The 69,456-nt window shown below is 34.7% G+C and overlaps 9 protein-coding genes and 1 pseudogene across 10 annotated transcripts; 2 read left to right on the top strand and 8 right to left on the bottom strand.

Moving 5' to 3' along the window:
* Positions 1-17,802: 17,802 nt before the first annotated feature.
* Positions 17,803-23,147, bottom strand: LOC110703137 (ER lumen protein-retaining receptor-like). The gene is made up of 7 exons (XM_021880886.1): positions 23,108-23,147; positions 22,886-22,975; positions 20,215-20,414; positions 19,553-19,714; positions 19,147-19,227; positions 18,482-18,609; positions 17,803-18,377 (listed from the first exon to the last, which is right to left on the bottom strand). Exons 1-7 carry the CDS (start codon positions 23,145-23,147, stop codon positions 18,323-18,325), a joined length of 756 nt encoding a protein of 251 aa, XP_021736578.1. The 3' UTR covers positions 17,803-18,322.
* On the bottom strand, positions 22,402-27,403 carry LOC110703434 (annotated as a pseudogene).
* A 351-nt stretch (positions 27,404-27,754) lies between these two features.
* Positions 27,755-31,449, bottom strand: LOC110703433 (putative ER lumen protein-retaining receptor C28H8.4). Its single transcript, XM_021881243.1, has 6 exons — positions 31,129-31,449; positions 29,558-29,757; positions 29,258-29,398; positions 28,922-29,002; positions 28,572-28,699; positions 27,755-28,236 (listed from the first exon to the last, which is right to left on the bottom strand). The coding sequence occupies exons 1-6, from the start codon at positions 31,358-31,360 to the stop codon at positions 28,191-28,193; spliced, it is 828 nt and encodes a 275-aa protein (XP_021736935.1). The 5' UTR covers positions 31,361-31,449; the 3' UTR covers positions 27,755-28,190.
* Positions 31,450-31,623: 174 nt separating this feature from the next.
* On the bottom strand, positions 31,624-34,213 carry LOC110703432 (putative ER lumen protein-retaining receptor C28H8.4). The gene is made up of 6 exons (XM_021881242.1): positions 33,905-34,213; positions 33,228-33,427; positions 33,010-33,150; positions 32,401-32,481; positions 32,190-32,317; positions 31,624-31,960 (listed from the first exon to the last, which is right to left on the bottom strand). The coding sequence occupies exons 1-6, from the start codon at positions 34,137-34,139 to the stop codon at positions 31,915-31,917; spliced, it is 831 nt and encodes a 276-aa protein (XP_021736934.1). The 5' UTR covers positions 34,140-34,213; the 3' UTR covers positions 31,624-31,914.
* Positions 34,214-34,681: 468 nt separating this feature from the next.
* LOC110703431 (putative ER lumen protein-retaining receptor C28H8.4) lies at positions 34,682-38,444 on the bottom strand. The gene is made up of 6 exons (XM_021881241.1): positions 38,119-38,444; positions 36,803-37,002; positions 36,344-36,484; positions 35,700-35,780; positions 35,438-35,565; positions 34,682-35,145 (listed from the first exon to the last, which is right to left on the bottom strand). The coding sequence occupies exons 1-6, from the start codon at positions 38,348-38,350 to the stop codon at positions 35,100-35,102; spliced, it is 828 nt and encodes a 275-aa protein (XP_021736933.1). The 5' UTR covers positions 38,351-38,444; the 3' UTR covers positions 34,682-35,099.
* Positions 38,445-40,915: 2,471 nt separating this feature from the next.
* LOC110703430 (putative ER lumen protein-retaining receptor C28H8.4) lies at positions 40,916-44,827 on the bottom strand. The gene is made up of 6 exons (XM_021881239.1): positions 44,426-44,827; positions 43,088-43,287; positions 42,781-42,912; positions 42,243-42,323; positions 41,530-41,657; positions 40,916-41,221 (listed from the first exon to the last, which is right to left on the bottom strand). Exons 1-6 carry the CDS (start codon positions 44,655-44,657, stop codon positions 41,176-41,178), a joined length of 819 nt encoding a protein of 272 aa, XP_021736931.1. The 5' UTR covers positions 44,658-44,827; the 3' UTR covers positions 40,916-41,175.
* Positions 44,828-47,906: 3,079 nt separating this feature from the next.
* Positions 47,907-55,944, top strand: LOC110703429 (putative ER lumen protein-retaining receptor C28H8.4). 2 transcript variants are annotated; one of them, XM_021881237.1, is made up of 6 exons: positions 47,907-48,340; positions 51,487-51,686; positions 52,026-52,166; positions 54,635-54,715; positions 55,052-55,179; positions 55,322-55,944. In XM_021881237.1, the coding sequence occupies exons 1-6, from the start codon at positions 48,106-48,108 to the stop codon at positions 55,365-55,367; spliced, it is 831 nt and encodes a 276-aa protein (XP_021736929.1). In that variant the 5' UTR covers positions 47,907-48,105; the 3' UTR covers positions 55,368-55,944. The 2 variants fall into 2 exon arrangements, with proteins under 2 accessions (XP_021736929.1, XP_021736930.1); XM_021881238.1 differs by lacking the exon at positions 52,026-52,166.
* A 175-nt stretch (positions 55,945-56,119) lies between these two features.
* Positions 56,120-58,798, bottom strand: LOC110703168 (putative ER lumen protein-retaining receptor C28H8.4). The gene is made up of 5 exons (XM_021880910.1): positions 58,527-58,798; positions 57,074-57,273; positions 56,632-56,772; positions 56,374-56,454; positions 56,120-56,259 (listed from the first exon to the last, which is right to left on the bottom strand). Exons 1-5 carry the CDS (start codon positions 58,753-58,755, stop codon positions 56,128-56,130), a joined length of 783 nt encoding a protein of 260 aa, XP_021736602.1. The 5' UTR covers positions 58,756-58,798; the 3' UTR covers positions 56,120-56,127.
* A 705-nt stretch (positions 58,799-59,503) lies between these two features.
* On the top strand, positions 59,504-66,238 carry LOC110703426 (adenylosuccinate lyase-like). The gene is made up of 10 exons (XM_021881235.1): positions 59,504-59,778; positions 59,965-60,117; positions 60,571-60,786; positions 60,910-61,092; positions 61,940-62,161; positions 63,048-63,164; positions 63,304-63,447; positions 64,201-64,302; positions 64,821-64,889; positions 65,757-66,238. Exons 1-10 carry the CDS (start codon positions 59,578-59,580, stop codon positions 65,985-65,987), a joined length of 1,638 nt encoding a protein of 545 aa, XP_021736927.1. The 5' UTR covers positions 59,504-59,577; the 3' UTR covers positions 65,988-66,238.
* Positions 66,239-66,301: 63 nt separating this feature from the next.
* On the bottom strand, positions 66,302-67,360 carry LOC110703428 (indole-3-acetic acid-induced protein ARG7-like). The gene has a single exon (XM_021881236.1). The coding sequence runs from the start codon at positions 66,993-66,995 to the stop codon at positions 66,636-66,638; it is 360 nt and encodes a 119-aa protein (XP_021736928.1). The 5' UTR covers positions 66,996-67,360; the 3' UTR covers positions 66,302-66,635.
* Positions 67,361-69,456: the final 2,096 nt, after the last annotated feature.

Raw genomic sequence — 69,456 nt, 5'->3', positions numbered from 1 at the left:
GAGTGAGATAATGGTCAATTTTCATTGATTTCAATTCATAGAAACCAAAATACAAGGTAATTAAGGATGTTTAGTGTTATATTGTGTTAATTCACCAATACATGAAAGATGGGAAAGGTAGAAGTCCCTTAGGCAATTTTGAAGCCTTTTTAGCTCTATACGCTCCTAAAAGTGAGTAAATGGTCAATTTTCATTGATTTCAATTCATAGAAACCTAAATATAAGGTAATTAAGGATGTTATGTGTTATATTATGTTAATTTGAACAAATACTTGAAAGATGGGAAAGGTAGAAGTCCCTTAGACAATTTTGAAGCATTTTTGGCTCTATAAGCTCCCAAGAGTGAGATATGGTCAATTTTCATTGATTTCAATTCACAGAAACCAAAATATAAGGTAATTAAGGATGTTAAGTATTATATTGTGTTAATTTGAACAAATACTTGAAAGATGGGAAAGGTAGAAGTCCCTTAGGCAATTTTGAAGCCTTTTTGGCTCTATACGCTCCTAGGAGTGAGATAGTGGTCAATTTTCATTGATTTCAATTCATAGAAACCAAAAAATAAGATAATTAAGGATTTTATGTGTTATATTGTGTTAATTTGAACAAATACTTGAAAGATGGGAAAGATAGAAGTCCTTTAGCACAATTTTGAAGCCTTTTTGGCTCTATGCGCTCCCAAAAGTGAGTAAATGTTAACTTTTTATTGATTTCAACTCATAGAAATCAAAATATAAGTCAATTAAGGATGTTATGTGTTTTGTTTCTATATTATGAGTTTTATTTCTATAATTTGGTTCATCACATTTATTCTAATGATTGTTTTTATTATGGATTGTTTTTATTTAACCTCTTTCATATGTTTTTTTTTTTCAATAGGATTTTTGTCCAAGGACCGCCCCATATGATGTTGACGAGTTGAATGTGGTTCGAGTACAATGGGCGCAATACTTTAGAAGTAAATATTTATTGAATGCATAACTATTAGCTTAGGTAGAACAACGTAATATTTTTAGTGTTGTTGTATATGTTGGATAAATTTATACAAGTTTTTATTTGTAATGTGTTACTACTTCAGTTTTTATATTACGTCGTATTAATTTTTATGAAAGATTGTTCGGTATAATTGCTTATTCACAGGAACAGGTATATTATAACAGGTTTTAATTAATATATATTAATTATATATAAATACATGCTGTCGAAATTAAATAAAACGAAAATTTAATTTAATAATTATTTGTAACGGGCAGCAAAATTGTCAGTTACAAATAACTAGTTATTCGTAACGGGCACTTTTGTTGCCCGTTACAAATAAGTGTTAAATTATATACAATAAAACTCTATTCGTAACGGACATTTAAGATATCAGTTACGAATAATCACTTATTCGTAACGGGCGTTTTAGGTGCCCGTTGCGAATAAGGACTTATTTTAATACAAAAAAAAATTTATTCGTAACTGACATTTCAGATGTCCGTTACGAATAACCCCTTATTCGTAACTAACATTTAAAATGTCCGTTACGAATAATGAGTTATTCGTAACGGACATCAAAATGTCAGTTACGAATAACTCATTATTCGTAACGGACATTTCAAATGTCCGTTACGAATAACAATGGCCATCCGTAACGGCCGCATACGTAACGGACGCTGCCCGTTACGGATGGCCCCTTTTTGCCCGTTACGGATGAGGATTTTTCCACTAGTGAGTGTTTGGGAGGCGGGTTTGAGGAGAGAGAGAATGTGTTAATTGTGTATTCTTGTTGTTGTTATAGCTTCTAAACTTCAATGGTGGTTAATTGTCTTTCTACTTCTTCTATATTTATTACGTTTTATTTTTATTTATTTTTTAATAATTTGATGGAGATTTTTGAATTTTAAGTTTTAATCTTCTCTTTAAAAATATTATTAGAGGGAGTAATAAATTTGTTTTAGTTATGATATAGATTGCAAATATATATAGATTCGGAGAATACAGATATGAAATTTCGGATTGAGTAGAAGGGTGCATGTCGTGCATGCGTTGAAAATCAAGTGCAGTATAAGAAGTCCAAAATTATCCTCACGTGGCATAGAGTTGCACTTCGTTTATTGGTAATTCTAGGTGCATGAAATAATTTGAATTGAAACCTATTTTCTTCAATTTTTATACTTATGTATCATTACCTCAAGTAGTCTTTAATTTATATTCGCAATTTTAAAGTTTTACAATTTTACTTATTGATAATAAAAGAAAAATTAGTATTTGAAATAATATAACTGGCAAGCATAATATAGGAATTGAGGTAAGCGTGAAATAAAAAGTGTTGTAGTAAGAGGTAAAAAAAACTTTGAAATGTTAATAACAATGTTAATCAATAAAACATACGAAATATATATGAGAAATTATAAGAAATGTAAAAAATAAAGATGAGATAATAGAAAAAATGAAAGTCTTTGACAAAATTAAAAGAGAATAAGATTGACTAACACTCACCAGTTTTATCTAATTCTTTCTTGCCTAAAGGAGATTTTCCGATTTCTTAGGTTATAAATAGCTAATTTTATATTTTGGCTTACATTTTATTTTATTATTATTGTGTCAAAAAAATATATATATACTATTGCCTTAGCTTTGCTCTTAATTTCAAAAACCTACATTTTGCGGGTGTGGTGAGTTTATTTCTTTGTTACCCGTTAATTTATAGTGAAAATCATATTGTGTGAAATATGAGATAGATGGATAGCATTTAATATAAGGTTTCCCATGCAGATGAAAAAATATGATTACATCAAAGAATTAGAGTTCTTTCTCAATAACTTAAATATTTTATTGTGATGGATACATAGAAAAATAGGTTTTGAAGTTTTTTTAGAAAAATAGGTTTTGAAGTTTAAATTTGTCCTTGCTAATTTAGATATAAGGCCCTGTTCTATTAACCTTACAAAAATAATATTAAGTAAAAATAATTTCAGTTCAGTAAAAATAAGTTCAGTTCAGTAAAATAAATTTCAGTTTAGTAAAAATAAGTTCAGTTCAGTAAAATTCAGTATTCTTAAAGAAGAATTATAATAGAAAATCAGTAAAAATAAATTCAGTTAAGCAAAAATAATTTCAGTTCAGTAAAAATAATTTCAGTTCAGTAAAAATAATTTCAGTTCAACAAAATTAAGGTGAAGAGAACAGGGTCTAAATATCATATAATTTAACTCATTAAAAAATTTCCTTTCTTGTTGAAATATATAAAAACAGTGATTATTGAGAGAATAAATGGAACCCGCTGCACATTGTATGATATGGAAATGTACATGTGCCAAAGTAGGTAAGTAATATTAATTTCAATACGTCACAAAATAGTTAACAAATAACAAGCCAACATATCTGTAATACTACACAAAAGAAATATTCCATATCACAAATCAAATATCATCATTTAAAGTTTTGCATACAAATAAAATGTACCCAAATTATTAATAATTAATATATTAAATGTCTTAGGGCTTGTTCACATTTACTGATTGGAGTTGAACTGAACTGAGCTGATTTGAAATGAATATTTAACGAGAGAATGGAGGAAATTAGGAGCTGAACTGAACTGAACTGATTGGAGCTGAACTTAAATGAAACTGAAATTAAATGAAGCTGAAGTGAACAAACCCTTATTATTTGTTATATTTTAGAAATTAGCTAACTAGTAACCTAGAAAGTGATAATCTCCTCACTTGGAAATTATAGTTATATATAACAATTGATTGGAAATTAGTTGTTGCTTAATAGATATCTGTTGATTTAATTTACTTGAGTTATTTGTTTAAGTTGTAGTATTATCAATTTTGACATTGCATGACCACCTAAAAAATCAATATTCAAAAGTTTCTAACAAAAATGCAAACCAATTAAACAAAGCCATAAACTATTTTGTGATCATGTTATTATTGTTTATATCACAAACTTTGTACTGATTTATATATAATCTTTTATTGTTGTAGTTGATTTTGAAAGTTAGATTATTGATTAAGAAAGTTAGAATATATTATTTTCCATTTGAGACCAGAAATCATCTATGATTGGAGTCGAGTTAAATATATTCTTTTTATGACAGTTTACAAATCCCTAATCACCTTAAGCTAGCAACATGCATGACTTGTTTAATCACAAATTCACTTTAAAATGATACTATTTCACATTAACATCTGTATAGATCATTCAAATCATAAAACTTATAATTAATTAATATGTAATCCTTAGTTAATAATGTATGTTGATGATGAACGACAACATAATCCTTTAAGAGCTATGAATTAATCATGTTATAGTTTTGATGAATTAATACATTTTTACATATATTGAAAATAGTTGTATAAATAATTCGAATTATAAAACCTTAAAATTACTCCAATATTATGTACATAAATACGTAGTTGAAGTATAAATGATGAATGACAACTTAATCGTGTAAGATCATGACCTAATCATATTTTAGTATTGGATTCATGCAGTTTTAATTTACATTAAAGATATGATGCACATTTTTAGAATTGTGAAACCTTTGAAAAAAAAATTCTCCAATACACGATAATCTGATCTTAGCTTAATTGATGATGAATAACCTACTCTTATAAGCTACAAAACGTTTATTTTGTTGAATCACCAAATAAAATATAGTATACTTATCTTGTAGGGATCTTGAAAACGTAGATTACTTAGCTTGTAGAACACTAATCAACATCTCATTCACATTAGAAAAAACTATAAAACCAACAAATTTATTGCCATAAATGAGATGAACTTCTTTCTTCCATGCTCACTCCTTATTCCTTAACTCAACCAAAGCACCAATAGACAGAAGTAAAGAGCGTCTGGCATACATCAATCAGCATCTTCCACGTGTCAACTAACGGTGGGTCCAACACATCTGGTAAGTTTTTTCTTAATTAAAGTAACCACGTGAATAAAATTTTCTCGCTGCATAGTACTCCACGTCGACACGTGTCCATTTCAGTGGGTCCCACAGTACTAATCGAAATCCACCTGACATGTGACACGTGGATGACGAATGACAGCTCAAAGTAGCAGAGAAGAGTGCAAGGGAGTTTGACGATGATGTATGACTCGTCGACGGAACAGGTGACACGTGTCGAGATGCCTTTGGTTGAATATTTAATGAAATTCTAACTTTTTGGCGGGTTCACGTAGGATATTGGTATGTTTAGGAGGGGTAAATTGGGAATTTTGATAGGGGAATGATAAAGCTGTGAAGGGGTGATGCATGTTTGACACGTGTAGTGTACGTATTTTACGTTCAATGAACTGTACGGGGTAACAGATGAGCGTGCTACGGTAAGAGGGTCCCAGCTTCTGAAGACTGATGAGCTGTGAAAAGTCAACATACTACTTGCTCCGTATGTTATACGGAATAAGTACTCTGAACTCTCATATTTGTTTTTATTTACTCCGTATTTATTTTGATTGATAAAGGAGGAGGGTCATATCGGACTCAAATCTCTCACATTAGTCTAAGGTGCACCTTAAATAGGTGTAACAAGCAGCCTAGAAGCCCAATTACACACAACTCAATTAAAAAAAAGTCCTAAAATTAAAAAACACAGAAAGTGCAATACACTCACCCACACCCAATGCATCTACCCTCACCCAATAAATATAACGTCACCTCCAAACTCAAAACTCTTTTTCTTATATGATTTTCTCTCTCTTTTTCACTTTTTCTGTCCTCTATTTCATTTTCTTTCATTAAAAAACTGCAAAAATATCAATGGACATTAGAGAAGAGATGCAAAAGCAAAAGGATCCTCCCTAAAAAAAAGGCGATTTTATGTAAATTTCACTTAATTTTGTTTGAATTTATATGATTATCACTTAGTTTTGTTTGAATATTATTCGATACTCTCTATTGTTTGAAATTTTTTATTGGAATTGTCAAAAAAATTAGTAAAATCAAACGGATACTTTATGTTCACATTTCAAAATGCATATGTTCATATTTTGAATTCTTATGTTCATATTTTGAATCCTTTTGTAAACTTTATGAAATGCTTATATTCACTTTCTAAATTCATAGGTTCATATTTTTTTATGTATATGTTCACCTTCTGTAATGCTTAATTATGTTCATACGTATTCAAAAATGAACCAATGCCTATGTTTTTATTTTGAATGCATATGTTCATATTTTTTTAATACTTATGATGCATATGTTTCATAATCATATTATTTTTTATTTCTTCAATTTTTTATATTCATAATTAAATGCTTTATATTCATAATAATTGATTAGGGGATTTTGCTCCCACCAATCGGAATGTGCCACGTGGGCCAATCAGGTCCTGCCAAGTTTCCCCCAGTTGGACCCCTCAGGGCTTGCCACGTGACACACGCTTATTCGTCCACCCTGGACTTATTATGTCATGACACGTGGCATACTCCATGCCTAATGGAGAAGCCGGTCACCTAGGCCCAACTTCCGAGGGAAGCCCAATCAGCCCAAGGTTAACCTAAACCTAGATTGGCACGTTTCCCGAGGTTATAAATACCACCCTTAATCCTCATTAAGGGAGATTACGCAGATTACACACATTAAACACTCTCACCTAGAGAGACCCAATCACTTTAATTTCCGCATTAATTACTCCTTAATCAAGTACTAACTTGACCGTCGGAGGCGGATCTCCAATCATCCGGAGCATCCGTTTGTTTTGCAGGTACAGGCGTCCGGTTCCAGTCTCGGAATTGTAACTCTCCCGCAGGACATCAAAAAACCCCGAAACATTTTGGCGCCGTCTGTGGGGAGAGTACCTGTGAGATGGCACCCACGTTTGTACCGGCTCCTGAAGAGAGACGTCCCCTGGACGATCCTCTAGTTCAGTCGGACCACGATACTGAGAATGAATTTGAAGTTGAAGCTCACACAGCTTCAGACGGGACCCTAAGGGCCCGACGTACCCGTCATACCGAAAGGAGGGAACGGGAACATCTTCAAACTGGAAGCGAGCCAGGAGGCGCACCGCCTGTTCGGCAGCAGCCGACTGATAGGTCTGCTCCCATCACAAGGAACGAACTCATGACCTTCATGAGGGACTTCAAGGGAGAAATTCAAGAGTTTATCAACAAGAAGCCGCCTGCTCTGGACAAGGAGCAGTCGGCTAAGAAACCCTCCACTTCACGGAAGAGGAAGCCAGTTCAAGGGCGAGAGGCGACCCCTCATCCTAAATCTAGGAAGTGGGAGCCACCTGCCCTTGATTTCACAAAATACCGTTTTCCTACTCCAGGAAATAGGAAACATGTTCGTCATATTCAGGCGGACGGGTCGAGGAAAACATACACAGACGCTCGGCTACTGCTGGAGCAGAAGAAGAGTGACCGATTGTCAGAGTCGGCCTCTACTTCAAACTTCCAAGACAGTCTGCGAAATACCTCGATGAGGCATACTCAGTCGTATCATGAGAGTCAGTCAGGCGGCACCTCCCGTCAGTCCGGCTTTCATAGCGACCAGGCAGTACCAAACTTACCGTTTGTACCGCAACAACAGTATTTTTTACAGCCACCTCCGTTTGGTGGACATGCAGCAAAAAATGTCCAACCTATGGACTGACAGCTACGGTTGCTTAGACTTGGTGAACAGCCGTCGGCCTTCTCCAAGGAAATTACTGAAGCCGCTCAGCCGGCCAAAGTGAAAAATGTATTAGTAGGCGCCTATGACGGCACTACTAACCCAGAAGACCATCCGATGGCATTCACCAACCTGATGTACCTTCAAGGGTTGGATGATCCCACTTGGTGCAAGTGTTTCCCAGCGACTCTCAAAGGAATCGCACAACAATGGTTCGGCAACCTGCCGACTGGTTGTGTAAATAACTTCAAGACGCTTGCTTACTTATTCACCTCCAACTTCGCCATGAACATCCCTGCGAAGAAGACGACCCTTGATTTAGGAAAAATTCAGCAGGGCGAGAAGGAGGGGCTTCGTTCTTACATCAGGCGATTTAACCTGATGAGAATACAGATTCAAGGGTTACCGGATGAAGTAGCCTATACTGACTTTTTCAGAGGTCTCAAAGACGGGTCGACCTTCAAATTTGATTTGGTCCGAAAGAGGGTGGCGACTCTTCAAGAGGCCTTGATTGAAGCGGAAGCCTATATACAGGCGACTGATCTTTGTAGTACGGTAAAACAGTCAGACGGGAAAAGGTCCGACAAAAGAGAAGGACGACAGAAGCAGTCGTCAAACAAAGACGAGAAGAGAAAAGAGGTTTGGGCAACTGATTCCTCTAAACAGCCGTCCCAGAAGAAGAAAAAAGAATTCAAACCATACTCCCCAAAGTATGCGTTTAACAAGGATAACCAATTTATCCTAAAGGAAATCAAGGGACAGATCTCAATTGAGAAGCCGGTCCCCATGAAGGGTTCTGCAAACAATCGGAACCAAGAAAAATTCTGTGATTTTCATGAAGATGTTGGTCATCACACCAATGAATGCATCAGTCTCATGCGGTATCTGGACCGCCTGGCTGAGCAAGGTGACCTTGACACTTATGTCAAGAAATCTACGGGGAACACTTCCTCGAAAAAGTAGTCGACCAAAAAGAATCAACAGGCCGACAGCTCCGATACAGATGATGCAGTCGTCTACACCATTGCAGGCGGCTTCTCAGGAGGCGGCCCCACTATTAGGGGCAACAAAGACAATATCAGACGATTAGATGTAAATTCCGTTCACCAAGAACGGCCCTCCAAATATTCATTTCCTGAGATTGTCATCACTGAAGAAGATCTAGGAGGGTAAGAGAGCCGCATGACGACCCTATCGTTATTGAATGTAAAGTGGCCAACCAGAGAGTTGGCCGAATCCTCATAGATACCGGAAGCTCCTCAGATCTCATCAGTAGCAAATGTCTGTCGAAACTAAAATATCAGAGTGATTGCATACATCCGACATCCCACCCTTTAGTAGGGTTTGGAGGAGGAGTCGTCCACCCAGTGGGACGAGTGGATTTACCCATCCGCCTGGACGAAAAAGGGGAAGGACGACACATGGTAGTCCGGTTCCTGGTAGTAGGAGAACTCTCGGCCTACAACATGATTCTGGGACAACCAACCCTGAATAATTCCAATGCTGTTATAATCCCATCTCTTATGTTGCTCAAGTTTGAGAGGGATAATGGAACAGTCGGGTCCCTAAGGGGAGATCAGAGGATGGCCCGAGAGTGCTATCTCTCGGATGTCAAGCCCACTGTTATGGCCACTGGGTCGAGCGGTGGAAAAATAGACCTTGACAATGTCAAGGAGAGTGCGCCTGTTCAAGAAGCAGGCGGCAAGAAGAGAAAGGCATCCCAGACAGGGGCCGCAAGAAAAGACAGAAAATAGCAATCATTGGCAGAGGAGCGGTCGGATGAATTCCGCCCTCAGCCGGCTGGTGAGCATACGGACCTGATCTTAGATAACTCGCGTCCTGACAGAGCAATCAAGGTTGGGACGACTGCTCTAAGGGACCTGGGTGACGACTTTCACAAACTATTGAAAGAATACAAGGACATCTTTGCATTCGAAGTCCATGAAATGCCAGACATTAGTCCTGATCTGGCGGTACATAAACTGGCCGTGGATCCGAAAAAGAAGCCGGTACGGCAGAAGAAGCGGAACCATGGCGAAGAAAGAAGTCAGGTGGCAGCCGCCGAAGTTAAAAAATTACTTGATGCAGGGTTCATTCGACAATGTTACTTCCCAGACTGGGTTGCAAATGTGGTGCTTGTTAAAAAGCCGAATGGCACCTGGTAAATGTGTGTAGACTACACAGACTTAAACAAGGCGTGCCCCAAAGACAGTTACCCTCTGCCTAAAATTGATAACCTGGTCGACTCAACAGCCGGCCATGCTTTGATGAGCTTTATGGACGCCTACTCTGGTTTCCATCAAATTCCTTTATGGAAGAAAGATCAGGAGAAGACGGCCTTCGTCACTGATCAGGGGTTATACTGTTACACGGTCATGCTGTTTGGTCTTAAGAATGCCCCGGCCACTTTCCAGCGAATGATAAACACTGTGTTCTTTGATCAGATTGGGAGAAATGTCGAGGCATATATTGATGATATGATTGTCAAGTCTAAACTTCAGAAAGATCATCTGTCGGACCTCCGAGAAACTTTCGCCACACTCAGGCGGCACCATGTCATGCTCAATCCCAGGAAATGTTTCTTTGGAGTTGAGTCAGGGAAATTTCTCGGATTCCTTATCAATCAGAGAGGAATAAAGGCGAACCCTGAGAAGGTGCAGGCGGTCATCGACATGTAGTCGCCTCGTACCATCCGAGAGGTTCAGAAATTAACAGGTTGTCTGGCGGCCTTGGGAAGATTTCTAAGCCGATCAGGCGACAAATGCCTATACTTTTTCCAGGCAATTAAGAAAAAGGCAAGGTTTGAATGGGGGCCGGATGCTGAGGCGGCCTTCCAGAAATTGAAAGTTCACTTGCATTCCTTGCCGAGGCTGGTCAGCCCTTTGCCCAAAGAAGTACTCTACATGTACCTGGCCGTCTCTGATCATGCGTTAAGCGCTGTTCTCCTTGCTGAAAGAGACGGCTGTCAGCTCTCGGTCTACTTTGTCAGTCACGTACTGAAAAATGCCGAGTTGAGGTATCCCTTAGTGGAGAAATTTGGTCTTGCACTCTTCATGGCTGTTAAAAAATTGAAGCCCTACTTTTTGGCACATGCAGTCGTCGTGTATACAGACCAACCTATCAAGCGGCCACTGACCATCATGGAGTCGTCAGGCCGAATGATCAAATGGGCCATAGAAATACAGAGCCTCGAAGTTACCTTCGAGCCTAGAAAAGCAGTGAAGGGGCAAGCCTTTGCTGACTTTATTGTTGATATGACTCGTCCTCCTGACTCTCAAGTTCCAGACCAAGTCTGGAAGGTATAAAGCCAACAAAAATTGGCAATAAAGGGGAACAATCGGTACCCACCGCTTGATACCGCTACTACTCAGTTACTTGGCGACTAGGTAACAATCATGTTTACTTGGTCACTCCTTAAAAATTTAGTATGAAACTAAAAAGGTGTTCATACAGCACCTGTTCACACTAGATTAAATATGGCAAGGAACAGTCGGCCTAGACGGCCTAAAGTCTCTAGCCTAAAAACATGACAAGTAGGAAACCACTTTCCTACTTGGTTAATTTTACAAATGACAGGACCGCCTGCCTTTAAAATGGTTCGAATACCGATTGGATAAATGGCCGACTGATCGTCTAGCCTGGAAACAGACAACCAGTCGTCCAGGGGCATAGGCGGCGTGACTAACTATCCGTACCTGTCTGCAACTATCGGCCATGTAAAACAGTCGGTATAGTATACAATTGGATATCAGAATATTCGATACTTGAACAAATTTGAAGCAAAACAAAAATATTCATTAAAAGGAAGCCGGTCATTAAAGACCGGCAAAATATTCAGAGCCCCGGCCCCCTGGCCGGGTAAATACAAACAAACGGCACGCAGGTCGGGGAAAGAAGACATAAAGCTTATGAAGGGGGCAGATCTTCAATATTAGCAGTTGCCGCCTGGTCAGCACTCTTTTTGCTGGACTCGGCTTCAGCTGCATCCTTCTTCGATGCATTACCCCCAAGCGACACAAGCGCCACTACCGGCTGCTCCTCCTCCTCCAACGCCTCTTCCTCAGCAGCCGCCAGGATCTCTTGATTATATCTATCAGAACACTGGCGGTACGTTTTTTCCCAGGAGGCAAAGTCGGCATTGGGGAAGAGGCGGCCCCAAGTCATGCGCTGGATTTGAGCAGAGTCTTCCATCATCTCCCGGACCAGCTCTTTCTTTTCTTGCTCGGCCTTTTCCGAGAGCTCCTGAGTAAGACTCTTCTCCTGGGTCACCAGGCGTTCCTTTACGCTCGCCAAGGATTTCTCCAAGGTTTCGTATGAGGACATCTTTTGGCGAAGAGGTCTCAGCTCGGTCTTGAGGTTGTTGATGGTCGCCTCCAGCTCGCTATTCCTCTTTTGGGCCGCCTCTAACTGAGCCCGGATAGCGGCGGTAGCCTGCGCCTGATAATAAAGAATATGAATTGTCAGAACTTCATTTTGGGCAATTTGAAATATTGCCTTATCACAGTCAGAGGCGGCCATAGCTTTTGCAGCCTTTACCTCTTTGTTCTTCCGGTCAAACGGCTTGCGAAGGCCGTTCACTCGGAGCAGGGGCTAAGTAAAAAGGGGAACATGCGTCAGTTTCCAAACAAAAAAGAAAACAGGCGTCCTGGAATTCAAATACTCAAAAATATGCTAAGTATACCTCAGCAAGGACCCCTGCAATCCCGTCTAGGTCAAGGGTGCCGACACCCCTGACCGCCTCCCTTTCAACTGGAGGTACGACCTTGATCATAGACTTGGCCACTTCGACCAAGTCAGGCTCCTGAGGGCCGGCTGCATCAAGCATAAACAAACGGATTAGACCTAGTAAAGGAGGGAGCAAGTCTAAAATTTACAAGGACAAATTCATACTTCTAGGTGGCCCAGCTGGAGTTTTAGAAGAAGTGGCCGGCTGTTTCTCAGCCACCGCATGTTTCCTGGCAGAACCAGGAGAGCTCGCAACAGTCGTCCTCCGGGCCTTGGGGTCCGGTTGTTGGGAAGAAAAAGCTCTTGGAGCGCCCGACTAAAAAAGAAGAAAAGAGTCAGTATATGCATAAATACAACTCCAAAAAGAGGGTGAAAGGTTCGAAGCCCACCAAGGGTGCCCCCTTGTTGGGGGAGTCGGTTGAAGACTGTTGCATGATGGAGGCCCGCAACATGGCCGCCGCAGTCTTGGAGGCGGTAATTTTGCTCATGGCGTCCGCTGCAAAAACAAATAGCAAAGTTAATAAAAGTCATAACAAGAAATGCACGGAACAATAGAGTATTCGACAGGCCGGCTACCTCTCAAGAACCGACTGCTGAGGCCACAGGCGGCCAAAAAGTACTCGTCGTAGAGCCATTTGAAGCTCGGGACGCAGTGCAGGGGTACTTGCTCTCGTACCCCTGAAGAAGAGTTCACCTTCGACTCTACTTTGAAGAGTCCTTTATCTAGGATCTCTTTCTTAGCCTTGGGGAGAACAGGAGGCATGCTGCGGCCGCCTGCAAGAAGGGGCGGATTCCTGTTCCACCTGTTGAAGCGCTTGTTCAGCTCTGTGTCTGAACTCTCAATGATAAGGAAGGTGCTCCGCCAGTCCTTCCATTTGTTTGCTTTACCTCTCGTCATGAGGTAGCCCCTGTGGCTCGTCAATTGATACTTGCCGGTACCGCCTGCCTTAGGGGTCCGGCTGAGGTAGTTCATGTGGGCGAAAGCCTCGAAGTTCGGCTCCACCCCGTGCAGTTCGCACCTGGCCACATAGCCGAGCACGTTTACCCAGGATTTCGGGGCTAACTGCCATAACCCCAACTCATACCCATCCAAGATCCGTTGAACAGCCGGATGTAGTGGGAAGCGCAGCCCAGCCTTGATGGCCGCCTCGTAGCAGCCAAAGCAGGCGCCATCATAACTGGTACCAGCCAGCCAGACGACTGTATCTTCTGGATCCGGCACGAACACTAAAAAGCCGGGGTCCATTGTGTGGTTTGCGATAAAGCTCTCCACTTTCTCTTGCATGGCCGTGATCCGGCCCCGAGGTACCGTGCAGTAGTAGGGGGTATTTTTCTCTCGGTGAGAGGCGGATGGCTCCGCCCAATCGTCCCCCTTCTCAACTGCGTGAGAAAGCCTCGCCTCTTGTAGGCGACTGTTTTTCTCTTCTGTGTCCAGAGAAGCATGGCCAGAAGAGCTAGACTCGGATTCGTCCTCTGACGAGTCCGAAGAGGACGACTCCTCCCCTCTCCCGGAGGGGCCCGCCTCCTCCCCTTTAAAAGGAGCAGGAGAGAATGTAGAATTGTCAACTGTAAAATGGGAAGGGGTCACTTTGACTCCTCCCTCAGAACTGCCGGCTTTCAAGCCGCTTTGTTTCACTTCCACATCTGGCGCCTGGTAAGATGTTTCACTAATCGGCACCCTGTGGGAGGAGCCGTCTGAGTTTGAGATCCTGGCAGTCTTTTTTGTTCTGGCCATCATGCTCTGCATAGACACAGATACAGTCGGACTTTGTATAAAGGGCAAAGATGGGTCCAGAAAAGGGCAGGCGACCCTCCTAGTCCTAGATTCAGCCGTCCCCGGTGACCGGCTGATCACTAACCTAGGTCGTGTCGTGTGTTTCCGTGGTGCCATTTCAAAAAAGAATAAAGTAAAGAGAAAATTAAGAGTAAGAGAACCGACGGTTACCTGAACGAGTGACGATTGATGAAGTTCTGAAAATCCTTTGCAGTCGGCTTGTCAGAGCAGGCGGTAGGCAGAAAGGGTCCAAAATGTCAGAGCAAGTTCAGGGGTACGAATGTTCTCTCACAAAGTTTTCAAGTGTGAAAATGACCGAAGTCAACACTCCTTTATATAGGCGAAGTGAGAAGGCGAAGGATCACTTCCAGAATTCAAAATTTTGGCGGGAGAATCTCTCGGCATCTCGCCGAGTGACACCTGTAGCAGGCCGTCGCCTGTTACAGGGCGACACCTGTCACAGGTAACACGTGACCAGTCACGTGCCACCTGTGAGGGGCAAATGATTAGGGGATTTTTCTCCCACCAATCGGAATGCGCCACGTGGGCCAATCAGGTCCTGCCAAGTTTCCCCCAGTTGGACCCCTCAGGGCTTGCCACGTGGCACACGCTTATTCGTCCACCCTGGACTTATTATGTCATGACACGTGGCATACTCCATGCCTAATGGAGAAGCCGGTCACCTAGGCCCAACTTCCGAGGGAAGCCCAATCAGCCCAAGGTTAACCTAAACCTAGATTGGCACGTTTCCCGAGGTTATAAATACCTCCCTTAATCCTGATTAAGGGAGATTACGCAGATTACACACATTAAACACTCTCACCTAAAGAGACCCAATCACTTTAATTTCCGCATTAATTACTCCTTAATCAAGTACTAACTTGACCGTCGGAGGCGAATCTCCAATCATCCGGAGCATCCGTTTGTTTTGCAGGTACAGGCGTCCGGTTCCAGTCTCGGAATTGTAACTCTCCCGCAGGACATCAGAAAACCCCGAAACAATAATATTTTATATGTTCATAATGTAAATATTCATACTAAATTTATGTTGTTCCTAAGTATTCTCATTAAGTCTGTTTATGCACATGTTCTCTTTTTTAAATGCATATGTTCATATTTTTTTAAGCATATGTTCACTTTTTAAATGGTTATATTCACTTTTATGGAAACCAATGCTTACGTTCATATTTTGAATTGTTATGTTTACTTTCTGAAATGCATATGTTCATATGTTTTATGTCTATGTTCACTTTCTAAAAAACCTTCACATTTAAGGGAACCTATGTATATGTTTATATTTTACATGATTATGTTCATTGATAAAAAAAATGCAGAAAATCAGATGAAATTGATCGAAGCTAAAAACATTTAATTCATTTGAATTCAAAAAATCAGATAAACAACCAATTCCATATTGTAAGGAATAGATTCAATTGTTAAATCGAAAAAACGAGAAAAATAGAAGAAAAAAATAGAGGAAAAAGGAATTAAAGAAGGAAGGAGAAAAAAAGAGTATGAAATTTTGAATTCAAAGATTCATATAAACCTTAATAAATCGAAATTAAAGCACACAAAATCGAAATTCACACAAAAATTCATACTTACTAACTACTTTCATGTTGTAAGAAACAAATTCAATAAAAAAAGTGTAAAAAAGGGGGAAATTAAAATAAAAAAAAACAGAGGAAAGAGAAAATAAAAAACGAAGGAGAAAAATAGAGGAGAAGAAAACTAATGTTCACTTTCTCAAAAGCTAATGTTCATATTGTGCTGTTGTTACACCTATTTCTAGGTGCATGAGTGTGCATCTAAGAATATGCGTATCCTCTTAACTCGGATTAGCGGACTAAACATTTTAAAAGTGAGCGGGGAAGAGTACGAGAATCTCCAACCACAAAGTGTTTCTAGTGGGGTTAGATCTCATAACCAAGCTTTGCCACTAGACAAAGCTATACTTAGTTTTTTTTTTTTTTTTTTTAATTTATTATTTTTATTTAATAGCTCACTCTAATTGTATGTGTTTTTTTAAGTATTACTCCGTATATTATAACAAACTAGAAATGTTTTACCACGTTATGATGGGATCAAGCCTTACTAGAGATAAATTGAGATGGGAAATTCCTTGCCCTTCTACCCCACTCTCAAATTGACTTGCCCATGCACTAATCCGAGTCAGGTTGGATTTGTGAGAGGTCCCGGCCCAATAAGACCTTTCTCCTTACCTATTTAAAAAATAAAAATAATAATAATAATAATAATAATAATAATAATAATCCCTACTTTTTTTAATTGCAACATTTTAATCATCACAGAATTTTATTTATGTATATACTCGTAGTTGATTTGAATTTGTTATATTTATACTTTATTATTAAATTAATAACTTTTTATTAATTGTGAACCCATATTTATAAAAATATTATGCTGATTTTTTTTATTTATTTACAGTTTTGTCACTTAATATGAAGGTGACAAAGGGAGGCTTTCTAGCTACTTAGGGTGCGTTTGGTTCGCTGGTTTCAGGAAAGGGAATGGGAATCATTCCCTTTCAACCTGTTTGTTTGCCACTTTTTCCCTCAATCATTCCCCCATTTCATTTTTCAAAATACCCCAAAACCCCTCTTCCCCATTCCCCACCCCCCCACTTTCCCATTCCATTCCCCACCCACCCTAACCCTAACCCTAACCCTAACACTAACACCCATATACGTCGGTGGTGGTCGGACGGCGACTGTCGGCGAGCACCGGGGAGTGGTCGGGGAGGCTCGGCGAGCACCGGGGAGTGGTCGGCGATGTGGTGCTGTGGTGGAGGAGGGAGATCGAGCGTTGGGGAGGGGGGCTGGAGCATCGGGGAGGGAGTTCGAGGTGGTGCTGTGGTCGGTGGTGGTCAGCGACCGTCGGCGAGGGGGGCTAGAGGGTCGGCGAGGGGTCAGCGACCGTCGGCGAGGGGGGCGCGACTGTCGGCGAGGGAGTTCGAGCATCGGGGAGGGGGGCTGGAGCATCGGGGAGGGAGTTCGACGGTCGGCGATGGGGGCTGGATGGTCGGCGACGGTCGTCGACGGTCGGGGATGGGTCGGCGACGGTTGGCGGAGTTCTGTGAGGGTTCGGCGGCGGTCGGAGCTGCGCTGTGGTGGTGGTGCTGTGGTGGAGGGAATGATTCCCTGGTTTTTTGTAACAAACAACCTTCCAAATTTTCCACTTTGCCATTCCATTCCATTTCATTCACGTTGTTCATTTCATTCCGATTCTCTTCTGTGAACCAAACAGCCCCTTAGTGTAATGGGTGCTAAAAAGTGCACTTATAGGGAAAAAAAGAAGAAGATATTTTTCTCCATATGGTCTACTCATTCTAAAGTACAAACGGAGTACTCCGTAATAGTGACATGACCAATTGATTCAATGCACAAGTTGATAGTATGCCAAGTTGATGAATGAACTTATGAACCCACCCATCTTAATTAACATTAACTGTATAAATCTATAATTGATTCACCTTGTTGCACTTGCAAGTTGCATAAATGCCAAATATTGTTTATTATTTCCTTCATTCTAAATTAGATGCAGAGTAAGACATTTCTTTTATCACGTTTACTTAGATAAATATTTTTAATAATATTATATAAAAATATTATAAATTAATTTTTTATTATATACATATTGAAACGAATCTAATAAGATATATTATAAATTATAAATGCTTCTCAAAATTTATTTAAGGAAATCATGGGAAATTATATTTGTGTCACCATTTCTAATATCTTGTACTACATTTTAGCTTTTCAAAATTTCATATCTCAATATGTATATACTAAAAAAAAAAAACACCGGTTTCTACCTAACAAGTTCACCCTGTACTTCATAAAAATATACGAGTATACGAAATAATATTGAGACCATGATATCCAGTCTATTATTTTGCGGCTTTTTGTGTGTAGAATTAGAAAGATCCTCGTTAAGTTCTTGGGTTAACCCGACTCTTTGATTGGCCACAACAATAAGACGTGTTATATATTTTTCTTTTTAACTTCTTATTTTGTTTTTTAGTTCTTCTTGTAAAAAAAAAATAAATAAATAAAATTGAGACCATGATATAGAGAAGCTTATGAGAATACTTTTTTTTAGCACACAAATTAAGCAGCTTATGTTAGGTGTACTTTACATAAATGGATGATATTGATGCTCTGTACATCTCTCATCATCATATCCAAATATCACACAACTGAGACAAGTGAAGGTAGCCTCATCAAGCGTCGTCCCTCCATCACACTGTAAAGTGTAAAATGATCATTATTAAGTTGATTTTAGATTTTATATTTTGTTCAAAGTAAAAAGATTGAACAATTTTAGCTATGTGTATTATACATATGTACCTCTTGACGTAGTAATAACAAAAGTCTGCCAAGATGAAAGTTTGAACTAGCTCAGCAAGAGGAGCCACTAGTAAATATAGACGTCCCCTCCCTATTTGTGTTAGGAGCGATCCCTTGGTGTCAGTAAGCTGTAGGTAACCGCAACATATACGGGTTAATATAACGAATATGAAGTAATCATAGACACGCAAATTTCAATACATCATACGTATACTCATAAAGTCATATAATGGTCTCCTTTTGTTTGAAATTAATTGTTATTATTGTATCCTAAGATTCCTAACCTCTCAATATACAGATTTTGTTATTTCAACATGGCTTTATTTAGAGATTCAATCAAAATCTAAATCTTTTACAGAAAATGTAACACATACATATAATACATGTGAATATGTGATACTAGATTATTATTATCGGATAAGGGACTGATTGAGGGAGTAGTTAAGTACAGTAAAACATTTAAGAGTATAGAAAATCATTTAATTCTCGTACACAAAAGAACGAATTAAACCATTCAATTCAGCAACAAAATGACTAATCACATGTAAATATTAATTAATCTCATGATAATTGAAAAGGTGGTTTAGAGAATGAAGAAATAACATAACGTTATTGATGGAGCAAAGTAAAAATAGATATAATAAGATGATGAATAGCATTCTGACCATAATAATCCAATTAGCGAAAGAGAAGAATCTTGCCACACCCAAAGCAAACACATAATGGCCAGTAAATGGTTCAACCATCTGCAACACAAATTTTAAAGACATAAGGGAAAAATGTCTAATTGATCATCATCTACATTAATGATAATATAGCCAATTAGGAAACTAGCAAAACTCCATATAATAATAATAATAATAATAATAATAATAATAATAATAATAATAATAACGATCAGTTCGAATTGAGCTTGATTACGTGACCATTAAACAAATGAAGTAATATTTTCTAGGAATTTTTATTTTTCATGCTCGTAGTTACATTTTTGGTTTACAAGTAGAGCTTTGTTGGTTCTAGGAAAATGTAACTTCTCGTGTTTTTTTTTGCTAGCTATATAATTGTACAAACCTTGGCCTTTTGTATCAAATGAAGCTGAGGGAGCACAGAAACGGCTTCAATTGTCAAGCCATACACATAGAAGAATCTCCTCACAAATTGAAATTGCTCCCTGAAAAAGTTGATTTGCCATGCAGGATGGCCTATCACCGCTACAGCAGCACAAGGCACCAACTGCCACCACCAAACATGTAGATCATGTTATTATCAATTGTAACCAAATAGATAAATCCTTTTCTACACTTTCGCGCTTGAAAAAACTTCATTTAATTTGGAACCTCTACTGCATATATCCTTTGTAGCATTTTGACTATTATTGTCGGTAACATACTTGATTATTCATATGCGTATCTTTTACTTCTTTTTAGAAATCTTAATAAATAGATGCAATATGATAATACAAAAATGACTAAATGAATACGAATAATTTTTGTATAACCGATAACATATTTTTTTTTTATTAGTGCAAAAGTCAACTTTATTCAGCTAATATAATACGATTAGAGAAGTACATACTCTCTAACTCCTCTTTTCGCCTCATTTAATTGTTATATTATTGTCATTTTTTGGTGGAATTTTTATGAGACGGAAGGATTATAAATTTTAATAATTAAAAAAATTGCGCATTTGAATTAAGAACAAATTAAATATTTGTATAAGTTGTATCTACTTACCACATAATACAAACTGAAGTTGTCAAGGCCTTGCATGTAGGTGTACTTTAATTTATAACGCATCATATAGATCACCCACATAGTAGATCCAAGAGTTATAGTATCAAGTACAATATTTATATTGCGTACTAGCGTAAAATGGCTTATAATTCTTATGATTAAGAATATCACTGTAAGTTCTTGAGTCTTCAATGATAGACCTGTTAAAACCAACAAGGATCCATTAATGCATATGTATTTCAATTCAATCCATTAATTTCTTTATTAATTATTAATTAAAAGTAAAAAGAGGAAAGTAATTTTAATGGTAAAAAGCCAAAAGCCAATACTAAAAAGCTTAATGCTGTGTTTAGTAACCAGCTTATTTAAGCAAAATAAGCTTATTTGACCAATATTAGCTTATTGACGCTAACATAAATAAGCTTATTCCACTAAATAAGCTCTTTTACAAAATAAGCTCTTTTATAAAAAGCTCCTAAAAACAAAAGGAGCTTTTTCAAATAGCTTATTCAATTATTATGATGAAATGACACTTATACCCTCATGTGCTTTAAAATCCTATATGAACTACCTACCCCACAATTAGCTTATTAGTCATTTCACATATTCAATCAGCTTTAAACAACCAGCTATTTACCAAACACTTTTATACAATCAGCTAACAAAATAAGTTAGTCAAATCAGTTAATACAATCAGCTAGTCAAAATCAGCTAACACAATTAGTTTTAGCTTTCAGCTTTAAGCTTTTCACCAAAGAGGACCTAAAACTAACTTTATATTTTTGGCGAAAAAACTAACTTTTTAGCCAGCAAAAAAAAACATTTACCAAACACTTTTTTTGGCTGTTTGACCAAGATGAAAAACCAAAAGCTAAAAGTTAACCAAAATCTCAAATAGGGTAATTGGACAAAGTTGTTAAATAGTGTATTAGTATGTGTGATGTAATCAATTTGGAGTATATTCATTTAGTTATTTATGGGACTTTAGATTATTATTTTCGGATCAGAATTAAATCTCAAATAGGGTAATTGGACAAAGTGAAATGTTAGGTTACACACCAAGCTTTAGACTAGTACATCACTTGAGTAAACTTTTTATTTAAGGTAAATTAGGCTTATCTAATAATGTCATACATATATACTATCTTTCCCTTGTTATGCAATTTCAGTTCACCTTAACTCAACAAAGACCCACCATTTTTTCCCACCTCAACGAAGAACGATATAAATTGCTAATTATATCTTACATTTTCACATATCCCACCATTTATTTCCTAAATCGTTATGCTCAAGAGATATAGTTAGGGAGTACTTGAGCAACTATTAGAAAGTATGTCATGTTACTTGATTAAATATGTCATGTAAGAAAATCACAGCTTTGAGCAGGATACACGTCAATGTATTAACTGAGCTATGAAAATACAATGTGTTAAGTCTGACTTTTTTCAAGTAACACCAATATTTTTGTTTTTGGTAGCTCAAGACTTTCAAGTGACAAAAATATCATAATGCTCATAAATAAATAAGAAAAGGATAATTTACCAATTACTATCGCAAGTTAATACCACTTTGTAAATTACTACCGCAAGTTAAAAAAGTTGTGAATTACTACCGTAAATTTTTTTAAGATGTTGCGATTACTACCAAACCCCCATTAAACCCAACTATGACGTAATCCCTTTAATCCATGTTTGACCATGGTTAAGGGCTTTAACCAGCCCCAAAAAACCTGGTTAAGGGCTTTAACCCATGTTTGACCATGATTAAGAGCTTTAACCATGGGTTAAAGTGATATAATGACGTCATAGTTGGGTTTAATGGGGATTTGGTAATAATCGCAACATTTTAAAATTTTTTGCGATAGTAATTCACAACTTTTTTAATTTGCGGTAGTAATTTACAAAGTGATATTAACTTGCGGTAGTAATTGACAAATTTTCCATAAAAAACATTGTCAATGGACATATAACTTTATTATGTCATATATTACTCATATATGTGTCCATCATGTAATAAACAATAGAATTTTGATAAGTTATTGTCATCCTTTTATGGCTTTAAAGTAATTATCATTGATTTAATAAAGAGTTGAAATTAAACTATCCTTCATCTTATTATCAAGATAATCTCATAAAAAGAGTAGTTCTTTCCTTTTCTTACATAATTAATTAGTTACATGCTCCCGTAGTAAGTAGAGTCGAATCCATGTACTAAAGGTGGGTAACTGTATCAAATCACGTAATCTAGAGGTTAATAATTGATTTCCTAGATAGGGAGAATCGTAACAAACAATAAAGAAAACTAATTTTACATCATTCAAGTACAAATTAACAAATCTAAATGCATAAATTTAGTAGCCAAAAACACCTAAACACACCTAAAACCCACCCAAGCAAAAAATATACATACACAACGGTCACAACCACAGTTGAAATAAGGTTCTACCACCACAAAGGCAAAGTGGCAACCAAAGGAAAGAGATGACTACTTCACCCACTTAAGGACATCTAATGGAAATCATAACAAAAAATCTCATATAGAAGTGAAGACAACGACTTTTTTCTCTTTCAGTAGATTTTTGTTGTAGTTTTTTTTTTATGCAAGGCTAAAGATCATCCGCGGAGGATATACATAATGTAGGCATTTTCTATAGGAGAGTACATAATCTTGCCAGTATAGTTAACAGAAATCAGATGATGACTTCTTTGTTGACGATTTTGAAAAAGTTCGAAATCTTTAAGTCTACCAGACAGAGCTGAGACTGAGAGCATACAAATATGTCTTGGCTGTCACATATACACAGAGAATATGGGAAATACAGTCTTATGCTTTACCTCTTCATTTTGTTGGTTAGGGGACCGGGGAAGGGGCAGAAAGCAAGAGTTTTACAAACTTATGTATCTCCATATATTTACTGCTGCAGCTCTCAGCATATCCTGATCTTACACTAGCGAAGGTAGTCTCATCATGCGCTGTCCCTCCATTACACTGTATCGTAAATTCCATGAACAGGTAAAAAAATCAGTGCAAATCCTTTGATCAGATATGACAAAGTGTAATTTTAACTAACAGCGTGACAAATGACACTTGAATAAGGAAAATAAATCAGTGCAAATCCATTAATCAGTTATGACAATGCAAGTGTATTTGAACTAACAGCATGACAAATGACACTTGAAATAAGGAAATTTTTTTTAGTGCAAATCCATTTATTAGTTATGACAAGTGTAATTTGAACTAATAGCGTGACAAATGATGGGAGTTAGAGGCAGTACTGCAACAACAGATTGACGGATATAAGCATTATTGAGGAGTTTGTATACCTCTTGACGTAGTAGTAACAAAAGTCAGCCAAGATGAAAGTTTGAACAATCTCTGAGAGAAGAGCCACTAGTATGTAAAGGTGTCCATCTCCTATATGTGTCAGGATTTCTCCCTTGCTGTCAATAAGCTGTACGTAGTTTCATCATATATGGTCAGTCAAAAAACCGTAGACAAGTTTCAATACGACATATTATAGAGCATACTAATCCTGCAAACTAGAAATCATTCATCAATAAGTTACCAATGTGCTACCGTGATTTTCCTAAAACAGTGATTCAGCAGATCAGAAGAGCAGATACTGATAATTTTCTGTCTTAGGTCAGTTACTTGTGTGTGCATTTCATTGCGGTGAGAAATATGCGAAACATTCCAAATGATCAGAAGTTAGCATATATACACAATCAACATTAGTTTAATGCAATAACAAGATACCTGCCCATTACGGAGCTGGGGCTTGGGGCAGGGGAGCCTGTGTGCTAATTCACAAAAGATTATATGGTAGATTTGACAGGATCCATGATAGTGTTTGAATTAAATAGGCAAGTAACATACGCGCCAGGGGAACAAAAAATAGGATTTATATTCGAGAGCATCAAGTTATTTAAGTATTCTGCCAATCATAGATTTCAATGTCTGCACTCCTTATATTAGTATGAATATGAACAACAATATAAATGCCATAGTAATCTCATGAAAAGGTAGGCTATTAAATAGAACACTTAAACAGTAGAATGTATGATTGAATGGGTGTATGCTGACCATAAATATCCAATTTGCGCATGAGAAAAATCTTGCAACACCCAAAGCAAAGACGTAATGAGCAGTAAATGGTTCAACCATCTGCAACACAACATTTTTGAAGATGTTAATATGGAAATTAGAGAATGCTACTAATAATGCGCTTAAGCAAAATGATATGACAAAAAACTTACTCTCATATGATTAGATTGTAAACCATATACAATTACTCTTAATAACATTGACGATTCAACTATATATCAAACTCATATTAACATTCGTAGGCTACATGCCAAGAATCGAATATTGACACAACTTGAGACCAGTTTTTGCATGATAGACAGCAAGTAGATCATCATACTTTCGATCTTTTGAGTTCAATACTATTCAACTTGTGGCCAATTTGTTTACCTACATACTCAAACATGCTTTGCTAGAAATGTACAGCTCAATTATGATCAGTACATGATTCAACTCAACTCACTATCATTAACATTCCAAGTCCTAATTCACACTCTTACTAAAACAAAAAAAAGAAATTTTATGGTTTTCATCCAACATATGAAATGAGCTTGTTTAAGAGACAGAAACATTATAGAACATATTTACAAAGTATCAAAACTAGGAAAAGTACTACTAACCTTAGCGTTTTGTATTAAATGAAGCTGAGGCAGCACCGAGACAGCTTCAATTGTCATAAGATATACAAACATGAATCTTGAGATAATGCGAACTTGCCATCCAGGATGGCCGATCAATGCAACAATGGCACAAGGCACCAACTGCAAGCAGTAACCAAAATCTGTCATTATCCTTCATGCTATATATGTTCTATACTTAAGGTTAGTAGAGGAAGAGAACAAGAAGGTGTATAATAGTGGCCTAAATAAGAAATCGACAATTGGCTTACCACATAATACAAGGGCATGTTATCAAGCTCTTGCAAGTAGGTGCTCTTCAACTTATACCGTATCATGTAGATCACCCATAGTGTACATCCAAGGGTTAGTGAGTCAAGTACAACATGAAAATCGCGTAAGACACCAAAATAAGCTATGATTCGCATGATTAAGAATATAGCGGTTAGCTCCTGAGTCTTCAATGATAGACCTGTAAGATGATCATTATGGATATAATTCATAAATATATATTATTAGAAGATTATGTTATATATATAAAGCTGCATGATTAAGACACTAATTGTACAAGATAAAGATACACTTTTTGTTAGAAATTTATTTAAAGTGTAGATGAACAAAGATTATTTGATTCACATTTATGTGTCTTTGCTTGTTAATTTTGAAGAAATCCTGAGAATTTCTACTAATTTACTAAAGGTTTGGTCAAGACTCTGCTATGCCTCTATCTGGCGTAGTCCCTAAATTATAGGTCACATTTGACTTCGACGGTCAAAACATAAAAATCACCGTGTATAAAACATTTAAACCTAATTAACTATATTCTCTTTACCTATTTTTTACCAATTTTACTGTTTTTTTTTAAAACTACCAATTTACCAAATTTACTGTTTATTGAACTGGGGTAATTATAACACAATGCTGTAATTAACATTATAATCTATCTATACTTAGTATTTAAAAAAGCAAACCAAAAAATACATATATCATCATTCTATTACACTTCCCTATTTTATTCTTCAACCTAACGTGCTACATGTCATTTTACCTTTTTTTTTATTTTTTATTATACAATTTTTCTTCACTCTTTCATTAAATACTTCATCTTCATCTCCCCTTTTTAATTCAAACTTTTTATTTTCTCTCTTTGATTTTAGTCACTCGATCTTCTTTCTATTAAGTCTCATTTCAAATTAAAGTCCCAAAATATTTATTTCTTTAATTATGTTTTTAGTTACATATTACACTCATAATTATTTATTGGTATTTCCTCACTCATCTCATGCAATTTTCTATGAACAATCCGTGCATTGCACTGACCAGAAGGCTAGTTATAAATAAAGATGTAAACTTTCTACTTTTCAACAGCTACTAGATAAAGTTGATAAGCCAAAACAATGACTCACAAGTCACAACTCAATGTCTTAAAAGTTAACATAATGATCTCTGAAGTAAAAATTCTAGTATCGCAACCCTTAATTATAATAAATTATTACCATATATTTTCTATTTGTTTAATATTTATTTTTTTGGATCCAAAAACCCTCATATATAATTTATGTTTAATGAAAACAAGTTCAAATTAGTTATTTTGAAAATAGACATTGACACGAATCAAACAAAATTTGATACAAGACGAGCATATATATTAATTCGTTCTTATACACTTATCGAAAGAGTATATCAATAAAGATTCCAAACACGAGGAACAATTAATTAAAAAAGAAAAATTAGGCAAAAGTTGGTGCAATTAAAAAAAAAAAAAAAAAAAAAAAAAAAAAAGGAAAAAGGAAGTACCTGAACAAGTTTTGGTGATAGATAACTTGTAAATCAAAACTAAAAGACCAGCTGAATGAGCAATTTGACTATTTGAGTAATAATAAACAAGTTATTTTGTCCTTTGACAAAAACCTTGAACAAAACCAGCAACATAATTGCTGCTATCACTCCCATGGTGACTTGCTCCCTTACCGATCGGCTTCGAACCCATCTTCCTACTCGCTTCACCGCCGTCGGTGTTAGTGTCGCCGCTCTTTTATCCCCCATACTACTTATTCCGGTGGTTTAGGAGAGAAAGAGTGATCAAAGTTGGTGTACTTTTTGGAAAATTAGTTGATTTGGTTAAGTGAAACACTAGAGCTTATTTAAGCTTAGTGTGATTTTTCTTTGTTGTGGTGAGGACAACTGACTACTGAGTAATGAGTATGATGTTGGAAGTGGACTACGTTAATATACGTGACATACTGAGTAAGTCATAAGATGACACATGTTTGTTATTCCCAAGTTGATAGGTTTTGATTTTTGATGGGACCTATGGACGTACAAAATATTATGGGACGAATATAGTAGAGGAAAAAAATGTCTAATTGTTGCGAATAATATGTAACGGAAGTAGTACTTTATTCGTCCCATAATATTGTTTTTGTTACTCTATTTTGGAGATCTAAAATGTTATTTATTATTATTTTTTTTAAATAATATATAAAGATTATTATGCTCTTACTTTTTTAAAAACTTTTTTCATAACTTTTTAATTTTCCTTTGATTTTGCACATGTTTTGTATTTTTTTTTCCAGTTTTTCTCTCTAACTTTTATCTATAATTGTACTTTCACTTTTATTAACGTACTTCATCTACTTGCCCCTCCTATTTCGTAAATACCATGAAAAAACACAAATAAGAACTATATTATAGGATAGAGGGAGTAATAATCTATTGAGGTGTGTACACGAATATATATATAAAAAAAAAAAAGTAAAAAAAAAAATCGATTATTATTAAATGGAGGTAGTAGTATAAAAGTGGGTGGTATAAAAGGGTGGGAGACGATAATAGTGCAATGGAAAATAGCAATCTAGAGCTAATCACTCTTGACTTTAATTTGTTTTAGACCTGAATTTTTAGCAGTAATTGGGCCAGTCCTAGCCCAAAATTTTAGGTATATTTGAGCGTTTAGGCACCAAAGCCCAAATGAACCTCGTATGTATTAGCCCAAAACTGTTTTTTTTCAAGCAATATCACCCTTTTCCTCTGAGTTTTACTTCAACCAACACACTTGAATGTTTGCAAGGTTAGTACTGTATTTTACATAGATTTGCTCACTTTTGAGTTTTTGATTGATGAAGGAACTGAGACTCAAATCATACATACAAGTCTTATTCCTTATTGTTTATTTAGGGGTGTACATTGAGGCAGCAAACAAACTTGAGCATTTACAAGAACAAAGTTTATGGTTGCAGCTCCCAGCATTATCTGCCCTGATAACGGACCCTAGACTCAGACCAGTGAAGGTAGCCTCATCATCCGCTCTCCTGCCATCACACTGCAAAAACCATTGCCTTATAAACATCATGCTGACAAGCTACAAGAGCAACTACTACGACACATAACAGCTACTTTTGTCGAACAAACCCATAAATTTACATAGCTATATGGTGTCTACATGGTAGATGTTGTCAATCAGACATCAGCCTATGTAAATGTAATTTTCTATGTTGAATCAACTTGTAACATTCAAATCAAATCTTTATATTCTATGTCCCTTGGCCTAGGAATAAACCTTAATTGGTCATCAACTCTTTTATACTCTGCCATATATTTTATACACTGTCAATAACGTAAAAAGCATACGTAAAATTTAGAATGAAGCTAATGTACCTCTTGACGTAGTAGTAACAAAAGTCAGCCAAAATGAATGTTTGCACCACCTCTGCGATAAGAGCCACCAGTATATAAAGTTGTGCTTGCCCAATTTTTGTCAGGAGTTCTCCCCTACTGCCAATAAGCTGTATGCAATTGCACGATATAAGGCTATATAAGTTTCGTTGAATAATCTTACACAAATTTCAATTGGACATGAACCATACAATTCAAAATTTTCACTCCTTGGGAATTTCTAAGGTATGCATTGAGGCCTTGAGGGTGGTATGTATGAACAAATTAAATGATATACTACACCATTTGTAACAGTAAATGTATTCTACGGAGTATAAGACTTGTATCCTCACCATATTTATCCAATTTGCACATGAGAAGAACCTTGCAACACCTAATGCAAATACATAGTGAGCAGTAAATGGCTCAATCATCTGCGAAACAGAAGATGGAAGGGTATAAGAAGAACGCGTTAGATCATATAGGGCTACCAATAAACAAATAAGCGAAAGAACTTGTAAAAAGTAATCATTACTCTGTAAAACATAGAAGATTAAAACATCGTACAATCAAAATACAAAACAAGAATAAGTACTATGGAATGGAATATAATTGAAGTTGAGGGAGCACTGAAATAGCTTAAGAGAGATTAGTAAAGTATTCGCAAAGTAAAACAGGAATTACAGTACCTTAGCCTTTTGTAGTAACTGAAGTTGAGGGAGCACTGAAACAGCTTCAATAGTAATATAGTACATGAAAAAAAACCCCAAGATAATGCCAGCTCGCAATCCAGGATGCCCGATTATTGCAACAATGGCGCAAGGTACTAACTGTCAATCGAAAATATAGCATGTCAAATCACTATATGATCATCTTATGAGTAAGATAAGTGTGTTCAAGGCAATAAAAATGAAGTAAAGCAACAAACTAAATGAAAAAAGCGAAAAATAAAAGATTGAAAACAGAACAAGAAAAAAAATATTGCTTACCACATAATATAAAGGCATGCTGTCAAGTTCTTGCATGTATGTGTTCTTTACTTTATAACGCATCATGTAGATCACCCATAGAGTACATACAAGGGTAAGGGAGTCAAGAACAACATGTATATCGCGGAAGAGCCCGAAAAAACATAGGATTCTCATGAGTAAGAACATTGCTGTAAGCTCCTGAGTCTTCAATGATAGACCTGTGAAGATTGAGAAAGGATACATTAGTATAGTCTACTAGAAAATTAAGGTATAATCTGTGTTACAGAGCTCTTTGAATGGATGTTTAGTTAGAGATCTTTAAAATGTTGGTCTGTTGGATGAACAAAAATCATCTGATTGTTTATTTGGCTGTCTTTGATTTTGAGCGAGATAGGAAAGGTGATTAGTTTATTTTCATCAATTATCATCTCTAATCTCCATTTAGGAGCACAAGTCCGCAATCGGGGAAACTGTAATTAATATTATTAACTTACTTTTTCCGTGTCTAAAAATATTAGTTACTTTTTTCCTTTTTATAGTTATGCACAAATTAGTCTCATTACTTTATTCAGGGTGAAAATCGATCTTAGGATTACTTGATATCGGGAGGAAAGATTTAACCACTTGAGTTATCCCCTACTCTCGTATAAATTTTACAGTACTTGGTGTATAACTTTTTTTGACAGGAACTACAACCTTTTATAATAACCATGTATGTGCGTGACCCAAAATATTATCCACCAAATTAAACATGTGTTTCACGAGTGTTTAGTTTGCTATGCATCGTGACAAATGAGATGGGACCAAATCTTGATTATCAATTTATCATTACCATTATTTTTTATTAAATAAACGATAACAACTTCACTTGTCTTATCTGGATCCTTATCTTCTTCAGAAATCAGAACCCTACCAATTAATTAAAAGAAAATAAATATGATATTTGTTGCATCATTTTTTTTCATGGTCTCTACTATTCAGCTTAAATAATTAATAATTTCATATTCATAATTATATAATAATATTTTATGAATTTACCGACATACTAAATTGATGATATATTAGTAAAAAAAAAATAAGGTTAAAATTAGTTTGGTCAGAAAAGTGAATAATCCAATTAATAAACATAGGGAGGAATTAGAAAAGAAATAACTTTAAGTACTGTAATTTTCATCTTCTTCAATTCCCTGATTATTTTTTCTTTAAGAAGTGCATAATAAACATTGTGCACAAAAAGTATACAAGTGCTTATGTACAGTATTAAAAAAGCTACAACAGATAAGTTCTAATTAATTGCAATAAGTAATGACTAATAATCATATTACACGTTCTTAATCTTGACACAATGTTATATTTTATATGTTCTGTTTTCATGATATTATTTACCTGTATATATTAGCAACCCTTGTAGTGAGTTAGTGACTCAGGAGCGGGCACGGTACGGCTACTGCACAGTAGCCGACTAGCCGTGTCGTCCCGACTATCATGTGGCACAGCCTATGACATTAGCTATGATGCCTAAAGGACACTTGCAAACCAAATGAGGCGTATCAACATAAAAAGTGGTAAATTAAAGAAAGATTACGTACCAGAACAAGTCTTTGTGATAGTGAGCTTGTAAATTAAGAGTAAGATACCAGCAGAATGAGCAACTTGAGTTGCAACAAACAAATAAGTTTGGCTTTTAACAAAAACTTTGATCAAAACAAGCAACACAAATGCAGCAACCACTCCCATGGTCACTTGCTCTCGCACCGATGGGCTTCGAACCCATCTGCCTATCCTCTTCACAGCCACCGGTGTTGCGTTTTTGTCACCCATTGTTGCTTAGAGTTAACAACTAGAATTTGCCAAAGTTTTGTTCAAAAAAAAGTATAAGAAAGAATTAATAAGGGAGAGTTAAGGGTCACTACAATTATATAGTGAATGTGAATTGTTGGTGTGGGTCTGCCTAGCTTCAAAGTTGAGGATGACATTTTTTTGTTTTCCATTGTTATTTATTAATTAATGAATTTGATAGTGACTTTTTTAGATGTGACTTTCATTTATTATTGAGGATTTATATATCCATCGAAAATAGTTGTTACATTAATTAGATATTCACTGTGTTCAGAAATACGAGTAGTTCTGTATAATCTCGGGTTTACTTACTTCAAGTACATAAGGCACACTCAATTGTATAACAGAGACATTGCTCGTATAAAATAATTTACACAAATTAGGTGCCTATTCTTCTATACTGTCAAACAGAGGCCAAAAACATACATTTCGTGCTGTCAATAACACAGAATGTATGGACCAAAGCTAAGAGCTTAGAAAACTTTATCCACATCCATGACAAAGTTTACATTAGCAATTCCATATAAATCCCATCATCAGACCATTGAGGGTAGCCTCATCGTTCGCTGTCCTTCCATCACACTGTAAAACCAAATTTCTTTTTTAGTTTATGTATTTGACCGAAGAATTGAATAACACAAATGCATTATATCAGATTAATAGACCAACTTTATCAAGAAATAACAGTCGTCACAGACACTTAATTGAACCAGTAATGCGACAAATTAATACAGTTGGAGATATTTAGTACGGAGTATTATTTCGTATGAAGGGATGAATATAAGAGTGTTTAGGAGTTTAGTTGGTATACCTTTTGACATAGTAGTAACAAAAGTCTGCCAAGATAAAAGTTTGAACCACTTCTGAGAGAAGAATCACTAATAAATAAAGATGTCCCTGCCCTATTTGCGTTAATAATCCTCCTTTGGTATTAATGAGCTGTTTGCAGTTACAAAATAAACAGGGTTATCAATCAAAGAATTGAAAGGTTAACAGAAAATGTAGGCAAGCTGTATCCTAACCGAAGATATCCAATTCGCGCATGAGAAGAATCTGGCAACACCCAAGGCAAAGACATAGTGAGCAGTAAATGGTTCAACCAGCTGCATTACAAAAGAAATTACAAAAGAGAAATCAGGATTCACAATCATGTACAATTCTTTACTGGATGCATGTGAAAATTTCAGAATTACTCGGCTAGGATGAACTAACTGAAAGTCTGAAAAAGCGACACAAAAAAATTGAAATACAAGAAAGTAAGAAACAGCAAATACTACTGATACACAATTGTGCCTGCATCAGTATGCCTGTACTGCACTACTGCGTAAGAAGTGTATAAAAATTCGAATTCAGGCTGAACTGTTTATCTACTTATATTCAAGCTTAAATGGGCTTCATTCATCAAGTAATTGGCTATAATATTTAAAGACTTGATTCTGAACAACTAACATTCGAGTAAACTCAACTCATGACTTATGTGACTCTTACTGCATCGTTATAACAAATAGGACTATCCAAATTTTCATGTCACTACTGAAATGAGCTTGTGCTGAGATTGACTTTCAGGGCTGATAAAGGGTATACAAACTTGTTGCAAGGTAATAAAGCTGCAACTAATGAATATATGATACCTTGGCCTTTTGTATTAAGAGAAGCTGAGGGAGCACTGAAACAGCTTCAATTGTTGTAAAATACATGTAGAAAAATCCGGTGACAATGTCGGATTGCCATCCAGGATGGCCTATTAATGCAACAACGGCACAAGGCACCAACTGTAAACACCAAATATACATATTATTATTTATGCTATGATATACAAATGCAAGATGCATGAAACAAAATTTCATACCACATAGTACAAAGGCATGGTGTCAAGCTCTTGCATGTAGGTGTTCTGTAACTTGTATCGCATCATATAAATCACCCACAAAGTAGATGCAAGACTTATAGAATCAAGTAAAACGTGTATTTTGGACAAGAGTGTAAAGTAGCACATAATTTTCATGATCAAGAATATCACTGTAAGCTCTTGAGTCTTCATTGATAGACCTGTGAAAATCATCATCATCAACGATTATTGCACACATACTTATTACTTTGTACTTAGATGGCTCATATAGCTTGTGGCCTCGGTCTATAATCAATATGGTAGAAAAATAATGACATAAGGAGTGATGGGGAAAGACAAGGGAAAGATCAAAGAGTTACTTTGTATGTTTTAACAGTGTTGTAGTAATTATTTCTTAAACAATCAACAAGAATCAATCCTTGAACAATCAACATTTTCGTAGTTTAATAAAATTGGTTCATTCATATAAAGATCACGATAGCAACACCTTTAGCTTGATTTATCAAATGATTACATACCAAATTACAATCAATTCTTGCAATGCATTCAACAAGCAACTAACATAACAACCAATAAATAACACAACTTACCAGCAAATTAAAAGAGGAAATCATATAATATAAAGATTATAAACTTTTCTAGTGGAGGAAAAAGAAAAGAAAAAGGAAGTACATTACCGGAACAAGTTTTGGTGATAGTGAGCTTGTAAAGTAAAAGTAAAATGCCAACAGCATGAGATGTTCGAGAAGCAACAAACAAATGTGTTTCTCCTTTCATAAACATTTTCAACAACACCAACAACGCCAATGCTGCAATTGTGCCCATGCTTACTTGCTGTCTCATCGTTCGACCACGAACCCATCTTGCCACTTGCCTCCCCACCGTCGGAGTTGCCCCCCTCTTGTGACTCATTAATCTCACTTCTATGATTCTTTGGTAGTAATAATTTGATCAGAATGAAAGAAAAATAGAGGGAGAGAAATGGGATTTATTGGTTGACTTAATAATAGAGAACAACCATAAGCCATGTTAACCACTACATAAATATAGATTATAATGAGGTGAGGTTGACTTCATAAGCCATGTTAACCCAAGTTTTGGTATTGGGTCATGTTGGTGGGCTTGGTTCTCTGGGGCAGCCAGAGCGTTGGTGTCTATTTTATTCATGCCGGGCTGACCATTATTAAGCCCATGTGACAGATGTGTGAGCCAATTTGGGAAACACGGCCCAGGCCTACGTGTCATTTAGAGTTGAACACTTTTTTTGTGGGAGGACTCGAGAAGGGTAGTTTTGGAAGAAAATTCTTGAAATATACGATTCAATCACCAAGCTTGGTGAAGAGTTTCTCTCTAAAAGAAAATTGGCACCCTTTCTCATGGATACAAATGAAAGGGAGAGTAACATACTAACATGAACATGAATATCATGTAAAGTGTAATCCTTGGAGAAAAAGTCAGTAAAACAGTAATTGCACCTTTTCATTTCTAGCATGAAGTATACAACAATACAACAGCTACTTTCAGTTCAGGTTGAACCTTCTTAAGTTCCAATGACCAACCCAACTTCACTAACTATTCTACTTCACAGTTTACATAAGCTAATGTGGTATGAATTACACAAATTGGATGCTCACTTCCTTATTTCTGATAGCCGACAGAGCAAATCCTTATTTTTCACAGTAAAAATAAATAAAATAAAATAAAATCTGAGACTGAGAGCATACAAGTCTTTATTTTTCTATTGATACATTGCTATCACATGAAAGGCGAACATGGGAGTAAAATCTTACTCTCCCCTTTGGGCAGAAACTCGATCATCTTCATGAAGAGAGTTTATCGTTGCAGCCTTCCGATAGCACAAGTTGCTGCAGCTCATACCATTGAGGGTAGTCTCATAATGTTCTGTCCCTCCATTACACTGTCAAAGCCATTTTCTTGTTAGATTTCGCATTTTTTACCAAAGAAAGGGAAAGCAGATGAGGAAAGGGGGGGGGGGGGGGACATATTTGCATATAGCTAGGAAAGTATGTCTCAAGTAGTTTACACAGTTAAAAGAGGATTTTTCATAGATTTAGTACAGTATATAGAAAGATCAGCTTTTCGCTATAATTAGTATGATTTTAACTACTAAATAGATAAATTGTATACAGTTGGATATACTGTTATTTTGGTAACAAGGGACAAATATGAACTTTCAAAAATTGATGTACCTCTTGATGTAGTAATAACAGAAATCTGCCAAGATGAAAGTTTGAACAATTTCAGCAAGAAGAGCTACTAGTAAATACAAATGTCCTCGCCCGATTTGCATCAGTATTGCTCCTCTGCTGTCAAAAAGCTGTATGTAGTAGAAAAGGTGGGTGGTTATTCGAGAGATCTTAGACAAGGTTTAACATGTAATTGTAAATTTTTTATGAGAGAATGGCACTTGATTAAGAGTTTAAGACAGTGTAATGTTTGCTATATCCTCACCATGATCAACCAATTTGCACATGTAAAGAATCTTGCAACACCTAGGGCAAAGACATAGTGGGCAGTGAATGGTTCAACCATCTGCAACACAAAGATGAAAAGTTAATAATGCATTAGTGGAATCAATACATAAATTAGCAAGTGCAAGTAGATAAATTATATGGCAAAGACAACATTAGACAGAGTAAAGATAGGTTCTATCTTTTGATAGAATTTGAACAAGGATGCATGAAGTTTGGAGGGGTATCACTGGTTTACTGAAATTGAGCTCTGAAGGTTATGCGATGTACCAGGTACGTGTGGCAGTGTGGGGCAGTGGGAGAGTGTGCTCTGTGGTGATGTGGAGATTGTTCAAAGATAGACATAAATAGGTTGACCACTCTTCTAGCTAATAATGTTACCACATCGGAGCATGTGCACCTAGGTGTGATGAGTGCAACCAGTTTGCAAGCAAAACCAGAAATAGACTAGACTAGACTAGCCTAAATCCTATACGAGACATGAGACGACTCAACTAAACAACCTGGCTCACTCTCACCAAATATCAAGGAAGTTCCAAATTTTTATAGTTTTACAATCTGACATGATCTTAATGTAATAAAGATGACACATTTTGTAATGTATCGAAGTTAATCTAACAGTACCTTAGCATTTTGTATTAAGCGCAACTGAGGGAGCACTGAAACGGCTTCAATTGTCTTGGAATACATATAGAAGAATCTGAAGCTAAAGTTCACTCCAAATCCAGGATGGCCTATCAATGCAACGACAGCAGAAGGCACCAGCTGTATATAACATAAATAGTTTTGAATCAACGAAAATATGATAAGCTGTTACATAATGAGTAGTTATGGTTCAAGTATTATAATACTAATGAATATTTTTGTTGAAGTATTGCATAAGTTGCCTTTGAATGATGCTCACTTATTTACACATTCTTATTGAGATTATGAAATCTGCATCAATTTTCATCAGTTTTTAATAACATTGTAACTCAGAGTACTTAAAAGTATAGTGGTAATGTATAGTACATGTTGAATTGTTGATGATGATTAGATAGAGAAAGAATTGAGAAAAGTGAAACAAGTAACAAAATCACATACCACGTAATACAAAGGCATATTGTCAAGCTCTTCCAAGTAGGTTTGCTTCAACTTATATCGTATCATATAGATCACCCAGAGAGTAGATACAAGTGTTAGACAATCAAGTACAACATAAATATCACGTACGAGCATAAAATGGCACGCGATTCTCATGGTTAAGAATACTGCCGTTAGCTCCTGAGTCTTCAATGACAAACCTGTACAGACCATCAAGAATATACACACACACACATATTACTAGGAGAAAGCATATATAATTGTATGATTAGTAGACTAAACCAATGGAACACCTTTTGTCACAAAATCATTAGATTAAATAAACATAGAACATCATATGTCAATGCTTCCTAGTAGAAATAGGAATAACCACTAAACCTTTATAGAATGTGTAGATATTTCCTCCACATAGTTCATGTCAATTTTCATGATTGAAAAAAATAGTCATCGAAATTATACTCTGTATCTTTAAACACCAAATCGCCTAGGCTATTCCTCTTAATCGTTCCAAATTCGAGCATAATCATGGTTAGACTAAGGTGCATTCTATCAAACTAATTATAACATCAAATAAGTTCGAGTAAGTTCAATTCATTCTAATAAAATTGTCGCCTAATGCCCAGTACACCTTACGGTTGTAAAATAATACTCCGTACTTGTATAACAGCGAAATTCATACTCATATTACTTAAAAAAACAAGGTGTTTCACGAGGTACTCGTTGACACTAGCGCATCAATCTTGGCCACCAATTGTTGATTTTTTATGTTACAACTTACAAGTGTTACAACTTATAGTATGATATTGACATGTGAACCATAATTTCACTCTGAGGACATTGTCGCATTATGACATATCTTATCCCAATTAGTCAATTACCAATATTTAGTAGAATAATAATTTATACAAACTCTTATAGTCTTATTAAAATTTAATCACCGTCTAACCAGGAAGAGTATAATAAAAATAATTAACTTTTTTTTTATTTTTTTTATTTTTATGAAAGAAGATTTAGTAACATTTTTAGTTGTTGAGGAAAATCCAGATATTTCAAGTAAATCTCTTGGTAACCATAGAAAGGTTTATCAGGTAATAATTTCATACAAGTATACAATTATCAAGTAGCAATTTCGTATTTAAATTGAAAATAACAATACACAATCGAAATGAATGAATAAATTTTCGAAGATATATAATCAGCTAATCACAAATTCATGATTGATATGTTTCAAAAACAAGGAGATTACCTCGAAACCCTCAAATAATTGTAGCTAAAAATCAGTTAATAGCAACGATGAAAGGAAAAGAGGAAATTACCAGAACAAGTTTTGGTGATGGTGAGTTTGTAAATTAAGACCAAAATACCAATAGAGTGAGCAAGTTGAGCAGCAACATAGAAATAAGTATAATTTTTGACGAAAACTTTGAGTAAAACAAGGAATATGAATGCTGCAATTGACGCCATTGTTACTAGCTGTCTCACTGATCGGCTTCGAATCCATCGCGATAGCTGCTTCACTGCCGTCGGAGTCGCTCTTTTGTCCCCCATTTTTTCAATACTCTTGAAATGGAACTTTGAGGAGAAAGAAAGAGAGGAGATGAAAATTTGTAGTAATGAAATGGTCTAAATGAAGCTTGACTTTTAACTACATAATTAGTAAGGACGCTGAGTTGGCGAACCTTTCCATTCAATATTTTACGTCGTGCTTTGTTTCTCTCTTTTTGTACCAAATTATTTTATCTAAATTTAGGGTCCGTTCTCTTACGTTGAAATTCAGTTTAGTTCTGTTCAGTTCAGCTCATCTCAGTTCAGCTTCTAATTTTCTTTTCTTATAAAATATTCATTTCACTTCAGTTCATCTCAGTTTAGTTCAATTCAGTTCAACTGAGTTCAGTCAATGAGAACAAGCCCTTAGAGGTCTATTTTGATTGACTAAGCTGAGCTAAACTGAACTTATTAGAGTTAAAGCGAACTGAATATTTTATGAGAGAAAGAAAATTAAGAACTGAACTAAAAATAATAGGAAGAGAACAAATCCTTAATTTAATTACTCCATAATTAATGGATTTTTTCTAGGGATTACTTGACCAGTATTATAGGGATCACCCAATTAGTGTTATGGGAGTTACTTTGTTGATTATAATATTGGCTCACTCTCTCCCAAACCCTACCGCTTTCCCAAAAACTGCTCCGGCCATGAGGCTCGCCGACGGGCGTGCGGCTCACCGCCCATGCCACGGCGTCGGCGAGCCTCCGATATACTCCCTTAGGTTGTTTTTTTCCTTTCTCGTTTTTGTTTTCGTTTTTGTTTTTTGTATTTTCGGCCTTGCAACGTGCACCGCCTCCCCTCTTCGGCCGCGTCAGTTCCTCACCGGCCTTGCTGCCGGCTTGCCGCCGGTTTTCGTCTCCGCTTCCCCGCCGTGTCTAGGCCCCTCCGTTTTGTTCGTCGTCGCGACGTTGTGTTCGAGAACAGGGAGGATGAGTTATCTCCCTCTGAGTCCCTCGCGTAGGGTCGTTCTTAGTCTGGTGTCTCCAGCAGTCGTTGTTGCGGTTCAGGGGTGTGTGGGGTTTGGGTTTCTCGGGCGGGTATTGGCGGTCCGGGTTTTACTGTTAGGCGGCATGTGGGTTGGGTTGGTGAACCTCGGAGCTTTGGTGGTTGTGCTCGGAGTGGCGGCAGGGTGGGTTGTTAGGGTTCCGTTCGTAGTTCTTGTTTTTAAGTTTCTTCCTGTTTTTTCTATTAGTGGTGTGTGTAGTGTTTGGGTTTTCTGTTTCCGTCTTTGTGTGTTATTTGGGTTTGTTATTTTTTTCTTTTTGTGTGGTGTGTTGGTGTGCTATGGGGTGTGCAGATCGGTGTACCGATCTTCTGGTGCAGGATTTGAGCCGGGGTTTGTTGGCTATGGGGCTTTGATTTGATCTTCTGTTGGTTTGGGCTAAAGGGTTATGCTTCCATGCCGATATCCGTGTTTAAATCGGAGATTGTCTTGTCAATGGTGAAGTGTACGACACCAATTTTGATTTCAGGTCGAGGAGTACAGGATTCTGAGCCAATGAAGGTTCTCGTCAGAAAGTACAACATATTGCCAGACCCCCTTGCAAGAGGGTGCATAGGACAACGTTATATGAGCCAAGGGTATTTCAGAAAGTCATTTTGCGCGTACAATTGTAGTTTCCTTTATTTCGAACTTGTAATTGGTTCTTTTGTCTTTGTATTGTTCGATTACGATTTCTTATGTAAGTGCCGTATGGCTTATTATTAATGAACTTTAATCGCCCCCCTTCAAAAAAAAAAAAAAGTTACTTTGTTGATTTTATTTTATAATAGGGACTTACTATAATAATATTATTGCAAGTATTTATGGTTAAATTTTAAACATTGATATGTATTATTGCAAGTATTTAATTATTTATAAGCAAATGGAGTAAATTTTTTTACTCACAAAAATCAAATTAATGTCAGGAGTATTATTTTGTATTGTATGAGACGTTAACGAGGGGGATAGTTTAATACTCGTAGGGTGATGCAATTATGGTATGGTTGATAGACTAATGGAACTTGAACCACTTCTACCTGCAAATAATGTTATGAAGCTGCTACACCGCCAACTTATCCATTTCCAGTTTATGAATGCTAGGTACATTTTGTTAATCAACTATTTATGAATTTTAGGTACTAGCTATTTTGGGGTCAATAGCTTGGATTTTACTTATAAGTCATGCTAAAAAGAACTCACATAGCAAACACATATTACGTGTGTTCGGCACTATGTCAAATATGGGTATAACAGACACGAGTAGGGGTGTCAAAAACTTATCCGATCTTACCAAATTCACACCAAAATCAAAGTAACCCGAGAAAATGTTATGAGCTTGGAGGATCAAGGTCTAAGCTATTTGGGTTCTCTAAGGTAGTAATCAAACTACATCAGTGTATCCTATACACAGAAGAACCAGAATTAAGGGGCTGAACGCTGCAGACTTGTTACTCGTTAGTCTAGTAACACACAAAACACAATCATACTTGAGTCCTGTTTAAATCAAGATTACTGCAAGGATAAATGCATCTGATAGACTTAATTCTTATAGAGAGCAAGGAGGAGTAATCAGAGTAGACTATATACCAAACGATAAATCAGAAGTGCACTTTTATTTCTAATATGCAGGGCTGCTTCCAGCCGATAATGAACCTCAATTACCCTAATTCTTCACATGTACTACTCATGTAGAGTACTTTACACAAATTGGATGCTCATTCTTCCTAAAATACAAGGGTCCATTTGTCGATATGTAAAGATGGGCAGAAGGCAAGCATTTCACTAACTTAACCATCTTCATGAGTAAATTATGGCTGCAGCTCCCAAACACTTATCCCGGGCTCAGACCATTGAAGGCAGACGCATCATGCTTTGTCCCTCCATTACACTGCAAAACGTTTTCCATATTAGAATCTGTATTTTGTAGCTAATGCAAAGTATGGATAACCAAAATTGCTAGAAATTTTAATAAACCTCATCCTGTAGTAGCTAGGAAAGTATGTCTAAATGAGTAAAAAGACAATGTGGTTAATTTGTAGTGTTTTCTGCAACATACTATAGATTAATTTCTAAAAAAAAAGCACTATGCTGGAGTTTAGTGTAATTTGAACTACTAATGTCACAAATATATGCTGTTGGATGTAACATTACATTAGACCAGCTAAGCGACATAAGTGTGTTCAGAAATAGATGTACCTCTTAATGTAGTAATAGCAGAAATCTGTCAAGATGAAAGTTTGAACCACCTCAGCAAGAAGAATTACAATCAGATAAAGTTGTCCTCTCCCTATTCCAGTCAATATTGCTCCTTTGGTGTCAATAATCTGTATGTAGTTGCAAATTTAGCAGTAAGTCAAGCTATCTCAGGCAAATCTGTAACATGGATTACAATACAAAAATACACAAATAAACAACTATCTTTTCATTCATTCTAAAACACTACATTTATCTTGATGATAGAACGCCATAGGTGGGACGTGGGAGGAAGAATAGTGACTGTTCTGCATCTAGATGTGCGTTTGTAACGCACACTAGTTTGCAACCTAACTCTATATTTTAGAAATTTGAATTATGTTCCTCTCAAAATCCAGAGGTGAGGATTCATCCTGATTGGATCAAAGATAATAGAAAGTGAGAGTAGGAAGAATTAGCATACTAGCATACATGCCATCTGCCAAGGGAGCATCATGTATGGTAAAATTGGCACTATCACAAGATTCAAAGTCATTTGTGTATTCAATCAATCCTTCATCTATGCTTCCACTCTTTGTTAAGAAACTCCGACTCAGCTAATTAAACTTTCATACAAATTTAAAGTCATGATGTAGATGCACATAAACAATCTTGTGAAAACAAATGAAAGATTACAACACTTGAGAGTTGAGACAGTACGTATGTTGTATACTAACCATGTATATCCAGTTTGCACATGAGAAGAATCTTGCAACACCTAGGGCAAAGACGTAATGCGCAGTAAAGGGTTCAACCACCTGCATCACAAAGGGAAAAGACTTTAGAAATCCAGCTCGACCAAGATTAGTGATTACATAATTCTTCCAAAGAAGATAGAGGAAAAATCATCTGGGAAGAATCAAATGGAAGTTATCAACAAGTATGAAGTAGCTCCTGATACAAGTTTAAGCATGTGTATCAGTGTATGTGTCATTGTGAAAGTAAGTTACTACACTTTGTTTAATATGGACTATGGAATATCGTTTTACTTGAATCCAACCAGTTTATCAGCTCCCAAGCCAAACATCAGCTTTACCAGACTGACTTCAATAGATGGCCCCTAAATCGAGCTAAGACTGTATGAGCCTATTCCGAATGAAGCATGAAATGACTTAACCAAAGAACCAAACTACCCAAGAATGAAATGAGCATATTCATGAAAAAGAGATAGTAACACTTTTGCTAAGTATCAAATTAAAGCTAGTGTTACAGCACCTTAGCATTTTGTATTAAGCGCAGCTGAGGAAGCACTGAAATGGCTTCAATCGTCTTACTAAACATATATAACACCCCGATGATTCCAGATCCAGGATTGCCTATAACAGCAATAATAAAACAAGGCACCAGCTGCAAAACAGCAAAAGCAACGCGTCACTATTCTTTGCATACTCCATAAAATATAGCAATCCAATCCAAAATAATAGATGCCTCAATCTACACCAATTTTCATAGACTTAAACATATCGTGGACATGTGTTACTTATGATCTAAATTTGAATAGGAAATAAAATTGGGTGCTTACCACATAATATAAAGGCATGTTGTCAAGCTCTTTCAAGTAGGTGTTCTTCAACTTAAATCGTATCATATATATAACCCAGAGAGTAGATACCAGGGTTATACAATCAAGTGCAATGTAAATATCGCGTGTGAACGTAAAATGACTCACGAGCCTTATGGTTAAGAATATCGCAGTAAGCTCCTGAGTCTTTACTGATAAGCCTGTGAAGATCAACAACGATATACTAATTACTAAAATTCATAATTACTAGCATATTGTATGATTAATAGACTAAAAACGAACCAGGGATCGTTTATTTTTTTACAGTAGCACAATAGATGAACAAAAATCATGTAATCTGCTGGTTGATTGTTAGGTAGATAGAATATCATATCATATTAGCATCAATTATGCTATTCTCCATGATTTATGTAGATAGTTTTCTCAATCAAATCTTTTGCATTGTCAATGGACCATTGTCATGAATCTGTTCTTATAATCCTGTTTTACTTTTTACAGGATTTTCAATAAACACATAAGCATAAATATTGTGAATTTATACGAATCAAACAAGATCCCACATGAGACCACGGCTAGAAACATGGAGAGCATTAAGAACACCCTATTTTCTTCCATTTTCAACAAACTTAAAACCCAAAAATAATAATTCAGCAGATATAGGTTCTATTTTGTCACACATGTACTTTATAATTCAAGCAAAAAGCCATAAAAGTACAAAATTTAGATAAAAGTTAGTGTTAATATTCAATTTAATATACTCCTAAAGAATATTCAATCTTTCTATCAATTAAAAAAAAGTAGACTTTATTTATTAATTTTTTCATATAAAATTTCTCATATGAACACGCTGACACACACGTGAGTCGTGAGGAGGGTTCTGTTCCAGACAATTATGAAGATGAAACTAAATAAAAACTCTTTTTTTTTTTTTAAGGAAACTAAATAAAACTCTATAGTTTCATTGTTTCAATACAAGTTTAATCTATTTTTATGAATTCTTTTAATAAGATTCAAAACTATTAATTCAAAGGCGTACATTGCCAAGCGAGAAAATCAAAACGATTAAAAGTGGATTTTTTTAATTTTTTTTTTAAAGAAAGGGAAAAAATAAAATTAAATAAAAGAACAATCATTGTTCAAACAACAAAATTACAATCGAATAGGGGAAAATAAATTAAATTGAATAAAAGGGGTATGCAAATTACATGAAAACATTAATAAAACAAAGTCAAAATTCAAAAACAATCCAATCAAATTAAAAAAAAAAAAAACAAGAAGAATATGAAATAATATAACAAAAATTGAATAAATTGGGATAAAATAAAAAGGGGAAATCACCAGAACAAGTTTTGGTGATGGTGAGTTTGTAAATCAAGACTAAAATCCCAATAGAATGAGCAAGTTGAGCAGCAATATAAAAATAAGTATAATTTCTGACGAAAAGTTTGAGTAAAATCAAGAATATGAATGCTGCAATTGACGCCATTGTTACAAGTTGTCTCACAGATCGGCTTCGAATCCATCGCGACAGTTGTTTCACTGCCGTCGGAGTTGCTCTTTTGTCACCCATCACTCCCAAGACTTGTTTAGACTCTCTAAAAGAGAGGTATTGAGATTTAGAGATATTGGTTTGACTCTAATGAAAAGGAGACAAGAGTTATGATTTATTTATTCAACTATATTTGCCCCTTTCTCCTTTTTCTGTAACGATTGTAACATTAGGATATGCACAAAGTTTTTGGAAAATTATTGGGTGGGGATCAAAAGATAATTTTTTTTTTTATTTATAAAAAAATAAAAATTTATAAGAAAGAGAAATATTTATAAAGTGGCGTTAGTATTTTGGTAAGAGATAGAAATAGAATATTAACTTGTTTCATATTTTTTTGCAGAATATTTTATACTAGAATATTAACTTGTTTCATATTTTTTTGCAGAATATTTTATACTTCATAAATAATACACCAGATGCAAGAAAAATGAAACGGAAGGTAGTAAAAGTGGATTCTTTTTAGCGACAAAAAAAAAGTGAATTCTTTTTAAATAGGGAGATGTTGCAATTATTATAAAACATATATAAAAGGAAAGTGTTGAAATTATTACGAAACGGGTAGAGTATTCCATATAAGGTTAGGTTTTTTTTTTCCTTTATTTGGTAAATTCATGCCTAGAAAATTAGTTAAGTTTGAATAATTTCATATAAGTTCAGTTCAAAAAAATAAGTTTGATAGAGGTTGCAAGTACAAATTACAACTAAATTAAGATTTAATAAGGTTTAATAAATTCAAGTAACTTCAAATAAGTTTAGGTAACTTCAAATAAGTAAAAATCAAGTTAATAAAACACACCCTATATTTTTCGGGTTAGGTTTTAATTGGTGTTTCACCGAGTTCACCCTTTGGGCTAATCTGGATTCGGGGATCAGTTGTGGGTGGTTAGGTTTCAGTCTCCTCCCAATTGTTATTGCGAGGTATCGTACACGACCTACACGGGTCCTCCCTATTAAATATAGCCCCAATCACCAATACACCAACACCAATTGGTTAATATTTATTCATTAAATAATATTATGAAACATGTACGGAGTATGTAAATTAATACGATAGTTAATTTTTCTTACTCTGTAAATTTTTAATGTCTCACATCTCTTACAATTTCCTATACTTAAATTCTTACTAACCTCGTCTCCTTACAGTAAAAAACATGCATGATGAATGATTAATAATATGAAGTACTAAGGGTCCGTTCACATTTACTGAGCTGAACTGAACTGAATTGATTGGAGCTGAACTGAACTGAGTTGAAATGAATATTTTATGAGAAAGAGAAATTAGGAGTTGAACTGAACTAAACTAAACTAAAATTGAATAAATGTGAACATGCCCTAAATTTTGCAACATAATAAATTTGGAAACATAGAGATTAGATATTTAGAGGCTACAGAACTATAGAAGTAGTAATGGAAAAAAAATGGCAAGTATAGCATGGCATTGTCTTATTGGCTGGAACATGTAATATGGCCTACGTGGTATGTTTTAATTGGTTGTGACCTTGATAGACTATGTGTCATGTGTTACATTAGCATTTTGGATAGCATTTTTATTTATATTTATTAATAAATTTTTATTTTATGGGTGATAGATAGTTGAGGCAATTTTATAACGGAGTAGTAGGGAAGGGAAGTCCCCTCACGTCAAGCTCGGGCCTACAACGGAAATATATGGCATAATATGTTGGATGAGGAATTGAGGACCCCTAAATTATTGGTGTATAAACAACATTAAAGATGTCTAAGACGTGAATCACGTGACAATGAGTCATTGTCCTTATCATTCTCATTCATTAGGTGTTTTTAAAATTTTAAGATGATCCACTCCCTTGAAAATCAATGGGAAAAACTTATGTGGATGGTCTCATAACTTCATTTTTATCCAAATTATAACAAGGAAAGACAAGAAGGTAATCATATAGAGTACAAATGTACAATTGTTTAATACTCTGTACAAAGTTTGACTTCAATTAGGCATTCTTATGAGCTTGATAATTTAAATTATTTTCCTTTTTTTTTAATACAAACATACTTCGAGCTATCAACTGTAACTTACATCGCCGCCAAGTAATTAATTAAACTCTATCAGATTTGTTCGGGAGGCTTAGTGTTCAATAGCTTAAGAGCAACGAGAATTATCATCAGAGATAATAGTTGACAAATTTTGAAGCTCGCACTTTCAATATGGCATACCAAGCTTTACATAACAAAAGTTACAACTCTTTTTGTGAAAATAAAATTTTGAGGTTTTAAAGAAGGAATTATAAACATACAATATTAAAGGTAATCGTCTATTAATTATAAACTCAATTAGAGGAATTTGGTCAAATCAAGCTACAAACATGATTGCTAATGTTAGCAATTAAGAATATCAAAGTTCATAGCAAACATTTAATTAAGTTGGATGATTGTAGTATCAAGATATTTATTGAGATTTTGAGAGACAAATCAAGCTACAAACATGATTGCTAATGTTGGTAATTTATCAAGTGATAAAATTAACATTTGTCCTTGTATTAAACATTTTTTTAATTGCTACTATTATTTTTTATATATACTTTAGAAATTGCTTTTATAAGGAGGGTTTCCTAAGAGCATGACTCTCCGTCCTTTAATAGCCAAATAAGACCAAAACTCAATGGGCTTTCAATCAAAAGCTGCATTCTGTCACGGTCTTTACTGATTCCTTTAATCTGGTTACTCTTCTACGGGGGGATGGGCGAGGTGATGTGGCTTACCTTTGGCTCATTTGCAAGATTCAACAACTAGGCTTAAAATTTCAGTATTGTTGTGTACATAAAGCGGAGCGTCAGCGTGTTCATCGTGCTCATCAAATTGCGGGGGAAGCGGTGGTTAACTTTATTTGTTTTAGTATTAGTAAGTAATCTGTTTGTATCCTTTGTCAAAAAAAAAAAAGACCGAAACCAAGTTTAGTCCATAAATTTCAAATAGTTGAATAGCCCTTTATTCCAATGCATATTGCGTATATCATAATCCCTTAGAGTTGCTAAAACAATTCAGTCAATCTATTAATATTGACTTAAATTAAACATATTTGCACTATATGAGTTACTCGTTCATCTAAAAAACTACAAATGAAAGCGTGAGGGATATATCAAGTGGTTAGAACTCTCCTCACGATTCCAAGTAATTTTTATGATCGATTCTCATCATCAATTGTCTTCGTGGCTCTCAACATGCAGACACACTTTTTGGTGCGAGGCCCATTGGGTTTGGATGTAGATATATAATATTGCAGAACCCAAAAAAAGTTCTTCGGACCTCTCGTTACCGGAATTCTCTCTCTTTGTTTTCTGAGACTCGTACAAAATGATTCAATAAACACCTTCAATTAATTAACGAAATTCTAAAAATGGAAATTCCAATTGTTTGGGTTTCACTCTGTTTTTCTCCCTCATTATGTCCAGAAAATCAAGTTTTTTTTTTATAAAAAAAATAGAAATTCGAAATGGGTAAATTCAAATACGAAACACCAGCATTTGTGCAGCAAATTGGTAGATGGGTTCGAAATCGTACTCTGAAAGAGAAGCTATGTATGGGCGCCATTGCTGCGGTTGTATTGCTTGTTTTGTTAAAAATATTTGTTAAAGAACATGCCCATTTCTTTGTTGCTGCTCAAACTTCTCAGGCTGTTGGTATCTTACTCTTGATTTACAAGCTCACCATCTCCAAAACTTGTTCTGGTACGTCAATGTTTTTATTTTTATAGGTTAGTCCAATGTATATCGATAATGTTGCAATTAATAGAGAATAGAGGAAGTATATCGACAGTGTGTTTTAATACCCATTTAGTACCCTCTATTAGCTTATTATTTGATCATATATTGATTTGCTGTAAGTTTTTATTTTCAATTTCCAATCAATTTGGGTTGAAGTTACAAGGACGGGCGGTGAGAATCGATCTTAAAGCTCTCTTGGAATTGGGAGGGATGGAGTTCTTACCACTTGAAATATCCCTCACTCATTCTCTTTTTATTGATTGATATTTAGTAGTATATGTTTGGTATGAATATAAGAAAAGAAATGGAATAGAAACAAATAACTTGGAAATGGAAGTGGTTAGAGCTTCCCTCTCGGTTAAACACCAAAGAAAACATTATGGGTTTAGGTGGGAAAACATAACTGGATTATTACTGGGTTAGAACAATGGATCATTAGTTTTCAGAACAATGGATCATTAGTTTTCAAAACAAACATATTATAACTTGGAACACATGTTCTGAATTGTACTTCGTATCAATTAAACATTTCTGATTGATCTTCGGTTTGCTTATACCCTGGACTTACGCTTTCTTGATTAATGGATTATGACCTTGTTTGGCAAATGACTGTTGGCGGTTGGCTGGTTCACTTGGCTTGTTTGACCAGCTGGAATGTTTGGCTGTTTATAATGATTTTTGAAATTGGTTGTTTAAGCTAGCTGTTTATAAAAGTGTTTGGTAAATTAATTGTTGGTTGTTGGCTGTTTATTAGATAATTTGTAGGCCAACAAGCCAAAAGACAAAAAAGCTACCCAAAGCAGCTTTTTCATTTTGGCTTAAAAACCAGCTTTTTCGCTAACTAAAAAGCCAATAACCAAACACATTTTTTGGCTGTTTGACCACCTAAAAAAGCCAAAAGCTAAAAGCTAACCAAAAAGCCATTAAAAAGCCAATTACCAAACATGGCCTATGTGAAATTGCTTTTGTATCACCAAAAATACTAGTTTTCTAGTTTTACAAGTGAATAGTATTAGTACTCAAATCTAAATAGTTTTCTAGTTTAACAAGTGAATTGTTTTTTTTGGTGAAGAACATTTGTGAATTGTGACTATAATGTTTGGATAACAAATTAGAAGGGAAATGGAAGGGAGGGAAATATGAGGAAGGGAAAGTGAAGGAAATGATGAGCTTCATTTTCCCTCCAAATCTCTCCAATTTTGAAGGGATGGTCTTTATTAAAGGAGGAGGGAAAATGGATCCCTCCCTCCCTCCCCCTCCCCTTCCCTCCCCCAACATATTATCCAAACAAGGAACTTTAATTTGTCTCCCTCCCTTTCCCTTCCCTTCCTTTCCTTCCATTTTTTGTTATCCAAACATAGCCTTAGTTCCGGTTTTCTGGATGGAGTAGCTATTTTTGGAGCATAAATACATAGTACAAATTCTTAAATGGACTTGGTTCACACTAATTTATTGTGAACCATCAATATTAGAGACAATATGATTGTTTTATTAATAAAAAAAAAAAAAAAGAATGGTCATTATATTAATATAAAGGTTATTATGTTGAAATAAAGGTAATCATGTTGAAATAAAAGTTCGTGTGACATTATTAAAATTATAAGAAGTTAATTTTTTTAATAAAATTTTTATACAATGGTCAATATGAATAATAATGATCACTATGTTAAAATTAGGTCACTATTCAATATAATGTCGTACCTTAAGTTCATTATAGTATTAAAGGTCACACAAGTTTTAAAAAAGGTTACTATGTTGAAAATAAGGTTACTATATTAAAATTAGGGGTCACTATGTTGAATATAATATCAGTTATGTGTGTATAAACCTTGGGTCCACAATTATATTATTGTGGACCAGGTCCACGCAAGATTTTCTGTTTGCTCCATTTCTCCATGCGCTGAGTTTTAGGAGAAATTGGAGAAAATAATAAGGATCTTTTACCAATATGGCTATTTTGACAAAAGTATTTACCAAAACGGCTAATTATAAAATTTAATTCCCAAACTAGCTAAAGTTATTGAATTGAAAGGATATTATTTTTTTTTATATTCCTTTGACCACGTTCGGTTCACTTTATTTTTTTTTATTTGGTTTTATTTAAAAAGAATTAGATTTTTTTTAATGTTGGTTTTATTAAAATTCTAATGCCATAGTTTAAAATGTCCCATTAATTTGAACAATAACAATCAACATAATATATATGCAGCAATTCTCAATTTTAAAAAAAGTTACACAACATAAAAAACCACTCAAAAAAAAAAAGATCCAAACTTCCAATCAACAAAAGAAAAAAATATACAACTATTTTTTTTTAACACATAAAGATAGAAATAAATATATGTAAGTTTGATTTATCATACACATTAAACAAAACAAAAAAAAATATTCATAGTAGCCGACATAAACAAAGAGTATAATACAATTAATTTAATAGACATGAAAAAGATGAACAATACCTTAAAATCCCTTATCGTCGTATAAATTTGGGGTAATCTTGATAGAACAATAATACTTGAAATTCCAAATTTTTGTGATTGATATGATCAAGATGAAAAATTAGGGTTTTTAATTTAATTTTTTTTAATTAAAATTAGGGATCTGCGAGTCTGCGACTGTTTACGTTCTTCGTAGTTTTGTATACTACTTAAATTTTTCAACTTAAAAAAATCTTTAAGGAAATAAAAATAAACCAAAAAAACAAAATTAAAAAAAAATGAATCAAACTGATTCAAAGAAAAAAAGAAACAGACAAATTCCTTCCAAGTTAATAAATTAGCTAGTTTGGGAATTAAATTTTATAATTAGCCGTTTTGGTAAATACTTTTGTCAAACTAGCCGTTTTCGTAAAAGATCCAAATAATAATATATGGAAGTAGTGGGGTAAGTGGAAGAATAAAAAATTATAAAAATTCAAAAGTAGTGGAGAGAATTGAAGGAGAGAAAATATGTGGTGGGTCCAATAGGTGAGAGAAATTAGTTAAATATTGTAAAAACTTTCCAAATAAGGAAGTGGAGCAAGTATATAAAAACGGCCGAAAAAGAAAAGTGGAGCAAATATTTTAAAACGGAGGGAGTAATAATCTTTTTATGCTTGTTTTTTTTTATAGGTCTGTCATTAAGGACTCAAGAGCTTACAGCTATAAATCTATTTGTGAGACTCCTATCCAGCCTTACAATCCGAGGGCAAGTGCATGTTGTACTCGATTTTCTGAACCTTGTAGCTACTTTGTGGGTGATGTATATGATGCGGTTCAAGTTGAAATCAACTTACCTGCAAGAACTAGACAATATGCCCCTGCTCTATGTGGTAATCTTTAGTCTCTTCATCTTGGTTGTGCCATAATGCCTTGTTTTTTCCCTTTCCTTTCTCCAGTTTGTATTTCTCAGTACTCATAAACTTGTGACAACTAGTACTACTTCCTTATCATCTATCATATTTCAACGATTCATTCACTATTTTACTCAAGAACTTATAATCATATACTTCATATTTTAATGGGACCCCATAAGAGACGAGCATCAAACATTTGTGTTTATTCAGAAAGTACATAAAACTAATCATGGAATGAACAAAGATTATACTATGCAGTATGTTCTGCACATAAGTAATAAATAATATCTATGTTTACGGTTTTATTTTGTACAGTTAGTTCCTTGTGGTGTTGCTGCGTTATTAGCACATCCTATAGGACCTTTTCCATTGTTGATTCGGTGGATGTGGTCATTCTGCATTTCGGTTGAAGCTGTTGCTGTTCTTCCCCAGCTTCGTTTGATGCAGAACTCAAAGGTAATTCTTAGTGAAATTGTTAGGTAGAGAGCTTCATAGTATGATCATAAGTTAGCAGTAAAAAGAGCTGCAGATTTCTCTTTGATAAGAAATCACCTTACACTTGAGCACTACATTGGCAATTTACCTTACTACACAGTTGTGTATCAGGGGCAGACTGGCTGTGTATTCGTGTAATGCAGCAAGTAGCAATAGTTTATTAATTTAATAAAAAAAAAGTATGTACTCTTGTACATATAAATTACATGGCATTTGATGTAATAACGTTAACATACAGATTAGTCTTAGTTTGATTTCAAAGATAAAAGAATTTGGTTATAGCAAGATATGATTGGGAATGTACTCAATGGAGAATTGTTGTTGTTATATTAGATGAACTTCTACAAGAGAGGGGGTGAATGGTAGTAGGTTCCAATCGCGGAACTTATGCGGAAATTAAAAACAAAACGTAAAGGAACTTAAAGCACAAAGCAAGTTTTACGAGGAAACCATCCAGTGCCTAACTGGAAGTAAAACCTCGGCCCTATTGGGACTTATAAACAAATTCCACTATAATAGGCAACTCTCCTAGTACAACCTATTACACAGACCTTTGCTTTGCAAGTTCCACCACGGACACATGACTATATGATAGGACACCTCCTACCAGACCTAAGACACCTCTCAGGACCCTTTTTCTCCCTTAACCCAGTTAACTTCCTAGGTGACCCAAGACACCTCTCAGGTGCAACCCAAGACACACTCGGGGTGACTAACTACCACTCGAATTTTACGAGATTTCAAACTCATCACAAACGTGAATTTAAGAGAATTCACAATCTCACCCCAAAATACAAAACACTCAAAACCATTTTTCCCATTACAAGATCTCATTGAATATCTCTAAATACATATCTATGAATAAAGAGATAAAACTAATATGTTGGACACTCGAGACCTGTTTGGAACTCACTGGACGTACTGTAACCAAAACCTGATAGGAACTTTGACCAGGAGAACTGACTTAGCTTCGTGGTGAAGGATAAAACCATTAAGCACGACCACTACACTTCGTCAGCCTCAACTTTGAATGAATACATATGAGCATATTTATAGTACACTCGAATTATTCATTTCATCTTGAAAAAGATAGATTTTCTGAAAAGATAAGTTTAAAAGATATTTTCTAAAAACAAGTTTTCCGAAAATATATCTTTTTGTTAAGAATATAATCTGTCAATAATAATAAGATAAATTTAACATAAAATCAGATTTTATTCCAACCTTATCTTTTAGTTTAAAAATACTTTTTAAACAAAATTTATCTTTTTCCAAAAGGGATTTATTAGAAGATAAATATCTTTATTCAGTAAAACCAAATCCCTAAAAGATATGCACGTATTAGAAAAATATATATATCATTAAAACCGAATTTTAACGACGTGCATACTTAAGTTCCTATTAGGTTCCTGAACTCTGACAGTCTCTGAGTTCCTTGACAAGTCAGTTACTCTAATTTCATTGACTGTTTGGAGTTCACCTTGGTTCTATATAGACTTGTTCCAGACCGACTTTTATGTCCAACATACTTACATGAATCCTAGAGCAATATACTTCTATTTCTCTGTCTTCATGTTGCTTCTCTAAAACTCTTGTTCTGGAATCCTGTAGTCTTGATATATTCTGGATCTGAGGGTTTGCCCCAGCATTACACCACTGGAACCAGGTCGTTACAACCCGTTTCGAAGTTCTTGTTAAGAAACTTCTGGAAGTTCCATTTTTGGAACTCTTCTTCTAACTTTACTTGTATCCTCATGGATCTTCCAAAGTTCCTCTGTTTCAGTTCCTACTTCAGCGCTAAACGCTTACTGAATCTGCAAATATCACAACACTAGAAAATCCTTATTAAATGGAAGTTTGCTCAATTCTTAACATCATCATCAAAACCTCATAAGGGTCAATAAGTTGCCCCTTTTTAATGATGACAAACTGAGCAAACTTCTGAGGATAACAAAGTAACTCAGAAGGTTAGTTTTTTCATTTATAAAAACAGTAAAGAAAACTAAACTAAATTAAAAGACTCCTACACATACATGACCTATATATGTATAGGATACTTACCTTATGAAGCTAACATATGCAAACACATGTTTACATAGTTACCTTCATGGTTCCTTAGCCATCATCATGCTTATCAACCATAACACTTATCGTTGTTCTTGTTCCTCTATTGCTTATCTTATATTGCTCAAGTTCCTTACATATATACCTGTCATTACTCAGGTTCCTTGTATCCTGTTCCAAGCATAACTTGCTCTTTCTATGCACAACTTACCATACACGTTAGATAGATAATCATCATTAGTTTATAATCATCAAAACCTAATTGCTCAACAGTTGTATTGTGATTACTTCATAAGGATTAGAGTAACATCTGAAGCACTGTGCAATGCGACACGTGACACAACTTCTTCATTGGTATTTTGCAGATGGTTGAACCTTTCACATCCCATTATGTGTTTGCCTTGGGCGTTTCAAGGTTCATGGGATGTGCTAATTGGATAATTCAGGTTAGCTTCCTGACTCCTGAAAATTTTCTGATTACCTTTGGAAATTAATCTGAACAACACTTGCTGCTTATTCTTTGTATGGCATTCCTTCCAGTACCATGTACTTCTCTCAAAAAGATATTCAGGCTTTAAAATTGGAATCAGTTATGTTTCCATTAAACAAGTATTTATTTTTTGGATTTTGAAGAAGTCGTAGCAGACATTTCATCTTCACAAACTATTTTATCTGACAGTGTCCGCTTTGCTGCCCATCTAGTTAGCGTGACATGAATCTTAATACGTAACATGGTAAATGGTCTTCTTTTCTAACGAAATGCATTTTAAATGATAAAACAGCTTATTGAGACCAGAGGTGTTCACCTGATGCTAATAGGACAAGGACATATCTGGATACTGTTGGCTCTTGTAGCTGAATTGGTTCATACATTCATCTTGGCCGATTTCTGTTATTACTATGTTAAGAGGTAAGCATTGGGAACTTAAGTATCTTAATTTTTAGTTCTGTTATAAATTGATGAAAAGTGTTAATGTACTCCTCTACTCCTGAATGTGCTGATTACATAATCGATATGGCTAATGATGAGTCGTATTCTTGTGGTTTGACAGTGTCATGGAGGGGCAGACCATAATGAGCCTACGCTCATTAGTTTGAAGGTTTGGATCATACTTTGCTACAATAAAAGTCTGTTTGAAGCAGTAAGATTAAAATCCTGTTATTAGTCAGAAGGGAGGAAACGAAATAGGGGTATGACTTCTTCCCTGATATTGTTTTTTCAAAGGGGATTGTATATATGATCTGATCTACCACTGCATTTTCTTTTCTTCTTTAGAGGGTAATGATGGTATATACGTTTTTCGGACCCCTTTAAAGTATTGTTGCTTTGGCGGAATTTGATTTAACTAACCATACAACAAAGGTTTTCTTGTTGGGGGCTTCGCCCTTCTTGTTCACCAAAAAATAAAAAGCCTTGCTTCACTGTCATACAAAGTTTGGACAAGCAGATTCTTGAATGTATCTCAAAAAAGGGTTATTATTCATGTGTTTTCGGCGAAAATTTACCAGATATTATATAGCAACATTACTCTGTTAACTACAACAATAGAGAGAAAAGGTGTTGATCTCCCTTGAGTGTTTGCCTTTGTGTTAACCTTCTCAATCTTGACCACCAAAATCACTTTGTATGAGGTGATAAACTTTTAGACAGGTGATTGTAAGCTGATCATTATCTTCCTATTCACGACGCTGTAATATTAAACAGGAAATTGATAATTTAGCAAGCGGTCTTCTAACATAGTGAATCTAAAATGAAGAGCTCCTTTTGTTCGAAATTAATAGTCACATTGATAGTCTATGCTAACATAACTATTAAATCCCGACAAAAGTAATATATACGAGAAGTTGATTTCGTAATTTACCTCTTGATGTAATAATAACAAAAGTCTGCCAATATGAAAGTTTGAACAATCTCAGCAACTAATATTAGCAGTATATAAAGATGTCCTTTGCCTGCTAACACTAGATATTTTCCACCTGTTTCGTATATCTATATTCAACAAAGTTAATTAATCATTATCATTAATTGACTATTATACGTTAATAATGTATTAATTTCAAGCAATTCAATTCATAGTAGATTGAAAGGGCGAAAATTGTTAACCTTAAAGATCCAGTTAGCACATCCCACGAACCTTGAAATACCCAAGGCGAAAACATAATGAGCTGTAAATGATTCAACCATCTGAAGTATAGCATAAATTCTCTAAGTGTTAGTAGCATAATAAAAAAATAAAATAAAATAAAAGAAAAAAAAAGAGGTGAAAAAAAGTGGAGTAGTACTAAATAAGTAGTACTGTATTTTATATTTTCTAATTAAAGACAATGACAATAAATTCATAGATTTAAAAGTGAATAAAACCTTTGCGTTTTGCATAAACCGAAGTTGAGGTAACACTGAAATGGCTTCAACGCACAGACAAAACGACCAAAGAACACGAGCTAAAAGAGGCCAAAGTGATTGAGAGTGCACGAAAATTGATAGTATGGCACAAGGTATAACCTGTACAACATCATTTTTTATTAATCATTTTTTTTTATAGAGAACCACAAGGGCGGGGTTGAGAATCAACTTAAATCAACAAGCAAAATTTTAAGTGGTATACTACGTAGTATTTATAAATCAGACACTTAAAAGTAAGGCAATAAGTAAGGGAATAAATGACAACAATTAGTATAGCAAAATCACACTATAGTTGTTGAAATACTTTTAGAAAATAATCACAAGAAATAGTAATACTAATGAAATTATAAAAATAATCATCAAAATTTAAGTATTAGACAAAGTGAAGATTATATGTTACCACATAGTAGAGGGGCATGGTGTCGAGCTCTTTATTATAAGAAGCATTCAACTTGAATCGTAACATATAAATCACCCAAATAGTAGCAGCCAGAGTTAAGGAGTCCAGAAATGTATGAATGTCACCTTCAATCATAACACTACATACAAGTCTTGCAGCTAAAAATATAGCTGTTAGTTCTTGAGATTTTAGTGACAACCCTGTTAAGATTACAAAGGAATTGAATCAGCACCATATATATTTGATTATTTCAATAACATATAAAGTTTAGTATATGCTAACTTTGTCATATTGATTGATTTAGTTGTCGTATTACTCATATTATTGTTAGTTTAAATTGTAAACACCATTTAAAGGATCAATTTATATGTAGTACGAAGTATGAGTTATTGAGCTAACTTTGTAGGTAGTATGAGCAAGTATTGTTATACTTATTTTTAAGATAGGTTGGTTTATATTTGAATCAATGTGTAAGCTAGTTGCGCTATAAAAAGTTGTGTTTTTTTAATGGTTAGAGAGTATAAGAGTCTCTTTGTCACCCTTGCATTGAAAAGAATTATTGTTTGAGAAAATCTGAGCTAGGATCGATGATACACAACCAGAACTCTAAGTAATGTACTCTGTACTTATGAATCTTTTTATTTAGTTGTCATAATGGTATAATTCTAAGTTAAGATATGATTGTAAACTTACTAAAAAAAAAGCCACTAGATGACGTCAACTAAATTTCTAAATAAATACATAAACACATACACTTGATTGAAAAGGCGAAAACCTTTATAAATAATCGAGGAGGTAATTTTATTAGCCGCATATACATGCATGTTATATGACTATATTTTAGCTTAGAACCAATGTGTACCAATCTAGGAATGCAAAAAAAAAAAAAAAGTCAAATTTTAAATGGTTGGAGAGACGAGTCTATCATAAGTTCATTGGTCCCAAAATCCAATTCCCTTTCATCATCCAAAAAAAGAATTGGAGTTCAAACATATCTAAAAATTTTGAGATGATAATAACAAACATTACAAAAACTCAAAATTATATTTTTATAGATCTATCTATTCAACTACCAATTAGAAAATTGATACATTAAACCACATTTTACCGAAATTTCATCTTTAATCAACAAAGTTTTATAAATCCCATGTTAGCATATAATTACATATTTTCCTGATTAAACAATTATATGACTTGAAGCTAGTCCTATTACTCCTTTTGTACATTTTGAAACAAATACAATTGTATAATTTGAATACTTATCTATATGAAGTATATATACGTACACCTAAACGAAAATTCTTAGAAATGACCAATAAAGTAATTTATACATCATACGATATCAACTTATTTTATAAATAAACATGTAATTAATAATTAAAAATAAATAAATAAATAAATAAATTAAAGCATATAATATATAAAATTGGGTTTTAAAAGTGTTGAACCATACCAGAACAAGATCGATGAATGGTGAGCTTATAAATCAAGATCAAAATCCCAAGAGCATGAACAATTTCAGAGGCAACAAAAAGATTATCATGATTTCTTACACTTAATTTTAATGCCACCAAACTAAACAAGGTTATTATGGCTCCCAAAATAAATTTAAAAATAAAAGATCGTCTTTGAAACCATTGGGTTAACGCTTTTACTGGTGATGTACCCCTTCGTTTTCCCATTAAATGAAATTCTGATAAAATGCAAAAATATGGGAAGGGTGAATTGAAAGTTTTTAATTGATTAATTTGATTTTAAGAGTTTGTGAGTTCTCTATTTATATTACAAATAATAATATTGAAAGGGGGGCTTGAATGATTTGGAAATAAAGATGATATGAATCATAAATGATTTGTATCCATATTAGAGTGATTCACTATAATAACTACTCTGTATTAGATATTAATTCGATAATTCATGAAATGGTGTAATAATCTTAATAAATATACCGCGATTTTTGTGTGTAGTCGTGTGGTCAGCTAACACACGAGTAACCCATTATTAGATAACTTCTAACCAAGTAACTCCTGAACGACTAAGTAATCTCCGACCAAGCAAACCAGACCAAGTAATCCTTAACACGGTGTGGCCAACCACATATAAAAGTTTGTGTTTAAGATTTTATCCTAAATACCTCACATCAAACCTTCAAGCATAAAAAATGATAAAAAAGAGTACTTCATTTATGCACAGTACAAAATTGAACATATAAACATTACAACTCAAACTCTCAAACCTGAGTTTAACTAGAATTTGTTATATACACCCATTATACAATACACCTGGGTGTACAAAATAGGCTCTTGAGTTTAACGAAAGTGAGAATTTTGTTGACCTTAGTCTAAACAGATCAAACCCATACCCGATTACCCAGCCCAAAATTGTGTACAGGTCCAATCGTGCACTTAAAACGAAAGCACATAAATTTATTCCTGCAATTTGTACGCTTACTCTTTCTTTTCACTTCAGTTTCAGAATTTCTGGGTTTTTCAAGTTTCAATTTCATGGAGTTTGGAGCAGCAGTATCTTCTTCTTCTTCTTCTTCAAGGGTTTTAACTAACCACCATTTATTTTCTCTCTCCTCCAACAAAACTCCATTGAAAACCAACCTTTTTCCATCAAAGGGTTTTTCCTGTTCTCTCAAAAAACCCTTTTCTTGCACGGCCGCTATCACCACTAATAACGCCACCATTTCTCCTTCTAAGGTATCATTTTTTCCATTAATTATTCATTTTTATTGCTTTTACTTAAATGGGTTTTATTTTTAAATTGTTGGGTTTTTCTTGTAATTTACTGACATTGAAGTTTTGGAATTAATTTGGGTTTTGAATATGCTGGATTGAGTTTTTGATTCTTATTTTATGTTTAAAATGGTTGAATTTTAATGGCAGGTGAAGGGGTCAAATGAGGGAGATTATAGTGTGTTTGAGCTTTCAAGTTTGACAGCTTTATCTCCCTTGGATGGCCGATACTGGAATAAAGTTAAGGAATTGGCTCCATTTATGAGTGAATATGGGTTAATTCGATACCGAGTTATTGTTGAGGTTTGATTATTGAACTTGGAAGTTAAAATTCTTACAGTTTTGCAATGCATGTATGGAACTTTGATTTATTGGCACTGTTTTTTTCATATGAAACTGTAGTTTAGTTTTGTATTTGCTTCTAAGAAGATGCATTGGGCATTGAAAGTATGTTGTTATCGCCACAAATTTTACAATATTGTGCCTACATAAATCATAAAACTAGTTTAATGTAGGGAAAGTGATTGTAAAAGATAATTGTGTATCGTAGTTAGTTACACATAATCAATTGGTTTATATATGGATGAAGTTTTCATGAGCCAAATATAGACAAGAAATAATTTACTTGTTTAGTTAAGCACTTAAGCTGAATTTTTATTGTCCTATTTTGTGATGAAATTGTCTGTTTGATTCATATTATCATTTCTTCCTTGTGTTTCTGTTATCTTAGGTTTATAATTGACATTCGTACTGCAGATTAAATGGTTAATGATGTTGTCCCAAATTCCTGAAGTAAATGAAGTGCCGAGCTTTACTAATGAAACACATCAGTATATGCAAAGCTTGATTGATGATTTTGGCATGGCTGATGCATTAGAAGTGAAAAATATTGAGAAAGTGACCAACCATGACGTGAAGGCAATCGAGTACTTCCTGAAGGATAAGTGCAAGTCCCATCCAGAGATCTCTAAGGTTTTGATTTCAATCTTTCGCGGAATGATATTGAACTTTGTATTAGTAATACCGAAACTTCAAAGAATGCCTTGGAAGAAATTGTTCTATATTTACCTTTTCCATCCCCGGTTCTTATTGCAGGTTTTGGAGTTTTTTCATTTTTCTTGCACATCTGAGGATATCAACAATCTTGCTCATGCATTGATGCTCAAAGAAGCATTGAATAAAGTTTTATTTCCTGTAATGGATGAAGTTATAGGAGCAATATGTAACATGGCCAAGGAATACGCTGATATTCCTATGCTTTCCCGCACTCATGGACAGGTAAGTTTACATGGTAAACCTTTCAATTGTTCTCAATGAGACACTGAGTTTTGCCAGAGATTATGGGAAATTGAGGAATTTTTTCAAGAACTGATTTACCTCCTGCACCTGTATGTATGGTAAAGGGAGGAAATCATGGTGAACTTTACACAATATGTGCACTCTAGTTTAGGTGACTAATCTATACATACAAATGAATAAATGATGGGGATTTTGATGATCCACAATGAAAAGCAGTTTCAATCTCACGGAGACAAAAACCTTATTTGCCTCCTTTGTATTCTTACTTGCAAGCACTTTTAGCAGTTGAAGTTGGAAAATGTACTCCCACCCTTCTTCAGTATAGCAACGTTGCCATTTCACTAGCTCAGCTTCCAATTAGCACCATGTTCATTGTCCTGATCAGGCTACATATCCTACTAAATTAACACTTTTGGCCACTTGCATCTTCTAGTGTCAGCCATGAACTATGTGGTTGGCTGGTGCCAGGGCTTTCTTAATTTAAATATGATTATAATCTTACTTAATTTTAATATGAATAAAATATTATCTCTGAAATTTTTTGCTTCTGTAATCCCACCTTTATGTCTTTTCACATGCCTTTCTCCAAAATTGTGCTTACATATATAACTTCCTCAACATGCCTTCTCGTTATACCCTTTTCCTGGTCACTGACAAAGAGTGTGATTATTCAACAAATTGTTTGTTACTTTGTTGTGATTTGTGAACATAGATCTTTTGCCCCCAATTGTAATAGAATTGATTCCAATAGTGTGCCTAAAAAGTTTTATATGTTCTGCTTTTGCTAATCGCTGACCATTCTCCTTTCTGTGCTTATATTATGTAGCCAGCTTCACCCACCACCTTGGGAAAAGAGATGGCAATATTTGCAGTCAGATTAAGCAGAGAGAGGCAGAGACTTTCTCAGATTGAGTTATTGGGGAAATTCGGTGGTGCTGTTGGGAACTACAATGCTCATATGGTTGCATATCCTGAGATCAATTGGCCAAAGATTGCAGAAGAATTTGTGCAATCTTTAGGTTTAACTTTTAATCCTTATGTCACTCAGGTACGTTCACAGTGTTTTGTTGCAGACCTTACAGTTTACTGACCACTTTATTATTTCTTTACTCATGGTTTCTTATATGTTAAATATTAAGCTTGCTTATCTGTTGGTTTTGTTATATTCAGTTTTACTTTGATAGTTACTGTTTTGCATGAAGTTTTGTAAAGATACTTTAGATGGTATTAATTTCAGATCCCCCTGATGTATAAATTTAGGTAGGTAAGTTGCACCCATTCCCACCCCCCTCCCCCCCCCCCCCCCCCTCTCGCTGTCCTTCTCCTCCTCCTCCAAAGAAAAAGGAATTAAAAAAAAAAAAAAGAAGAAAGAAAACCCAGGTCTCCATAACCTTTTAACTTCAAAGGTCCTTTCACATGAGGTATATCTTGAGACCTATTATGCGGATCTTGTTATATGGAAACAAAATGATCATGTGTCCTTAATGAACTAGATATTAAGTATTCAAGATGTTTCAAATGTTCTCTCCTGTTGTACCTACATAATGTAATTTGGATAAGATTCCATTTTGCAAAAATTTTAAGTAAAAAAATCATTAGACAAAATTTCAAAGATTAGAAATTTAGAATTGCACGTTAAAATTTTGATACTCTGTCATGTCACTCATGTCAATTTCAATGTGGCATTCTGTCCTTGGTTGCATTTTATCTTGCTATCAAACTTGCTATATTTGCCACAGACAATGCTAATATGTTTGTTAACCTTTTAAATGATACCTGTTTTAGATTGAATTTTTACCAGTTGTATAGAAGATACGTTTGGTCATTAGTAGTTTATGGAATTATTGGCTAGAATAACAAGTGTTGGCTTGTACAATTTCTTGCTCTAGGGATCCTATAACATTTGTTAATACACATGTGCAATGTATTTGCAGATTGAACCTCATGACTATATGGCTAGTCTGTTCCATGCAACTATCCAGTTCAACAATATTTTGACTGATTTTGACCGGGACATATGGGGCTATATTTCAGTGGGTTATTTTAAACAGGTGACTTTTTTTCCTTTCCTTTTTTTAATCTTATGTGGAAGTTTCACTTAATTACTTAGTGAGTATTAACTCCTTCGTACAAAAAAAAAAAAAAAAAAAAAAAAAAAAAAAAAAAAAACTGAATATTCATCATCTGCAGTTGACTAAGGAGGGTGAAGTTGGGTCATCTACAATGCCTCACAAAGTGAACCCTATTGATTTTGAAAATAGTGAAGGGAACCTTGGCAAGGCTAATGCTGGTCTATCTTTTCTTAGCATGAAGTTGCCTATCTCACGATGGCAGGTAATGTCCTATAATTTCTTGATTAAGTTTGACTATACTGGTCTTTATTATGTCATGCTACAGTAGAATTCTTGCAGTTTCCTGGGCTTTAATTTTCATTTTTGTCCTGCCTTTTGTGATCAATATTTCACCGAAACTTACTAATTTCTTTTAAGGAAATGATAACCATTTTTGGTGATGTTGAGAAGCCTTGTTAATCTTAAAGAGTATTCTGGTCTGAAATGTGCAAAATAGTGCTTAAAGATTTGATTAACCAACTCAATCCCATTTTTTGTAAACTTGCAATATCCAAAACGCTGTTTATTTAGCATTTTCCAGGTTTACAACTTGTCTCCATACTTTTGCCACGCTATGATGGAACTATATCAACTATTCCTTTCCTGTTGCAATCTTGTTTTGTTCTTTCTTCTAAACTAGCAACGGGTCCTCTTTTAGATTTTAAGCTTTTGTTGAGTCGTATTAACTTTTTTGGCTGGCCGCTCTTTGGTCCTTTTCTTAAAAGGATACTTCTGAAATAGTAACTCTGATACCATTTTTCTTGAGAATGGGTTATGTGGCCCAAATGTGTATGTTATTGTCTTATACTGGTCTGGATGCTGTGGGCTGGATAGGTGAATTCATAAGATGTGGACATGTGGTGCCCTGTACTAGTTTGAATCTGAATTAAGTAGGTTCTGGGAAAGCAGAAATTTTACCTTTATATTCTAAATTGGCTGCATCTTGCTGAGTTTTAACTCAATGTATACATTGCAGCGTGACTTGACTGATTCAACAGTTTTGAGGACAATGGGTGAAGGATTAGGGCATTCTCTACTAGCCTACAGAAGTACCCTGCAGGGTATTGGTAAACTTCAGGTCAGTAAAACACGCGTTGTGGTTCTTTGTAACTGTTTCATTTTGTACAAGCGAATAAGGAGGTTTCTTGACCTGTAATTGCTTGGTGCTACAGATATACAATTGCATAATTTCTATGCTTTTCTGATTGTGTTTCCTGCTTTGACCTCGCTAGAATATTCAGAAAATGATCATATTGGAGAACAATATTTATAGCATTACTAAAAATCAGTGGACCTCTCAAGCTTCTACTTTGTACACCTCTACAACATCATACTTGCTGTTAATATCTTTTCTTGTTGTATTAAGTCTTTACTGTTTACAAAGTTAAATGAGGTCTTTTCTACATACCAAATGCCCTTTTTGGTCATTTCCGTTAGTTGCTCTACAGTCTACATAAAGAATTAGCATTTTGCTTAAAATTAGGTTTTGGTATCTGTAAGAAGTAAAAGCATCTTTTTATATTTCACTATTGCCAATTTGCACTTATCCTTTTGGTTACTTTTTGTATCTCAATCTGATAATGTATGAACACACAGGTGAACCAAACCAGGTTGGATGAAGACTTGAATCATTCGTGGGAAGTACTTGCAGAGCCTATACAAACAGTATGTAACTCTATCATATGCATTTACTCCAAGTAATAAATATTACCATTGCATTCTTGGCAGAAAATTATAGATCCTGCTTTTTACTTTTAATAAATAATTGTAGTGTCAATATCTTTGTATATTTCCGTACTCTAATGAAGGAATGAGTTGATAACTAGTAAAAGATCCTATTTTGGCGGACTTTCCCCACATACTAAAAAGGAAAATATAGCGAAACTCTACACTGATAGAGACATAGAGTAGAGGATATTGGTTAGCTTTCTTCCACATTTATTTTCATTTCCTGACACTTAGTTGAGGCTATGCTCAATTGCTCATCAAACAAGTAATCATATCTACTTCAAAGACTGTAGGGTATAGCTTACATGTGCTTGGTGAGTTGCATGACTGTGATTGTCTCAACTGGTAACTGTCCAGGAACTTTAATATTTACAAGAAAGATTTTTATGCTGCCACGTTTTTACGAATTTGTAAGATTTTTATTCCAATTCCTTTTACATGCTAGTCCATTGTCTATCATCGAGAGATTTTAAGACCTCCACACTGTTTGGAAAGTTAAAAGACTAGATTTGACTCAATTGACCGTAAATTTAGCTATAGATCTTCAGAGGACTTTGAAATTCTAGTAAAAGGAGAGGTTGAAGTTGTGAAAATTGGTTAATTCACCTTGTTGGTAAAATTTGATTGTCTTTCTTACATAGCTATGGTTTCCTTTGTCCTTGTAAACAATATTTTCTTTCATGTAAAGTAGAAAGTCTTCATTCAGTAATAGAATTCATGCTTTTACCCGTTTGAAGTTATGTCTACATGATTGTCTGCATCATTTGTAGTTGAACTGGTCATTGATGCGTTCATCATACACAGGTCATGCGAAGATATGGTGTCCCAGAGCCTTACGAAAAGTTAAAGGAGTTTACAAGGGGAAAGGCAGTCACTCAAGAAAGCATGCAAGAGTTTGTTCAAGGATTGGAATTGCCGCAGGAGGCAAAGGCCAATCTCTTGAAGCTAACACCACACACATATATTGGAGCAGCAACCGAGTTAGCCAAAACTGTTGATTCAGCCGTGAATTTGATATTAGAATCTTCCAATTGAAGATATTTCAGTTCCGTGGCAGTAGCTGCTTTTATATCAAGATTATAAATGTCATTACCAATTGCCAGGTGACTTTAACTAACCTCATGTACAAGTCCTGTTATCAGGACTAATTACCTGTTTAGCATGATTACTGTTCAGGAACTTGAGTTCTTAGAAGGCATTGAGGTTTTTTTGTGTTGTAAAATTTTGTATCAACTATTTATGCTACAATAATTCAAATATTCAATATAAGTATTTTTCTTAAAAAATTTGCAATAGTTTTTTTCGTTTTTATTTTATTCTCCTTTTACCCCCCTCCCTCCACACACAAAATAAAATAAAATAAAATAAAAACTTTTTTTTTTTTAAAAAACAAAAAAAAAAGTGAAAAAGAAGATAATAAGAGAGTGAATGAATGAATGTACTTGACCATGCAACTGGAAATCATTCAGTCTAAAAATGAGGACTTTAGCCATAGATAATTAACTTACAAGCTATTCAGACAAATCTTATTTACTACATTATCTTACAAAGAATGTCATTCTCACATTAGTCAGAAAAAAAAGGCCTCAAATAATGCCAATTGCCAAATACACATACAGTTTTCACATCAAAGAGGGTCATGACTTATGACTGACTCTCCCCTTGAATCTCAGTTGTTGCTTGTTACCGGGCACATCTGACGACATGTAGGAAGACATGTTCATCACACGGAATCCATAGTCGTGGCGGTGTGGTGGAATCATCGTGTTGGTCTCTAGCTTGGTCTAGCAGAGCTTTAAAAAGCGGGTGTTTAAGCAAGGTGATTTTGATAACGTACCTCTTCTGATCATGGCCAACGTATACAACCATATGACCCTTGGGCACATCCTTAGGGATGAACTTTTCGGCTTCTTGCTGTAAACTCATCAACGGCCAAAAACACCATTGACAGCAAGACTCACATTCATACTCTGATGAATGTATAACTTTGCTGCTCATTTTCCTGCACTTGTTTAAGGATACTTGGAAGAACTTACCCTTCATTTTTTTTTTAATTTATGCTGAAACTAAAATAAAAGAAAAGAAGTTTCTTTTCTTAATTGATTTTTCTTCTTTTGTTTGTTGATTTGTTGTGGGTATGTGTGACTGATATGAGAGGAATGTGTGAGAGGGGAGTATATATAATGTGTACCTTGAAAAGTGCCAGCTCCAAGGCCTTTAATGTCTCACAAAGAGGACCCAAATAATGCTGTCTTAGTGAGAGGTGAGAGAGGGTGCTTTTTCAGCCATAGGTAATAAGGATCAAGTCATGAAAATGTTTTCTGATTTATTATTCCAAATCTAATGCAACTGTGTGTATGTCAACTATCGTAGTTCAAGTGTCCATTCTACATTCGGTATAAACTCACATCCTATCATAATTTTCTAATATAAGTGAAGGTATTTATTTCGCGAACTCTTAGATCGAATCTCGTTCGCACCCTTACCTTTGGGCTAATTGGGATTCGAGAATCAGTTTTGGATGGTTATGTTCCAGTCCCCTCCCAATTGTTGTTGTGGGGAACGCGATTCTCCATGCGGCCTCAATTACCATTGCACCTACAGCCAATGGGTTTATATTCTCCAATTTTATGTCATTATTTACCTTTTTTTTTAAAAAAAAAGATTTTCCTTATAATATAACTAAAAATCATTATATTTACTTATCCCCATATATATTAACCTTATTTTTAAGAATTTACACACTTTTCTATTACGCTTATCATTCCGGTGAAAATAAATATGATAAAAGACACTATAATATGGGATGAAGAAAGTATTGTATACACTTTCATAGTTTCCATAATACCATTTTTCTAAAAGCACTATAAATTTACTTACAAGTAGATATATTTGCATTTATTAATGTTAAACTTTTGGACCGGTTCCTTAAAATAAGATATAATTATAAAAAACTTTTGGGTTGGTTAATATATCTGATTAAACTGTGTTAATTATTCTAAAGTGGATAAAGTATATAACTCGTATTTTTTTTTGGTGGCGGATAAAGTATAATTATGATTAGTTTAATACGAGTACGAAGCATTTTTTAAAAAGACAAAAGAAATCCCCACGTACAAATAAATTGGAAAAAGGTACACTGTACTGAACCGAATTTACATCTGTTTATTAGAGCTTTAAATATTTATACGTGCACTAAATCGTACCCTACTATATTTTTTTTTTATTTTTTTTAAATGTACCCGAAATAATAATATACGTTGTAGGTCTCTCTGCCATCGATCGATTTGGTGTACCTCCTCTCGAAATTAAAGTAATTGTTGTTTTAGGATTGTATCTCTTTAATTTTATCGAATTAATGTTGTTTTAGGACCATATTTCAGGCATTATTCCGCAAATATTAACGATAATAATCAAGAAAATGAGGAAATTAATGAAAAGTGGGCACATTTTTATTTTATTTTATTTTATTTTTTTGTTAAAATTGATACTTTCGCAATTTCATAAATATTGTAACAGGGGTAGAGTTTTACGGATAACAAAATACAACTTTAATAATTTAATTATGGAAAGTATGGATTATTAAAAGTTGATAGTTTGAATGTATTATCAAGAAAGATCTATAACAAGATTAAAAGGACTTCAGAATATAATTTTCTTTACAAGTAATTGTAAATCATAATGTATGGTTATGAAATAAAACAGGGTATTATTGTAAATAATATTAAAGTTGAATATTGCAATTCATATAAATGGAGAAAATAAATAATTTATAGAGAGATGTGTATTATTAAATGAATTAAATAATCCATGTGGTGTGATTAATGAATTTAAATAAAAAAAATTGAAATCGGAGTAAAACAAAAGGTAATGTTATATGTAGTCCTTAGGGCTATGAATAAACATAAATTTAATAATGTATGACAAAATCACGCGCATATTATTGTAATTAATGTTAGATTTTCATTTTTTTTTTCACTTTTAACTTCTTATATATATGTAGCCCTAAGGGTTACATATGTATATCATTTTCCTAAAATAAAAGTGAAATGATTTTTAAGGAACATAAGTAAATGGAAAGTAGGACTATCTTTCTATCATGTTTATTCTTTAAAATTAAGTATTAATTTTTACTGAACTAAAATCATTTTACTGAACTGAAATAAATTTTACTTAATTGAACTTAATTTTACTGAACTAAACTTATTTTCCTGAACTAAAATTATTTTTACGGAATACTTGTATTATTTTTATAAGGTAAAGTGAACAAGACCTTATATACAATATTTTCTTTTCCCTACATATAAGGTTTAAATAAATTTATTGTAGATGTTGTTTGGCTTATTATTAACGATATTGTTACTCCTCTAGAAAAAAGCTTAGATATGAGGTTTAAATAAATTTATTGTAGATGTTGTTTGGCTTATTATTAACGATATTGTTACTCCTCGAGAAAAAAGCTTGAACAGTGTGTCATACCATTTTTTAACAACACTTTAAAATT

The sequence above is a fragment of the Chenopodium quinoa genome, unplaced genomic scaffold (assembly GCF_001683475.1).
Source record: "Chenopodium quinoa cultivar QQ74 unplaced genomic scaffold, ASM168347v1, whole genome shotgun sequence".
Lineage (NCBI taxonomy): Eukaryota > Viridiplantae > Streptophyta > Magnoliopsida > Caryophyllales > Amaranthaceae > Chenopodium > Chenopodium quinoa.
Note: the sequence above shows the minus strand (reverse complement) of the source record. Positions and strands in the feature narration are given on the sequence as shown.

Excerpts from the sequence above, each read along its gene's own strand:
- LOC110703431 (XM_021881241.1), bottom strand. The coding sequence starts at position 38,350 with ATGGGGGACAAAAGAGCGACTCCGACGGCAGTGAAGCAGCTATCGCGA. Across the intron at positions 36,485-36,802 it reads ATATGCCTTTGTATTACGTG|CTGGTGCCTTCTGCTGTCGT; the intron begins GTATGTGATTTT and ends TGTTATATACAG. Across the intron at positions 35,781-36,343 it reads GCTTAATACAAAATGCTAAG|ATGGTTGAACCATTCACTGC; the intron begins GTACTGTTAGAT and ends TTTGTGTTGCAG.
- LOC110703168 (XM_021880910.1), bottom strand. The coding sequence starts at position 58,755 with ATGGGAAAACGAAGGGGTACATCACCAGTAAAAGCGTTAACCCAATGG. Across the intron at positions 56,773-57,073 it reads CCATGCCCCTCTACTATGTG|GTTATACCTTGTGCCATACT; the intron begins GTAACATATAAT and ends GATGTTGTACAG. Across the intron at positions 56,260-56,373 it reads GTGCTAACTGGATCTTTAAG|ATATACGAAACAGGTGGAAA; the intron begins GTTAACAATTTT and ends TGTTGAATATAG.
- LOC110703426 (XM_021881235.1), top strand. The coding sequence starts at position 59,578 with ATGGAGTTTGGAGCAGCAGTATCTTCTTCTTCTTCTTCTTCAAGGGTT. Across the intron at positions 60,787-60,909 it reads CCCATCCAGAGATCTCTAAG|GTTTTGGAGTTTTTTCATTT; the intron begins GTTTTGATTTCA and ends TTCTTATTGCAG. Across the intron at positions 62,162-63,047 it reads TTAATCCTTATGTCACTCAG|ATTGAACCTCATGACTATAT; the intron begins GTACGTTCACAG and ends ATGTATTTGCAG.
- LOC110703432 (XM_021881242.1), bottom strand. The coding sequence starts at position 34,139 with ATGAGTCACAAGAGGGGGGCAACTCCGACGGTGGGGAGGCAAGTGGCA. Across the intron at positions 33,428-33,904 it reads TATCACCAAAACTTGTTCCG|GTCTATCAATGAAGACTCAA; the intron begins GTAATGTACTTC and ends TGATTTTCACAG. Across the intron at positions 33,151-33,227 it reads CCATGCCTTTGTACTATGTG|TTGGTGCCTTGTGCCGTTGT; the intron begins GTATGAAATTTT and ends TGGTGTTTACAG.
- LOC110703429 (XM_021881237.1), top strand. The coding sequence starts at position 48,106 with ATGGGTAAATTCAAATACGAAACACCAGCATTTGTGCAGCAAATTGGT. Across the intron at positions 52,167-54,634 it reads GTTTGATGCAGAACTCAAAG|ATGGTTGAACCTTTCACATC; the intron begins GTAATTCTTAGT and ends GGTATTTTGCAG. Across the intron at positions 55,180-55,321 it reads TGTTATTACTATGTTAAGAG|TGTCATGGAGGGGCAGACCA; the intron begins GTAAGCATTGGG and ends GTGGTTTGACAG.
- LOC110703428 (XM_021881236.1), bottom strand. The coding sequence starts at position 66,995 with ATGAAGGGTAAGTTCTTCCAAGTATCCTTAAACAAGTGCAGGAAAATG.
- LOC110703433 (XM_021881243.1), bottom strand. The coding sequence starts at position 31,360 with ATGGGTGACAAAAACGCAACACCGGTGGCTGTGAAGAGGATAGGCAGA. Across the intron at positions 29,758-31,128 it reads TATCACAAAGACTTGTTCTG|GTCTATCATTGAAGACTCAG; the intron begins GTACGTAATCTT and ends CAATCTTCACAG. Across the intron at positions 29,003-29,257 it reads AGTTACTACAAAAGGCTAAG|ATGATTGAGCCATTTACTGC; the intron begins GTACTGTAATTC and ends TCTGTTTCGCAG.
- LOC110703137 (XM_021880886.1), bottom strand. The coding sequence starts at position 23,147 with ATGCTGAGAGCTGCAGCAGTAAATATATGGAGATACATAA. Across the intron at positions 20,415-22,885 it reads GATTTCTGTTAACTATACTG|GTCTATCATTGAAGACTCAA; the intron begins GCAAGATTATGT and ends TGGTTTTAACAG. Across the intron at positions 18,610-19,146 it reads TCGCTAATTGGATTATTATG|CTTACTGACACCAAGGGATC; the intron begins GTCAGAATGCTA and ends GGTTACCTACAG.
- LOC110703430 (XM_021881239.1), bottom strand. The coding sequence starts at position 44,657 with ATGGGTGACAAAAGAGCAACTCCGACGGCAGTGAAACAACTGTCGCGA. Across the intron at positions 42,913-43,087 it reads ACATGCCTTTATATTATGTG|CTGGTGCCTTGTTTTATTAT; the intron begins GTAAGCACCCAA and ends GCTGTTTTGCAG. Across the intron at positions 41,222-41,529 it reads TGCTATTACTACATTAAGAG|TGTAATGGAGGGACAAAGCA; the intron begins GTACATCTATTT and ends AACGTTTTGCAG.